The sequence below is a fragment of the Cannabis sativa genome, chromosome 5, assembly GCF_029168945.1.
Source record: "Cannabis sativa cultivar Pink pepper isolate KNU-18-1 chromosome 5, ASM2916894v1, whole genome shotgun sequence".
NCBI classification, from domain to species: Eukaryota; Viridiplantae; Streptophyta; class Magnoliopsida; order Rosales; family Cannabaceae; genus Cannabis; species Cannabis sativa.
In genome coordinates, this window is record NC_083605.1 from 20,554,131 (window position 1) to 20,626,219 (window position 72,089).

The window sequence follows — 72,089 nt, forward strand, 5'->3', positions numbered from 1 at the left end:
GTGTTGGGTTTTGTGCCCTAAATAAAACTCATTTCAATATAATCAGATTTACTTATTAATAAAGATCAGAAATAACATTTTATGTTGCATGGTTCACATGATTTATTTCATGATTATATGTATATATTGTATGAATTCTTTTTTAAGTCCAGAACATATGAGTTTGTTAAAGATTATAGTGTTGTCATCACAGTGGAATATAATCTTAATTATATGTTCAAAAGTTTATTCCCTGATTTGTCAGAATATTGGATTTAGACTGACATGGTATAATCAGCGATAGGTATTCTTACACCTTGGAAAAGTGTTATGTCCTTTCCAGGACATTGGCAACGTTTACCAGTATTGGATGTATGGAGTATACATCGGAAGGGACCGATATTGAACTTTGATTAGATATATTAAAACTTACCGTAATATCTATTCAATTCAATATCACCTGTTGATCCTAGATCAAATGATCTTAATCCTGATATGGTTAGGTTCAATCTCAAGAGTGTTATCCGTGTTCTTTGATTTGTTAGTTAAGCCTACTTTTGGGTCAGGGTGATATGTACATTTTGGGAACACGGTAGCACAATTGAGTGGGAGCGCTAACATAAATATGAAATCTATAGCTTCTATCTGGTGAATAGAAAGTAAAGGATGATTTCCTTCGAGCTTAACCAAACGAAAATAAATGGTGGAGATCTCATTTCACTTAGCTGAAATATCATTTATACAGGGTTAAGTGTTTTAAGGATAAAATACATTGTAGGGTGTTACGGTAATTTAATCCCTTTACAATGTAAATCATCTATATAGAGGATCATTGATCACATTAGGGTTATAGCAATGGATAACTAATGACGTGTCTATATCATGGAACATATAGAGCGTTCTATATGACTGAGAGTGCAATTCCAAGTTCTAAGTGTGGATTAAATGAGGAATTAATAAGTTAGGAAATTTACTTGGTAAATTCGGTTCAACTTATTGGAAGCTCGGTTATATAGACCCATGATCCCCATACTAGTTGAGACCATACTGCTTGTGAGACTCAGTTAATTGATTTTAATTAATCAATTATAATTCTAAAGTTAGACTATGTCTACTTTATGAATTTTCACTAAGCAATGGCGAAATTGTAAAGAAAAGAGATTCTAGGTTTATTTATTAATTAAGATACTTTATATGTCTAAATTAATAAATATATTAAATGACAATATTATTTAATAATTATTTTTAAGTTATTAAATAATTAGAATTGGCATTTAAAAGGTTAAATTTGAAAATTGGCATTTTTGAGAAAATGGGAATGAGAAATAACAAAATGGGAAAGTTGCAAAGTGAGGCCCAATTTCCTTATATGGGCTGCCCACTATGCATAGGCTTTTACCATTTTATTTTTCCATTATTTTAATGCCACACAATTCTAACCTAAACCTACAGGGCATTCTATAAATAGAAAGTAATGGCTTCAGGAAACAACACATAATTGCATCTCATTCTTTTCAGAGTGAATTCCTGAGCCACCACTTTCCTCTCTCTTTTCTTCTCTTCTTAATTTCGAATTACTTGAGTGAATGAGTAGTGCCCACACACATCAAGTGGTATCTCAATCATACTATGTAAGACTATGGAAATTCTACATCAAAGAAGGAGAAAAGAAGATCCATATTCAGATCTTGATTATGCTCTGCTACAGAAAGGAATCAAGGGCTAGAGATCTGAATAGAAGGAGTCATATTATTCTGCTGCACCCACGGTAAGGTTTCTTAAACTTTATATGTGTTTATTTTCATTGTTTTAGAATTCATATTAGGTTGTTAATCCAACATACTTGGTAGTAAATCTAGATCCTGGTAAAATAATTTCCAACAGAGAGATGGTCCGAGATCAGGTGGTCTAAGCTGTCCAAAGGCCCCTGAGGCGGGTTTTTAAAAATGTCCCCCAGATAATCCGTGAATTCTTTACTAATTGCATCTCTATTGGCTAACCAAATCCCATCCTTATTCAAAATGCTATCCACTAAATTCCTTCTATTTCGGATGGTGGCAGAGAGGAAGAAAAACTTGGAACATTTATCACCATCTCGGATCCAAGAAATTCTGGATCTTTGTTGCCAATAAAGAGATTTCTGTCTTAAGGCTTCATTAAGGTTGTTCCTTATCTCCAACTCCCGAGCCAAGATCTAGTGCCAGCAGGCAAACTTTAGATACCATGCAGCTGCTCTTGTAATTTTGAAATGCAGGTATCCAGTTTTCTAAACTGTTTCCGGTCCACTTGGACAGAGCCAGGCGAGAAGCTCCCACTTTCTTAAAAAATCTAGCAGGGGCCCAATCATGTGAGACTAAAGCCCACGCATGTTCCACAATTAAAGAGCTACGGGGGCCCCTGGTCCACCAGGCTTCAAACCGAAAAGGTCTCATGTTCCTAGCCTCCAAGAAAGCTGAGTTAATGAATAGAGGCCGGTGGTAGAATTACAGGTGGCACGAGATTGAACTACCACCCTAGGAAATAATCTTAACCAATCATCATTAATAAGAGCTTTATCCAGGGCCGATTTGATGTGCTTCTTGCCCTCTCTATGATTGTCCCTGGTCATGCAATCACCTTTAATGGGCAAGTCCACCAGAGCATGACCATTGATAAGATTCGAGATGAATGGGATAAACTGGTCCTTCCCCCTGGACCCAGCTCTCTCCGAATTGCTCAGCACAAAGTCCACATCTCCAATTATCAGCCAAGGCCCGCCAAACTTACGACCTAACTCCATCAGATTAGACCGAAAAAGCTTTTTTTTTTCATGGAAATAGGGAGGCCCATACACACAAGATAGAAGCCAAGGGCTTCTAAGAGGGTCAGAGTAAAAAAGCCCAGAAATTTGATTTTTCGAAACAATAATATTTTCAAACACAAAGCCCTCTCTCCAAGCCAAAATTAATCCCCCCGCAATCCCCATAGCTGAAAAAAGTAATATTATGATAAAAGGGAGAGACTTAAGGGAACGTACCAGACTTGTAGCATCCACTTTTAATTCGGTAATGAAAATGAAATTAGGATCGCACGACCGAATCAGAGCTTTAACTTCCAGAACAGTAGAGGTCTGCCGCAACCCTTTACAGTTCCAAGAAACCCCTTGTTGGAAATTATTTTACCAGGATCTAGATATACTAACAAGTATGTTGGATTAACAACCTAATATGAATTCTAAAACAATGAAAATAAACACATATAAAGTTAGAAAACCTTACAGTGGGTGCAGCGGAATAATATGACTCCTTCCGTTCAGATCTCTAGCCCTTGATTCCTTTTTGTAGCAGAGCATCACCAAGATCTGAACCTGGATCTTCTTTTCTCCTTCTTTGATGCAGATTTTCCATAGTCTTACATACTATGATTGAGATACCACTTGATGTGTGTGGGCACTACTCATCACTCAAGAGAATTCGAAAAACACAGAAGAAAGAAATAGAGAGAGTGGTGGTTTCATAGTGTTTGAGAGAATAAACTGTAAAGTGTGTGTCTCAAACCTGAAGCCTTTACCTTCTATTTATAGAATACCACATAGGGTTAAAGTTGAATTATTTGGCATTTAAAAAATAAATAATAAAATGAGAAATAGAAGCATTAAGTGGCCGGCCATTCATTGAGGAAAACAAATCCTTCCACTTTTCAAACTTTCTTATTTCATCATTTCTAGTTTCCCATTTTCTCAAAATTGCCAATTCTCTCTTTCAACTTCATAAATGTCAAATCTAATTATTTAATAACTATAATTAATTATTAAATAATATATTGTCATTTATTTTATTTATTAATAAAAACTAATCAAAGTTTCCCAATAAATATACCCTTTAAACTCTCTATTTATGTTTTACCCTTGCTTAGTGAAAATTCATAAAGTAGACATAGTCTAACTTTTAGAATTTTAATTGATTAATTAAAATCAATTAACCGAGTCTTACAAGCAGTATGGTCTCAACTAGTATGGGGATCATGGGTCTATATAATCGAGCTTCTAATAAGTCGAACCGAATTTACCAAGTAAACTCCCTAACTTATTAATTCCTCATTGAATCCACACTTAGAACTTGGAATTGCACTCTCAATCATATAGAACGCTCTATATGTTCCACGATATAGACACGTCATTAGTTATCCATTGTTATAACCCTAATGTGATCAATGATCCTCTATATAGATGATCTACATTGAAAAGGCACTACTGTTACCGCTACACCTTCAGTGTATTTTAACCTTAAAACACTTAACCCTGTATAAATGATATTTGACCTAAGTGAAATGAGATCTCCACCATTTATCTTCGTTTGGTTAAGCTCGAAGGAAATCATCCTTTACTTCTATTTGCCAAATAGAAGCTATAGATTCCATATTTATGTTAGCGCTCCCACTCAATTGCATTACCGTGTTCCCAAAATGTACGTATCACACTGACTGTCAAAAGTAGGCTTAACTAACAAATCAAAGAACACGGATAACACTCTTGAGATTGAACCTAACCATATCAGGATTAAGATCATTTGATCTAGGATCAACAGGTGATATTGAATTGAATAGATATTACGGTAAGTTTTAATATATCTAATCAAAGTTCAATATCGGTCCCTTTCGATGTATACTCCATACATCCGATACTGGTAAACTTTGCCAATGTCCTGAAAAGGACATAACACTTTTCCAAGGTGTAAGAATACCTATTGCTGATTATACCATGTCAGTCTAAATCCAGTGTTCTGACAAATCAGGGAATAAACTTTTGAACATATAATTAAGATTATATTCCACTGTGTTGACAACACTATAATCTTATCAAATTCATATGTTCTGGACTTAAAAAGAATTCATACATTATATACATATAATCATGAAATAAATCATGTGAACCATGCAACATAAAAATGTTATTTCTGATCTTTATTAATAAGTAAATCTGATTATATGAAATGAGTTTTATTTAGGGCATAAAACCCAACACCCCTCTCATGGCTCCTTTGGAGGAGGCACATCGTCCTCCTCCACAGGGGTCATCTTCACCGCATTAGCACCCACTACCGAGCCCACATCTTCAAGTGAAATCACATTCGAAGGTGGGATAGAAACATCTGCCAATCTTGCCTTGGCCTTCCAGGCCGTCAGTCTAAAGGACTGTCCCACAGAGACCGGGAAGTCACTCTGAGGTGGCATAATAGTAGGGGACAAGGCACCCCCTCTTTTAGCCACTTCCTCACTATCAAGAGGCTCCTCTGAATGATTGTCCGAAGATTGAACACCATTAGTGTCCCGAGCACCACCATTCGGGCCAGTACCTTTGGGGAAGTCTCTAACGACTCTCTTAAAGCGACGAATCGACAAACCAAGTTCTTCTCCTAAAGAGAGCGTTTCAAAATCAAGCCTTCGTTTCTTGATCGGAGTGGTTCTATCATTACACTCCGAAGTCGGTTGGACGCCAATATCCACACCAAAAGATTTCCTTTTATTTTTTTCGGGGGATCCAAGGTTCTCAATCTCATGGATATAATCTTCATGAGCCTTAAAAAAATTAGGCAAGGCTCTTTCTTCCTCAAAACGAACTACATGGTCACTGTCCAAACCAGGAGAGGGCAAATGGGTCGAACCATGTGGAAGAACAGGCTTCTCAAGAGGTTTAGAGTCCAAACTGTATTTGGAAAGGAGCTCAACGTCTCGGCTAGTAAGAGGCCCTCTTAATCCTCCAACTCCCATGGCCCCACTCCCAACAGAGCCCAACACCTCACAACCCGAAGCCCCACGAAGCCCAGTACTCACAACATATCCTGTGTATTGGGGAGCTGGCAACCTCACAGGCGTGACACAGCCCAACGGCCCAACAGGCCCAGATACCACTAATTTTGAAGGCCCAACAGCAGACAGTCCCACCAACCCAGTGGACAAAATGAAGTTTGACTTCTCAACCTCATCCTCAATAACCGCACCCACAAAACTCTCCAATCTCTTTTTAAAATTCAAATTTCTCTCTATAATGGGTAAGTCTTCAGAAACAGGATCACCTCCCAGAGGCTGCTTCAACTTTCCGTTACCCGAATCGTGCAAATCCCTCGCACAGCTAGTCTTCGCCATCTCAGACGACTTTCGAACCCAGGTATTGTCTGTTCTGGGTCCTAGGAAAACGCCCTTTCTCGAGCGGGGCGCCAAACACGAAACCTGCTCTCGAGAACCCAAGCCTATTCCACAGTCCAACCCTCCCACCGGTGCCGGAGAGGGAGAATCGTTAACCACCCTTGGCCGCCCATTCTCAACGACTGCTTTAACCTTCTTCTCAAAAGATTTTGCCCGAGAATTGGAGATATGCAAGTTGCCCACGAAGCAGCTAGCATACGGAGATCTAGAGTTTAACCAGGGGCCAAACAGAGGGTATTTACCACCCTTAACATCCAAAATCGATACCGGTGAACCAAGGGAACAATCGCCCCTCTGATGTCCCAAACAACCACAAAAATAGCAAAAGCTACCCAGGTTCTCATACTTAATCTGCACCCAGCTATTAACACCATTTAGCAGCTTAAAGAAGCACCCACAAAACAGGGGCTTGTTCACATCAACTTCCACCTGCACCCGAATCCATTTGTTCCACGTAACATGTTTAGACTCGTCTAAATCAATAGACAACACCTTCCCCGCCTGAGCTCCAATTAAGTTGGCATTAAGTCTGGTGAAGAACTCATGTGGAAGAAAGTGTATTTGGAGCCACAAACGAAGGTTATCAAAAGAAAGCTCCTTCGGACCGAACCCAGAGGACCAAGCAAGGAGGACCAAAGAATTACCCTTAATGCACCAGGGTCCATTATCAAGAACCCACCTCCTATCTGCCACTTTTTCGAAGCCAAAACGAAATACATTAGAGGAAGTATGGCCCAAGAGAGGAGTGTCAACCTTCACACAAGTTTTCCAAAGGTTAGCACAGAGGGTTTCCACTTCCTTCTCCTCTAAAGTTTTGGAAGTCAGCACTTTCCCAATGAGGCAGAATTTGGACAGAGCTTGGGTAGCTGAAGTGCTGGGAGCCAGGGAGAGAGAGGCTTCAGAAACAGAAAAGCATTTACCCCAAGTGGAACCAACTTTCTCACCAACCGTCTCCATAAATGAAACAGAATCCACCAACCACCAACACTGAAGAGATAAAGTCAAAGGGACAAAATAATCACCCACCAACTCGCCAAAAAGCACAAAAGTGAATACTTCTGCCAAGGAGACAAAAGGAATGTCAAAGAGACAACAGGACAACGAATCACACCAACCCTCACCAAACACACAATAAAATATACGACAAACCAGAAAGAGAATCCCACCAACGAAAAGACCAAACGGCAAAACCGCTCAATCAAAAGCTAAGAGACAAGCAGAAATAACCAAAAGGGTCAGGGGGAATAGAAAAGAAATGTGGTTTTCAACGAGAAAAAGGTAGAAGACCATTCTCTCTATGCTTCTTCTTCTTTAGTTAAATATTATCCTAATTCCAATTGTAAAAGGTACAAATCTACATTTAATATTACTTTAATTATTACTTTATTATAACAATAGTATCCAATTTATAACAACATTATTTTTAAGCTCCACATATTTACCATACACGTTAGTGTGATTTAACTTTTTTTTTTTTTGTTGTTCTTTAGAACTATGTAAGACTTTCAATTACTAAAATTATGATTTACTTTATACTTTAACTCTATTCAGAATAAATAATAAAAAAAACTTATTTAATATTTTCTATTTCTTCATACAACTCTACTTAATATTATATTATACTAGCTTGTCATGTTTGTTAAGTATTTTATACTTTTTGTTAAAATATGTATATATTTTTGTTAATTATAATTCAAAATTATTATAAATCATAATTTATACTGTATTATTTCCATTAAATAAATAGTACAACAACCCTGTATAAAAAAACATTGTATTAATATTTACTTCATTTTATATTCTCCCTTACTCTTCAGTATAATATATTTTAAATAAGCCTAGTAAGGATATAAGATGGGTGCTTGCCACTTTATTTCTGTTTTTCTAAAATGCCTTTGGTTCTTGCTTAGCTGTGTACTAATACTATCTACTTTTAACACTTTTCGCAATCTTTTTATTATATAAAATATTTTTTTTTGAGGAAATAATTTATTCACATATATTATTATTATTATTATGACTTTATGAGTATCCTACTTTTCTATAGTTTTTTATATAACTTACTTTTCTATATTTAATTATTAATTTATTAGCATCTTCTCTATTCAATAATTCCTACTCGTTTCTGTTTCTGTTATCAACCTCAGACACACTTTCTCTTTCTCATTATTCAGAGTAAACAGCCAAAGTCCAAAAACCATTGTCACTTTTTCAATTTTCTAATTTCTCGCCTGCCAAACACCTTCTAGGGCTTTCTTCTTCATAAATCTAGCCCCGCCATGGATGCTATTCGAAAGCAGGCCACCAAACTTCGGGAGCAAGTCGCAAGACAACAGCAGGTACGATTTATTACCCCCTCTTCAATTTTACCATGGAATGGAAGTGCTTTGGTTTCAGACTTTTAAGTTTGAGCTCTTGCTCTTGTTAGTTTCTGTAGCTGCTGTTTTGTTACATGGTATTGAGCTCAAGAAGGTGGGAATTGAATGAATGGGCAATGAAAGTTTGTTTAGAGAGGCTACTTAGAAAGAAGGAGAAGAAAACATTATTTGGCCTTTTCTGATTTCTGTACTTAATGCTCTCAAACACTCTCTCTTTTGCTCGATTATTTATACAGATAAATAAAGGGTGTGGTCTTAGATTGTTATGGTCCCTTTTTTATTTTTATTTTCAATAGTTTCTTTTTGGAAGACCATTTTTTGAGGGTTTTACTTTGATTAGACGCCCACGGGACATCTCAAACAAAGGTGTTTGTTTGGGTTGTTTTTCTTAAAAGAATAATATCCATGAATCAGTGGAAAGGGGGGAAAAAAAGTCAAACGGCTCTTCTTTCGACTTTTTATTTAGTGTGTGTTGTTGAGTGAAGAAAAGAACGTAGTTTTAGATGATTTTGTTTCATACCAATGAAACCTGTCCATAGGCATACGACCAACTTTTGTTCTTGTAAAATCTTGAACTCTAATGTTCCATCCATGATTCATCACCTTAAACTCGTCATCTTCTAATTAACATTTGTCACATTTACGAGGCCCTTTTGTTCATCATTCCTCTTTAGCTCTCTTTGATTTAATTATCAGTAAATATTAAGTGACAAGATCCCATTTGTGTTGCTCGCGTTCTCTGTTGTATGATATGTGACCAGAGAGGTATATAATGGCACATGCTATCACATGTGCTGGGTCAGGGCTCCAATACTTATAGTAATGGCTGCCTTGGTACATGGTAGAGTAAGTGGCCTTGTTTTGTGCAGTGGCGGCATATTAGGATTAGTAATCCTTCGATTCATGATGAACAAGATCAAGAACAGTCAAAGGTAAAAGTGAATGAAAAACTGGGAAGAGTGACAGAAAGTAAGAGAAAGAGAATTGGAAAGAGTCATTCTGTTATATTTATTTGATTACAGATAATGAGTGACTTATATACTTGTCACTTGAGAGAAGCAACAGGCTTAACAGAATATAACTGAAAAACCAGTTGGTACAGCTCAGTAATAACAGAAATAACAAACATCAGTAACAGACTAACAATGACTCCTTAACACCTCCCCGCAAACTCATAATTGGAAGGAGTGGAAATTGTGAGTTTGGTGCGAAATCGAGGAAAATTTTGGCTTCAGATGGATTTTGTAAGACCATCAGCTAATTGATCCATGGCAGGCACATGTTTAACTTGAACTTGGTGACGAAGGACTTTTTCTCGCACAAAGTATAGATCTAATTCAATGTGCTTTGTTCTGGCGTGCAGCACGGGGTTGGCGACGGGAGGACAAGATGCGAGGTTGTCACACCAGACAACAGGAGGCTTTGGTTGAGAGAGATGAAGCTCAGAAAACAGTGACTGCAACCATGTGAGTTCAGAGACAACATTAGCCAAGCTGCGATATTCTGCTTCCGTGCTCGATCTGGAGATGGTTTGTTGCTTTTTGCACTGCCATGTAATTAGATTTCCACCAAGAAAAATAAGGAAGCCAGATGTGGAGCGCCTGTCATCGGGATCTGAAGCCCAGTCAGCGTCACAAAAGGCAATGAGATCTGTTGATTGTGTTCTATGAAGATGCAGACCATGGTCAACTGTGCCACTCAAATATCGAAGAATTCGTTTTACAGCTTGCCAATGTGATTGAAGAGGATTCTTCATAAATTGACAGACTTTGTTGATGCTGAAGGCTAGCTCAGGCCGAGTGATGAGAAGGTATTGCAATGCCCCAACGATAGACCTGTAGAGTTGTGGATCATCAAACGGTTCATGGCCATAAGCTGAGAGTTTTAAACCAGTCACCATAGGTGTAGGGAGAGGTTTTGCCTCAGTCATTTTGGCTCTTGTCAGTAGGTCTTTGATGTACTTTGCTTGGGATAAGTGGAGCCCTGCTGGTGTACTTTGAACCTCAATGCCAAGAAAGTAGCTTAGATTTCCAAGATCCTTTAGAGAAAACTTGGAATTTAGTAATTTGATGATGTTGGCAATGACTTGAGAGTTGCTGCCTGTGATGACAATGTCATCAACATAAACCAATATTATGGTTGTTGAGGAGGTTGTGTGCTGAATGAACAAGGATCGATCTGATTTGGATGATGAAAAACCAAGATCAGTGAGAGTGTTATTCAATTTCTCAAACCAAGCCCGAGGAGCTTGTTTGAGGCCATACAAAGCTTTGTTGAGTTTGCACACAAGATGTGGAGCATCAGGCAAGACAAAACCAGGGGGTTGTGTCATATACACCTCCTCTTGTAAGTCACCATTGAGAAACGCATTATTTACATCAAGTTGTTTGATATCCCAACCATTTGAGAGAGCCATAGAAAGAACAACACGAATTGTAACTGGTTTGACAACCGGGCTGAAAGTTTCAGTGAAGTCAAACCCAGGTTGTTGATGAAATCCTTTTGTAACAAGCCTTGCTTTAAGTGTGGACACACTACCATCTGGATTCTCTTTGATCCTATAGACCCATTTGCACCCAATAGCTTCTCTTCCAAGTGGTAAAACCACATAAGTCCATGTTTTGTTTTTCTTTAGTGCACACATTTCAGTTGACATTGCTCCATTCCATTGAGCACTTTGCATAGCTTGCTTCACACTTGTTGGTTCTTTTAGAGCTAGGTAAGCTTTTGGCTTTCTTATTCCAGATTTGGAACGGGTCTGCATGTTATGAGAGTTAACAGCAGCTGGGGCATCAGTTGTGGTGGCAGCAGTATTTTCATTGGTAACAGCTGCACCAGTTGTGATTTCAGTGGGCACAGAATCAGTATTGCCATTGTTAACAGCTGTAGAAGAGGGTGCATTTGTTGTTTCAGTAGTGTTGAGAATGGAATTTGAGTCTATAGGAGCAGGGATAACATTTGAGACTTCAGATATGGGCAACTGGGAAGTCTGAGCTGCTGTAGCAATATTATTTGCTGGTGCTGTCGTAGGAATGGCAGAGATGTCACATTGGGTGGCTGGTATCATTGATGGTGCCTGCACAGGGTTAGAAAAACTAGAGATAGTATGTGTATGAGATGAAATAGATGCATTATGTTGACTTAAACCAGATGAGGAGTGTGTGACAGTAGGAATAACAGCAGATGGATAAAAGGAGGCTAGAGTTTCTGGTGTTATAGGAGATTGCTGATGTGAAGCATAGGGAAATTCAGATTCATTAAAAATGACATCTCTTGATATGTACACACGACCAGAAGTGTCAAGACACTTATAACCTTTGCGGTTAATGCTATATCCAATAAAAGTGCAAGGTGTAGACCTAAATTGCATTTTATGCTTGTTGTATGGTCTTATATTGGGATAGCAAGAACAACCAAAGGTTTTTAGGCTAGGGTAATCTGGTTGTATTTGAAATAATGTCTCAATGGGTGATTTGTGATGGAGAACAGGTGTGGGAAGTCTATTATGAATATAGACAGCTGTTCTAAAGGCCTCATCCCAAAATTTTAATGGCATTGAAGCTTGGGCAAGAAGTGTGAGACCATTCTCCACAATATGTCTATATTTACGTTCAGCTAAACCATTTTGCTCATGGGTGGTAGGACAAGGATGTCTATGAATGATACCAGCCTCTTTTAATGTGTTAGTAAAGGATCGATACTCACCCCCCCAATCAGTTTGTAAAACTTTGATTTTGGTGCCAAGTTGTAACTCAGCTTCAGCTTTAAAGTGCTGAAATGTTTTTAAAGCTTCATCTTTGGTTTTAAGCATATATATCCAAGTGAATCGAGAATATGCATCAACAAAATGGATATAATACTTATAACCATTGAAGGAAGGGGTATGAGAAGGACCCCAAAGATCAGAAACAACAAGTTGAAGAGGTATAGTATATGTAGTATTAGAGCTCTTTGGAAAAGGAAACTTGTGGATTTTTCCCAAACAACATGCTTGACAAACCGAAACTGAATTTTTATTAGGACAAAGTATATTACATGAGGTAAGAACAGACTTGACCACTTTCTCAGAGGGGTGGCCAAGTCGATTATGCCAAACATCAAAAGAGGAAATACAAGTAGTATTATTGGAATTAAGAGAGCTACTACAATGAAAAGGCTGACTGACAGTGGCAGTAAGAGTGTGTGGAGAATGAACAGGTTGCTGTGAAGTGTTGCCATTGAGATTTGTATGCAAATGAGAGGGCAGCAAGTGCAATTGGGATGATTTAAAGGAATACAGGCCATTCTGGTATGTCCCAGTCATCAATACTTTGTGAGAAACCTGATCCTTAACAAGACAAACATCAGGGTGAAACTCAAAGAATACACTATTATCTCTAGCAAACTTAGAAACACTAATCAAGTTTTTGGTAATTTCAGGCACATGAAGCATATTATTGAGAATAAGAGGAGAAGTGTTATGAGTAGAGGGCAAGATAGTAGAATGACCAATGTGTTTAATTGACAAACCTGTGCCATCACCTACAACCAGCTGCTCAGATCCTTCATATGGCGAGTTTGAAACCAGATTGTGGATATCTGGTGTACAATGATTTGTTGCCCCGGAGTCCGGATACCAATTGGTATCATTTTGTCCGGAAGTGTGAGCCAGATTTGCCTGAGGAGAGGGAGCAGAGGGATTCGATTGCACTCCAGTAAAGCTTTTATCAAATCTATAAAAGCAATCCACCACAGTATGCCCAATTTTGAGACAAAGTTGACATTGGGGTCTGTTGGATGAGTTGCTCGATCTGCCTCCTCTATTGAAGCCTCCTCGATGAACTTGAGTGAAATGAGGGACATTGTATTGAGGAGCTCCATAACCATTAGCCCTGGGATGATACAGAAAAGCACCTCGATTGGAAGGAGAACCCCTTGCTGCAGAATACTGGGGAGAGAAGGTTCCAAATTGCAGAGGAGGTCTCGAAGGATAATTGGCTCTGCTGAATCGATTTTGATACGCAAGATTGACTTCAGGTTGTTGCTCAGGTTCAGAAGTGGCAAGATTGGCTACAATTTCAGGTTCATGTTCTGTCTTTTCGATTCTTGATTCAGAGGCAAGCAATAAGGCCTCAATTTCTCCGACTGAATATCCTTCGATTCTAGTATTTGTCGAAATGACAAAGGTGTCATAGTTGCTGGGAAGTCCTTTGAAAATAGCTGCTATGTGGTCACGATCACTGAGGACTTCACCAACAGAGGCGAGGAGATCAACGTGCTGTTTAACTTTCAGCAGATAGTCATTGAGGGATAGTGTCCCTTTCTTCAAGTTTTGAAGCTTGGTTTTGAATTCCAAGATTTTTGAGGAAACTTTCAGTGTGAAATGTTTCTCCAAATTGGCCCAGATTTGACGAGCAGTGTGGCACCCAACCATTCGAGTGAGAAGACTCTCAGTCATAGGCGATAGCAGCCATGAAACTAACAATTGATCTTGCACATCCCAATCAAGAAACTCAGGGTTGTAGGTTGAAGAAGCACGATCGGCATCACTGAGAAATTGCGGTGGAGGAGCTTCATCTTGAATGAATTTGAGCAAGCGATTTCCACGAATCGCAGCAAGAACCTGCTGTTTCCAAAGAAGAAAATTGTGATCATTCAATTTTACAGAAAGATTATGAGTAAAATGAACAGGAGAGAACTCATCGGCATCTCTGTTTCGACTTCTCTGCAGATTGGGATGTGTATTCGTCGAATTTCCAAGATTCGAAGGATTGGCTGGGTTTTGAGCTGCCACAGTCGCCATGTTCGCCGTCAATGGCGGAAAAAGCTCTGATACCATATTAGGATTAGTAATCCTTCGATTCATGATGAACAAGATCAAGAACAGTCAAAGGTAAAAGTGAATGAAGAACTGGGAAGAGTGACAGAAAGTAAGAGAAAGAGAATTGGAAAGAGTCATTCTGTTATATTTATTTGATTACAGATAATGAGTGACTTATATACTTGTCACTTGAGAGAAGCAACAGGCTTAACAGAATATAACTGAAAAACCAGTTGGTACAACTCAGTAATAACAGAAATAACAAACATCAGTAACAGACTAACAATGACTCCTTAACAGTAGGATAACTCCTGAAAACTAATCAACTAATCAACAATAGGATAACTGCCAATGTGCCATCTATTAGTAGACAAATCCCATTAACTTGCATCATAGACTCATTAGTTTATCTCTGCAGTAAAGTAACCAATTTGGAAAATGTCTCATGTGACACTCCCTATAAATATTTGCCTCAGCTTTCATTATTTTACTGATAGTTGAACATGATATTTCTCTGAAGATTGTTTTACTTCATAATATCATAATTGTAGACTAAGCTATTTCATTTTGACCAAATAACATTCAAAATCCTCTGTGTCAGTGCCCAGTTTACCGTTTTACTTAATTAAACTAGCTTGAATTTATTTCGTAGATAGATCTCTTATTGTTATTTTCTATCTATACACCTGTATCTGAATTGTGATAAATAATAAAATGATAATTCAATTATTTTCTGATTTAGCTAGAGATTGGAGTGTTATGCTTGATCGAACTTGCATTTCCTCAATTATCAACACAAGTTCAGTTTACTTTAATAAAATATAAAATAATAAATCATAACTGAGTTTAGCTTATTGTTGTTTCATTTATACCTCTAGCACTTTATTTTTAGGATTTACCTTCCAGATATGTACATATGTTGTAAACTACATATCAATAATTTGCTATCGTTTGCGTTTCTAATTTCCAGTTACTCTAAAACTGGCTGTACTTGTTATTTTTAATTGTTAATTCAGTACTGAATTCCTTGTGCTCATGCAACTTTAGTTCCACTTATTTAAATTTCAGCCCATAACTTTCCAATCTGTAATGTTCAATTATACTTGATTAATGTAATCATCAAAATTTAGGGCAATCAAAACACAATGCTAAATCTGATGGAGAACAAATTTCTTTATGTTGCAGGCAGTATTGAGACGATTGGGAAGCTTAAGTAATGATGCAGCTTTGGTTGATGAAGCTGAACTCATGTATAACCAACAACTTCAAAATTTATACAACTCTACAAGGGCAGCTAAGGTACATATTCTATTCCTGCTATGTTTACCGTCATTCAACAGCATCTTTGCTATTGTAATTGTCTATGGAGTCTAATACTTAGTTCTGCTGTGCAGCATTTTCAGCGAAATATTGTTCGTGGAGTTGAAGGATTCATATCCATAAGCTCAAAGCAAATGGAGATAGGTAGCGATTTAGTTTGTGTTCAATTTGATATATTTTTCTAAGTTAGAAAATGAAATTTTACTTTTTATAATTCAGTAAAAAAGTTGGCTGAAGATTGTTGCAAGTATGGAGATGCAAATCAATTCAATCATTTGTCCCTTGCTAGAGCCTCCACATACTTTGGTACCTCTCATAATTATATAGAAAAGGAGAGAGAATCTTTGCTTAAGGTTCTTGGTGATCAGGTAATTTCTTCAATGTCTCCTCTTTTTAAGCATTATATCACTGTCAACATAATAAGATTCTCAAAAATTTGATCTTTGTGAACATATGGAATGTTACCATCATTATCGACAGAACATGGCAAATATGAGAACCATTATATGCCTTTATGCTGATTCAGCCACTTGAGGTTGACTCCAATGGTTTTGTTTGTGCTAGGGGTTCTAGGCCTTATGTATATAAAAAATACTAGTTGCTCTCTCTCTCTCTCTCTCTCTCTCTCTCTCTCTCTCTCTCTCTCTCTCTCTCTCTCTCTAACTCTTCCCCCCCCCCCCCTCTCTTCTCTTAATTTGGTGGGAATTTTGAATTTAGGACTCTCGACATTTAGATGAAGTATGGTTTATATCAGTAGGCTATGCCTGTAACCACAATATTACTATATTTGGAAGATTAAAATTAGAACTAATCTCGAGGAGGGAGTACCTTTGCTTTGGACTAAAGAGGTTAAAATGTTTCTTGGGTCTTAATCTTGCAACTGTTAATGTGAGCTCAGGATTTTGTTTGAGTTTCCCATTACATGTAGAGAAATGATAATTACACTTGCTCTATAATGTGAACTAGTAAGTTTAGGGGTGTGTTTTTGGAATGCCACACTTGAGGTAGGTTCAGATAAAGTGTTTAATCTCATGGTTGGTGTTGTTTCTAAAATTTTAAGGAATTGTGTAAGATTCCATATTGACCAACTATGAGGATTGGTTGGTGGTATATAACTAGTTGGGCACCTTCCTCTCTTAGGCTAGCTTCTGTGAGTGAATTCTACTTAAGTGGTTGCATCAAGTGGTACCGAAGTCATGCATCCTTAAGTGGGCTGACGTCGAGGAAGGGGCAACTTGTGGATTATAAGCCCAAAGTGGGCCACCGCAGAGTAGGTCACAGTAGAGTGGGGCGCTGTGGACGTCGACTCTAAAGGAGGGTGTATTGTTAGGATCCCACATTCATCATGTATGAGATTGGTTTGTGGTTTATAACTACTTCGGCACCCTTATCCCTTAGTCTAGCTTTTGGGAGTGATTTCTTCCCAAGTTGTTAGATATTAGCTGTAAAAGAATTAGATATTTAGTAAATATTTAGTAGTTTCCTATTTTGTTGGTAGTTTCCTTTTTTTTTTTTTTAAAGAACCCTAATTTCGAATTTCGAATTTTGAATCACAATGCTCTGATACCATGTAGAAAATAGTAATTCGAATTATGTGTATATTTCATAGAATAGTACATATTTATAACTACCAACAAAATAGAAAACTACTAAATATCTACTAAATATCTAATTCTTTTACAGCTAATATACAACTAATATCTAACACAAGTGATTGTGTCAGATTAGATTACAATAACATGATAATTCCATTTAAAGTTAGTTCACTTAGAAATAAAGGGGTTTCGGTCAAGAACCTTGCTCTTGTTTCTAATTCTGTCTTGTTTTTTCATTATGGAAAAACCGTCAAATCAGGTATTCTTTATTTATTAATTGGATCTATTAGAACTATTTATTTGAGTTCAAGGGGTAACTTATTCATTTATTTTATTATTATAAGAAAATATTTTGGTAATTTGATACTTAAGTACAAGATTGGCTACATTATTTTCATTGCTTACTCAAATATCAAGTTGAACATGGAATTAAATAAAATAACATGTCTGCAGTCTATTTGAAGCTATATTTCTTTCCACTACAATGCTATCCACTCAAAAGGTGAGGCTGCAAAGTCTGATCTTGGTTTTGAACGGTAATCTTTAGAGATTTTGTAAGAGACCAGTAGAGTGAGTAGGAAAAACACTGAGGCATTCTCATGCTCAATTATTCTAATTTATTATATTTGAAAAATGAGGGTTGATCTTTGAGAGCCAAGGCCTGAAAGGCATAAATTCAAGAGATGTGCTTCTTTCCCCAAAATCAGGAATATAGACCCTCAAAATGTAGAAACTGATAATAAATCTAGATAGATTTTTTAAGGGTCAGTTTGGTACAGCTGTGCTGTGAAAAAAAACAGTTGTAACTGTGCTGTAAGAAAAGCAGCTGTAGCAGAACTGTGGAAAAAAATTGTAGTAGAACTGTGGAAAAAAGCTGAGCTAAGTGTGTGGTAAATTATAAATTTTTAAGTGTTGTGAGTTGTTAAGATTGTATTATAATAATATTATAGTCTAGCTCATAATAATCACGAATGTATAAAAAATTATGTTATATGAAATTTTTAATTATTTTTCTCATAATATAAATTTATATGTTTTTGGTAAAAATAATTTATAACATTTTTTAATTATATTTTATCACTTGTAAAAAAAAAAAATTGTAGTTTATAAGAAATTCTAGGTTGATGTGATTTGTTAATAATAAAAATATAAGTATAAATATTAAATATTTTTTAAAACAAAATAAAAAATAAAAAATAAGAAATTTAAATATTACTTATTTACAATATTTTTTCGTTCAAAAAAATATTTTTGTTTTTTGTAATATATAATAAATAATTACACATTTTTAGTACAAAATAATTTATTATAAAGTCTTTTAATCAAAATAGTTTTTTTTTTAAATGTTGGGTTTTACCAGCTTTAGCTTTTAGCTGTAGTTTCTTTATAAATTTTTCAATAAACTATTTTTTAATTGTTTACCAAACATTTTGAGGATTTGTCTTTTCTAGATTTATGTATTTGTCTTTTCTAGATTTATGTAGAGAATGGAAAACAATTTTAAAATGGCAGCATGTGGCTCTGTTTAGTCTCTTTTAATCCCGTCCTGGGGCAGTTTTGGATAGTGTTTTTGTCTCAAGACTTTTCGTTTTGTTGTTTATTGTAACTATGGTTTTCCTTCGCCACAAGTGAGGTTTTTTAATATAATGGGGAGGATCCAGGACTTGTGGATCTCTTCTCTTTTTCAAAATTGTTTACCAAACACTTTTTTATCACAAATTTTTTAAAAAGCAGCTTTTAGCTTTTCTAACATCCATTTCATTATTTCTTGTTTTTTGTATAGTTCAGACCCCTGCATAAATTAATCCTTTTTCTTGTGAGTATTTTTCTTAGTATTTTTCAGTCACAAGTAAATGCCTTAGTGAATTTTATATTTGTCATATTGGGTTTGAAGAATTGAAGTTGATGTGTGTTGTTTACCACAACAAATTTAATAATTTTTTCTTTAATTTTGCCCTTTACTTCAGCATAACGACAAATACAGGTTCAGTATAACGTCAAATACAGGTTGATCTCACGAAGACTATTATTAATTTATTAATCAAGAATTAGAACTGAAAATTAGAAAATGGAGTTTTTAATATAAAGATTAAATAACATAAACTATGTTAGAGTATTAGCTGTATATTAGGTGTAAAAGAATTAGGGTAACTTGTATTTAGTAGTTTCCTATTTTGTTAGTAGTTTCCTATTTCCTAGTCTCCTAGCTTTGTATATAAATATGTACTATTCTATGAAATACACATAAAAATTCGATTCACTATTTTCTACATGGTATCAGAGCATTGTGATTCAAAATTCGAAATTCGAAATTAGGGTTCTGAAAAAAAAAAAAAAAAAAAATTTAGGGAGTTTAGGGTTGTTTTTTCGAAAATCCTATTTGGAGTGAACATTGTTTCTCACCGCCCACATAGGAGGACTGCCCAGCCGCCGATCTACGAACCCCCGAAGTCCGGTCGCCGGATTCCTCGCGCGTGGGGCTCACGCGCCGCCTGAAGCTTCTGCGCGTGGGGCTCACGCGCCGGCGCGTGGAGGCGCGTGTGACGGCGCCTTCGACGGCGTTCTGTTGCCGATTCTTCACTGGGTTCTTCTAAGCCCACTCGCATCTGTTCTAGGTTGTAATTCGGTATTTGTTTGTCTTCTTCGTGTTTGGGTGTTCATTCTTTGGTGTTCTTTTGTTCTTTTTCTCTGTCTTTGTGTTTGCTTTTGAGATTATGGCAGAGATAAGATCAGATTCAAAATCAGTTGTTGTTTCTGATGTTGTTCCCGTAATGTCTAAAATCACGGATCATAAGTTGATTGGTTCGAATTATTTGGAATGGAGTAAGACGATTCGGCTGTATTTGAGGAGTATTGACAAAGATGATCACTTGACTGACGATCCTCCTGAAGAAACAAACGATTCAAGGAAAATATGGCTCCGTGAGGATGCTCGCTTGTTCCTTCAAATTCGAAATTCTATCGATAATGAGGTAATTAGTTTGATTAATCATTGTGAATTGGTTAAAGAACTAATGGGTTACTTGGAGTTTTTGTATTCTGGCAAAGACAACATATCTCGCATATATGATGTTTGCAAAGCTTTTTATCGCGCGGAGAAACAAGATAAGTCTCTTATGAATTATTTTATGGCTTTCAAGAAAACATATGAAGAACTTAATGTGCTATTACCGTTTAGTCCTGATGTAAAAGTTCAACAGCGCCAACGAGAACAGATGGCTATTATGAGTTTTCTTGCAGGACTCTCATCTGAATTTGACTCTGCAAAGTCACAAGTTCTCTCTGGTTCTGATGTCTCCTCTTTACAAGATGTGTTTACTCGTGTTCTTCGCACAGAGACTACCTCTTCAACTCCTCTGAATAGCGCCTTGGTGAGTCGTAATAATTCTGCACCGGAAAGAAACTCTACTCCAAGTGGATTTAAAGGAGGTAATTCACAAGGACCTGATAACCGCACACCAAATTCTGGGAGCATCATGTGCAATTATTGTAAGAAACCAGGCCACACCAAGTTTGAGTGTAGGAAGTTACAATTTAAGAATCGACAACAACACTCTGCCAATATTGCAAGCACTAGTGATGCATCTGACAAATCGGTCCTTATTTCTGCTGATGAATTTGCCAAGTTCTCAAGGTATCAGGAAACACTTAAGTCTTCATCTTCTTCTGTCACTGCGATTGCTGATTCAGGTAACTCTAATGCATGCCTTCTTTCCAAATCCTCGAAATGGGTCATTGATTCTGGTGCCACAGATCATATGACAGGTAATTCCCGTCTCTTTTCCACTTTTCAGTCTCACAGTCCCACTTCTGTTGTCACCTTAGCTGATGGGTCAACAGCTTCTGTTCTTGGATCTGGCACTATTGTTCCTACACCTATGCTATCTTTATCATCAGTCTTACATTTACCTGATTTGTCCTTTAATTTGCTTTCTGTTAGTCAACTCACTCGTAATCTAAATTGTTGCATCTCATTCTTTCCTGATCATTGTTTGTTTCAGGATCTTATGACGAAGAAGATTATTGGTAAAGGACATGAATCTGGTGGCTTGTATGTTCTTGACCCACTTCCGCCAACCTCTATTGCTTGTTCGAGTGTTGCTTCCGCTTTGAGGCTCATTGTCGTTTAGGTCATCCATCCGCTTCCTTTGCTCGAAAGCGTGTCCCCGATATAGTAGTTTATCTTCGTTAGAATGTGAGTCATGTCAGTTGCCAAACATCATCGTGTTAGTTTGAGTCCACGTGTCGATAAACGTGCTAGTGTTCCTTTTGAGTTAGTTCATTCTGATGTTTGGGGTCCTTCTCCTATTTTGTCTCAACTTTGGATTCAGGTATTTTGTTACTTTTGTGGATGATCATTCTCGTTTAACTTGGTTATATATAATGAAAAATCTTTCTGAGTTGTTTTCTATATTCTGTGCTTTTTTGTCTTGAGATTCAAACTCAATTTAATGTATCTATTCGTACTTTGAGAAGTGATAATGCCAAAGAGTACATGTCTGCTCAATTTCAATCTTATATGACCTCTAATGGCATGCTTCATGAAACTTCTTGTGTTGATACGGCACCTCAGAATGGTGTTGCAGAACGTAAAAACAGACATCTTCTTGAAACTGCACGTGCTCTCTTGTTTCAAATGAAAGTCCCTAAACTTTTTTGGGCCGATGCAGTTTCCACGGCATGCTTTCTTATTAATCGCATGCCCTCTTACATTCTTAATGGTGAAATTCCATTTAAAATTCTTTTTCCTAATAAGTCATTATTTCCAGTTGCTCCGCGAGTATTTGGTAGTGTTTGTTTTGCTCGCGATGTCCGTCCATCTGTCACCAAATTAGACCCTAAGGCACTAAAGTGTGTCTTTCTTGGTTATTCTCGTCTTCAGAAAGGGTATAGGTGTTACTGTCCTGATCTCAACAAATATCTTGTGTCTATTGATGTTACTTTTGTAGAAAATACACCTTATTTTTCATCTTCCACTACTTCTACTAGTCGGGGGAGGATGATGATTTGTTGGTTTATTCTCATCACATCCTATGCGCCTCTCCATGTTCTGGCGGGTCTCTTGTTCCTTCACCGCCTCGGTCGTCACCCCCACAATGTCTACACCTCCACCACCTCCACCACCTCTACCACCTCCACCACTCCCTCGGCCTCCTATAGTGTACACCAGGCGCCCCCTCCTCCACCTCCTGTTTCATGTCCTGCACTTGCATCTTCGTCATCAGATCCGGAAATCTCAGATGATCTTCCCATTGCACTACGTAAAGGTAAACGTCAATGTACTTTTCCAATTACTTCTTTTGTGTCTTATAATCATCTCTCCTCTTCTTCTTGTTCTTTTATTGCTTCTCTTGATTCTATCACTATTCCTAAAACTGTTCGAGAAGCGATGTCTCATCCTGGTTGGCTTGCTGCAATGATAGAAGAGATGAATGCTTTGGTTGCGAATGGTACTTGGGTCTTGGTTGATTTACCTTCGGAAAACGGGCCATCGGGTGTAAATGGGTGTTCACGGTTAAATTCAATCCGGACGGCACGGTTGCTCGCTTAAAGGCCGTCTTGTTGCCAAGGGTTATGCTCGAACCTATGGAGTGGACTATTGTGATACTTTTTCTCCTGTTGCTAAACTCACATCCGTTGTTCATTTCCATGGCGGCTACTCATCATTGGCCTTTGCATCGGCTTGATATTAAAAATGCTTTTCTTCATGGAGATCTTGAGGAAGAAGTATATATGGAGCAACCTCACAGGTTTGTTGCTCAGGGGGAGTTAGGGCGAGTTTGTCATCTTCGCCAATCTTTATATGGATTGAAACAAAGCCCTCGTGCTTGGTTTGGTAAATTTAGTCTGTTGAGAAGTTTGGTTTGTTGAAAAGTAAGTCGGATCATTACGTGTTTTATAAAAGATCAACTCGTTGGTATCATTTTGTTAGTGGTGTATGTTGATGACATCGTTATTACGGAAATGATGCGAAGGCATCTCATCCCTTAAGTCTTTCATTCACACACAGTTTAACACGAAAGATTTAGGGGAACTCAAGTATTTCTTGGGGATTGAAGTTGCGAGAGTAAACAAGGTATTTTTAAATCTCGAAGAAAGTATGTACTTGATTTGCTAGCGGGAACGGGGAAATTGGGATCAAAACCTTGCAATGCTCCAATGAATCCAGCTGTGCATCTTACACGTGATGGGAAACCAGTTGAAGATCCTGAGAAATATCGCAGGTTAGTTGGAAAGTTGAATTATTTAACTGTGACTCGTCCAGATATTGCATTTCCAGTTAGTGTTATCAGTCAGTTCATGTCTTCCCCAACAATTCATCATTGGGCAGCATTAGAACAAATTTTATGTTACTTAAAAGGAGCACCAGGACGAGGTATAGTTTACAAGGATCATGGACATACCCAGATTGATTGTTTTTCTGATGCAGATTGGGCAGGCTCCAAGGTAGATAGACGATCCACTTCAGGATATTGTGTATTTGTTGGGGGCAATCTGGTCTCTTGGAAGAATAAGAAACAAAATGTTGTATCTAGATCCAGTGCTGAATCAGAATATAGAGCTATGGCCCAGTCCGTGTGTGAGGTAATATGGATTTATCAGCTTTTGACTGAATTCGGGTTTAAGACTTCTATTCCAGCAAAATTATGGTGTGATAATCAAGCTGCTCTTCATATTGCCTCGAATCCCGTATTCCACGAGCGAACTAAGCACATTGAGATCGATTGTCATTTTGTTCGTGAGAAAATTCAACAAGGTCTGATCTCCACAGGATATGTGAAAACCGGAGAACAACTAGGAGATATTTTTACAAAAGCTTTGAATGGGGTGCGGATAGACTATCTTTGTAACAAGCTGGGCATGATTAACATCTATGCTCCGGCTTGAGAGTGTTAGAGTATTAGCTGTATATTAGGTGTAAAAGAATTAGGGTAACTTGTATTTAGTAGTTTCCTATTTTGTTGGTAGTTTCCTATTTCCTAGTCTCCTAGCTTTGTATATAAATATGTACTATTCTATGAAATACACATAAAAATTCGATTCACTATTTTCTACAAACTAGAAAGCTAATAAAGATAGATAATGATAGTGAGTAATGTGGGGGACAGTAAAAGAAGCACATGTTTATGGAGAACGGCAGTCTTGGCAGTTCTATGGGTGGTTTGGTTAGAACGAAATAATAGAATCTTTGAAGGTTTGGAGAGCTTAGAAGCGGCCCTATGGGATAAAATTTAATTCTGGACTGCTTCTTGGGTGTACAAGACTAAGTTCTTTGAAAATGTTTCTTTTTTAGACTTGATTAGAGAATGGAGAGCATTGTTGTAAGATTTTTAATACTGCCTTGTGGTCTCTTCCGCTGCGTGGGATCTGGTTTTTAATGCGCGTCCTAGGGGGGTGGGTGGGGGGGATGGGGATTGTTGATATCAAATTTTTGAGACTTTGTTTTGGTTCTAGGGTGACCTGAGTTTTGTATAAGTCTTGGAGTTTGGTGTAATTTGTAACCACGATTTTCCTCTGCCACAAGTGAGGGTTTTTATTATCTCGGGGTTGGGGGCCAAAAAAAAAAGAAAAAAAGATAGATAATACACTATAAAGAAATAGGTAAGAATCAATGTCCACCCTCAACAATCATTCAAGATCAATAATAATAAGAATTATTTCAATTTCTTAATTAAACTATTAACCTCGCAGAAAATGCTGAAGCAGTCAATTTTTCCAATCTCCCTATTACAATTAATCAAGGTGAAATGCTGAATAATTAAATATTTTTACTAAGCAATAGATCCACGAAGCATGCAATTTATTTAACATAAGAAAAATATTAATTTCTATGGAGATAAATTAATCAAGGTAACAAATCAATGAAGCATATAATTCATTTAACCTAAGGTCTGTTTTTTATCACAATTAATAATATTTTTGACATTACTATTAATTGAAAATTATTACTCTACTTAGAGTCCTAAACTATTAGGTGAGAAGTAATTCTAAGATACAAAACCTTAATTATTGTGTACCTAACAAGAATTCACAATTTTTATAGCATTCAAATAGGAAAATATAAACAGTTTAAAATGAGAGAAATCAAGAACAACATTTATTATCACTAATTAAGAATTCATGTTTTAGAGTTTGGAAATAACCCTTAACTAAAAAGAAACTTCTCCATACTAATCATCATAATAAAAATCATAATTTAAAAGTAAAGAGATAGAAAAAGAAAAGAACTAGAATGATAAACAATTGGTGATGCAATCTTCTTCTCCACTTTCTATAAGTTTCTCTTTCAAAAACGCAATCTGAAAGTGATAAAAACGAACCCTAAAAGTCTTATTTATTTAATCCTAAAAGCCCATTTAAATTTAGCTTGAAAATTGATTTTTTGCGAATTGTACGGACGTATTTTCGCCTCTGGCCGCCCTAGCGGCGCTTAAATGCCTCCGGGGAGGTGGTTCCTGGGAAATTGCGTCGCGTGCTTAGATCAGTATTTTGGTCGTAAATCTTTCAATACAACTCGAAATTGAATGATTCAAGATGTTCCGAAAAGTTGAGAACGAGATATACAAATTTCATGTTGAGCTCTAAGTCCAGTTTTGCTTCTAAAATCGTCAAAATCTTTAATTACGTTCAGTTTAGTCAAACCGAGCTCTTCGACTTCCACTATTTTTCACTAAAATGTACTAAAATCCCTCCAAATGACTCAAAATGCATGATTAGTCTTCCAATACCCAACAAATAAAAATCACACTAATCAATAATTTAAAGAATCAATTTAGGAATATTGATACATAGATTGGTCATATTTATAAGACAAAATATCGATTATCAGAGGATAGAAGTTAACTTCTTTAAACAATTTTGTGAAGAGAATTGAACATGACATTCCTAGATATATATATAAATATATATATATATGTTTTCTTTTTTGAAAATGTGACATTCCTAGATATGTTGCTTACTCTAAATGCATTTTTTGTTAGGCCTTAGAAAGTATCTCCTTGCCCCTTTGAATATAATCATCATAAGCCAAATAAAAGTTATCCCACTGCTGAAAAAGAAAATTAACAGCCTTGTTGACCCTCCAATTGAGAACATCAAGTCCTTTAAACATCATTAGAGAAAGAACAGTACCCATCACACCAGCGTGGACAATCCCCATTATCATCATATAACCAGAGTGAGAGAGAAAATTATCAATAGTTGGCCCTATCCCATAAATGTGTTGAGTCACCATTTGAGAACTAAAGAATATGTAACAGTGACCAAGTCCACATTCATATTCTTTAGTAATTTCTTTGTGCCCCATTTGTCTAACAGTGCCCATGAATAAACAACCCCCTTTATCACCAACTAATTTCCCAAATCCAATAAGAAATATGAAATTAGCTGTAAGATTGGTTCTATTCCATTCAAAATACCTGGTGACCCAAAAGTTGTTGTGCAAGCTTTTGTTGTTCTTCACCTTGAGGACAAGGTGAATTTCGGGGGGGCGGTATTGTATATGGGTCATTGTAATAGGGGGTATTGGGAGAGTATATATAGGAGAGTCTTAGAAGGGTTTTGGAGAGAGAATGAATTAGTTAATGAGCAGTAGCTCTTGGGAGAGCACTGGGTATCTCGAATACCCAGGAACATTGTATCCTCTTCATCTAAATTAATATACAATTCACTATTTTGCTATATTTGCTACTATTATACTAAATTGATAGGAACTCCCTATCATTTTTGTGGTGGTATCTCACTGGTGAATTAGCCAATATATAATTGTTCTTTTAACTTCTGTTCCAAAAGTGTGTTTGTGTGATTACCTGAAACTTGTTTCCTCAACAGTGGATGTCATGAGATACTGTTTTTCTAGTTAATGTAAATCATTAAGTTTCTTCCAACTTCTCCACTTCTTTTTGTGTTTGTAATCGTGTCACAGGCGTTAAAAATATGTAGGTTTGCGAGCCACTACGGGCACAAATAAATGGAGCTCCTTTGGAGGACGCTCGTCACTTGACTCACCGTTATGATAAATTGCGTCAAGATGTGGAAGCCCAGGTAACTGCTCATCTTATAATTCGTTACATACACCACATACAAATTGTTTAATATTCATACCGAATAGTTTATTATTAGGTGGCTGAAGTGTTAAGGCGCCAGTCAAAGTCTAGGGGCCCTTCCGTATCTGAAGAGAGTGTAATTAAGCTTCAAAATGCAGAAGGTAGATTGGATGAGCTTAAATATTCTATTATGGCTCTTGGTCGGGAAGCAACTGCAGCTATGTCATCAGTTGAGGAGCAGCAGCAAAAGATGACATTCCATACACTTTTTACCATGGTATTCTTACTTGATTCTCTCTGGTATGTATCTATAGGCTGGCAATATCTTGGTTCACAGTGTGGGTTGACTTGTAAATTATTTACATGCTTGGATTCTACGACACTTAGATACATGTTGTTGTAAACTGTTTATCCTGTGAAGCCTTACTTTGTATGTGAGATGTAAAAAGAAAATAGAAATAAATACTTCGTATTTGCACTTGGGACTAGCTCAAGTTGTTGGAGGAGTGGTTGTAAATTTTAGTTCAAGACCTACACAGTGAATAATATTTTGAGTAAAATGTTCATGGTCTCATTGTACTTAGATGACAGGGATTCTACACCTTTCTGAATGCAATTATTTTACGTCAAATCTGAAAAATATTCATTTTCCAGGTTGATGCTGAGAGATCTTACCATCAGCATGCTCTTACAATTCTGGAAAAGCTACATGCTGAGGTTTGTTCTATCAGACTAGTTCTGTACTTTTCCCTATATGTATTGTTCCTGGAGATGTCAAAATGTTGGGATCTGCCGCAATAATGTCAAATTTTTAATTTGTCAACAATATTTCTGAAATAATAAGCACTTACCATAATGATTTCGTCATCAATTATAAAGAAAAGAACATAATTTTTAATCTATCCTATGGGAAGTGCTGACATTTTTAATTTTTCATGAATCATGATGCATTGAATTTTTAATGCTAATGCAATCAATATTATGCCACTTACAATTGTTTCTAGATATACCATGCATGAGTGACTTATTTAGAACTGTTAGGATTCTTACAGCTGTATGAGATTTTTAGCTTTAAAAATGAATCTTACATTAGAAAATGATGCAGATGTGAATAACAACACTGATGAAGTATCCTTGCACTAAATAATTAGGAGAGACATGAAAATGTATGCAAAAAAACCTTAAAGAATAAGGAAAAAAAAAATGCAAACTATGTAATTCCACAATTCTGGAAAATATGATCCTGCACCGAGGAAAGTAAATCAGATAAACAATAAACTGTAGAATTAATAAATGGAAATTAAACAGACATCCTAAAATTTGAAAATTAAATTCTGTCATCTCTGTAGGCCAACACACTGCATTTTATTTATTTATTTTTTTTTGAATAGAACACACTGCATTTTATTTAATAGCTTAACATTACAAATTTTGAAAGCATCTTATAGCATGCCGTGCTTTGTCTTCTGAGGCTATGCAGAGGCAAAAATGAAGCTGTCCAACCAAGCTATCCACATTTTCATTTTATCTGCCAGAATAAATATTTAATATGCTATCGCATTGTGCTTTTATTTGTATTTAATTTTACTATACTTTCTTCATTTATTCAATTTTAGATTGTGAGCATTTTTAATTAATGTAAAATATATCCAGGACAAAGTATGCGTAACCCAAATTGCCTATATGGGATTACAATGTGTTGGTTATAATTTAGATTGATTTAATGTGTGCCTTGACCTCTAAAAAAACCATGTTGACTTTCTTGATGATAACTTAATGACCCATTTATATTTAAATGCTTGTTATTAGATGACATTGGAGAATCACCCACAAGAATTTTTATCATCACCGTCAGTGAATGTGCAGAAAGATGTCTACGAATCGCTTGGACATCAGGACGATAAATCAAATGGATTTGATGATCATGGCCACCTAAATCAAGAGGATATTTTATTTATTGCTAAAGTAAGGCTTTTGAAATCTTAGAAATCTTTTGATACACCTCAGTAAAGTAAATACAGAAAATAAATGAAAAAGTGATTATTATTGATAATTCTAGGAAATTCAAGAGTCCTAGTTTCTTTCCTGAGCCAAGCTCAATACAAATTAGAATAAGCCTATCCCAAACCCTCCCCTCTCTTATCTATTTCCTAAACATACCAAATAAAGCAGGTAACAAAAGATAATTCAAACTATCACATTTAATTCCCCAACAAATAATAGGGCCATACATATTCCCCTCTAATTCTTGTGCCTAGCTTATGCATACCGGATTGGGGGTCTATCATTTTTGTTTATACAGGCCTAGAAAATTACATGTAACTAGTCCTGATTATACAATTACTTGACTTTTATTACAAGAAAGTTTTTTGTTGTAACTGGAAGCTACTTGTTTTTTTACATTTCTCACGTGATAATAGAATCATCCTTCATCTTGCAGGTTATACACCAATTTGATGCTCAAGCAGATGGGGAGTTGAGTCTATCCATTGATGATTATGTTGTGGTTCGCCAGGTACTGTTTTTGCTGATTCGAACCATGGAATTTACTATCCTGGATCCTGGTTCACTATCTCATGCTATTTGTTCATTAACTGCAAAATGATAAAATTATTTCTTAGGTAGAAGTATTTGGAGACAATAGTTACAACAACTTAATGATAGCAATGATCAAATAATATTTAGTTAGTTATTCAGAGTTTTACGGTATGTATTTCTCTTCCTTGAATATTCATACTGTGGTGCCTACAGCCTTCCAAAATTGTTACTTTAGGACTAGCAAAAATCGGAGTATCATTTAGCTACATTCTCTGACTTTGGTGCATATTCTCAAATGTGAACAATTATATGAGCATATGCCAACTCCATTCATTCTTTGCAGAGATGTTACTGTGGGATTTTTTTTTTTTATTTCAGGAAAAGTCTGCAGTTGAAATGAACTAGGGAGGCTAGGAATAAAGGGGAAAATAAAAGATAAGGAATAGAAAGAAAGTGGGTAATAAGTTTGTAAGTAAATTATACTGAAGATATTTGTTATTAGTGTAGTTTAGTAAGTTGATTTGCAATTAGTAAAAAAAAAAAAAAAATCAGGTTAGTTCATAGAATTGTTGTCCCTTGACTGTTCCCTCAGTTTGTTCCTATCATTAGTTTTATTTGAAAAAAGGGGTGTTTCTTCTTAGTGTGTCCTATTCACTTATGAGAAAAAGGAATCAGAGAAGGCTGATCCAGATTGAGCAATACGTGGCTAAGTGGTGTTATGGCAAGTTATGTCTGGGATTGTTTGGGACTTTTTTTGGAGATATAATGGCCGAGTGGTGCCATTAATATATTCTGGTGTGATAGTGATGTAGGGTTTTCTGATAAGAATAAGGAGTATTGGGCGGTAAAAGGGTTATTGTGTGGTGATCTTTCTTTGTATTTAAGAGTGTTCCTGGATACCAACTTCAATGCAAACTCAGCTCTCATTTGTTCAATCTTGTTTTTGTCGAATGTTTTTCTCTATGAATATCAGTCATGGCTCAAATAAGTGGAGAATTACTGTCTAGCCATAGTAGGCATTCCTTCTTGGAAGTTGGAAGTATACCACCTAAAAATAATATAGGTAGCTGCATTTTCATGTTCAAAGATTATAACTCATAGAATGAGAAATCAGACTTCAAAATTCAAATAATAGATGATGATGATGGATTATGTTAAAAAAGACGCGTGGGGATATTTTTATATCAGGTGTCAATGTATAATGTATTCTTGTTTGTAATTGTAAATTTGGAATGGTGTACTTTTGAAACAATGTGCTTGTGATATTGGCAGGTGGCCCCTAATGGCTGGTCTGAAGGAGAGTGTAAGGGGAAGGCTGGATGGTTTCCCTCAGCTTACATACAACAGCAAGAGAAAGCTCCAGCAAGCAAAATTGTGTAAGGAGAGGTTTGAAGTGGTCGTTGTGGTTTTCCCAAGTTAATTTTTGTATATTCTCTTCTCTCTTGTAAGTTAGTTTGAGTTATTTTTGGCTATCTGTAAAATACTTTATATACAATGTACAAGATTCTATATTTGATTTAAATTGTATATGAACGTTGTGGATTTGATTTTATATGGATATAAGATACATAGTTTACTGCATCCATCTTACCAACTTGTTTATATCTAAATCCTATGTTTGGTATTTTTCTTTCTTTTTTTTTTTTTTTTTTTTTTTTTTTTTTGTGAATAAAAACTTTATAACCAAGCGAGAAAAAAGAAACACAAGAGTCTAAAGAGTAGTCACAAAGGGGACTACCTCCCTTAAAACAATCCTCGTATAAATGTGCTTAATTCTAGCGAGATAGGCTAATCTGTCTGCAACTGTATTTTCTGCACGAGGCACAAAAGCAAACTTACAACGAGAAAACATAGATGAAAAAGATAAACATTCTTTGAAAATCAGGATAAGAACCCCAAGCAAAGGGTAATTCTCTCGTGAATAAAGCCTTGACTGCTACAGTCGAATCAGACTCAATATTATAAGAATGGAGCTACAATTTTCTTCAACTGCAACTTGCAACTTCCAGGATACTACACACCTCAACAAATTGCATCACCGTGATGGCCACTTCACCATCAACATCACATTGAACCAATCCTGTGCTAGCCACACCATCCAAAACTGAGGCATCTACTCTTAACCTCAAGTCCCATACATCCGAAGAGGAGAAATCTGCATCAAGATAATTCGTTATAGTATGATGCAAGGGGGGTGGGGGAGCATTGAGAAACATAAAAGAATAATAATATCCCCACAATTATGTAGTCACCGGATAGATAGATTTAGTGAGTCAATAAAATATTAAAATAATATCTAGCATCCATCATTCCTCATTTCTAACTTGTACATAGCTAATTTAAGTCATCCAAACCATTCACTCAAGCTTAAATACAGAATTAGTTTTTCAGTGGAAAGTTTGATAAATAAAATAAGACTAAACTAATAACGACTTTCTTCCTCAACGGTCCCATCCTCTTCCACTAGCATCAACCGAGTTCCTAGAATGGGTTGAAAATAGGAGGTGAGCTTATAAAGTTCAGTAGGAAAACAACTAATATCAAATGACCCTTGGTTTATTAAAAACTCTTGCACGGTTAACTTAAAAAAAATAAAATATATCATCACCATTGTCAAAATATATAAACAAAATAGAGAAAATAGAGAGACCACAAATAATCACAAAGTCAAGCTTCAAATGCATATCATACCGTCCACTAAACACCTAGCTCTCAATACCAATTATATAAAACGACATCCAAAATTAGGTAGTTGCACCTAATAACTACTATAATACCGAGACTCAGATTCAATTCACTCCCTGTATAGATTCTAGGTCTTTCACCTACAGGTGACTGAACACCTAATCTACCTATAATAACATAGAGACTAGGTCGTGAAAATAACAATATGCACAAATCATGATCAACATGACTCTCATCAGAATAACAAAAAATAGGCAAAATAATAATAATAGAAGAACATGTTTCCTTTTATTTTGGAAAATCCAGCAGCATAACGGTTGTATTTTGAATAGACTCAAAAATTATAACCTACTTAAATATTTGTACAAAAATGTACTTGGCACTCAGTGCCCCAGAACAGCCCAAACAAATTATGCAGATTAAGTTTTTAATTTTTCAAATATTTTATAAATTATAAAAGTTGAAATATGACTAATGTTATCCAACACATATAAAATCAAACTCAATAATCAAGTTGAGTCCCTACTTATCCCAAGTCGTTAAACTTTATCCAAAAAGACAATCCTAATCTCTCAAGTTCCGAGCTCTAATTATTTAATTTAATTTTAGATATTACTTTCACCTATACCATCAAAGGGCTAAATAATTTTCATCACTGTGTTCTACATTCAAAATCGAGTCCAACGACTTATAATATGATTGATATTAAAAGTGTGTGTTCTGAAACCTCACTTAAGCGGTGCACATTAACTATCGATTGTTGGGTTTTATGCCCTAAATAAAACCCATTTCAATATAATCAGATTTACTAGTTAATAAAGATCAGAAATAACATTTTATGTTGCATGGTTCACATGATTTATTTCATGATTATTTAATGTATAAATTCTAATAAGTCCAGAACATATGTATTTGTTAATGATTATAGTGTTGTCAGCACAGTGGAATATAATCTTGATTATATGTTCGAAAGTTTAATTCCCTGATTTGTCAGTTCACTTGATTTAGACTGGCATGAAAATCAGCGATAAGTATGCTTACACCTTGGACAAGTGTTATGTCTTTTCCAGGGCATTGACAAAGTTTACCAGTATCGGATGTATGGAGTATACATTGGAAGGGACCGGTATTGAACTTTGATTAGATATGTTAAATTTACCGTAATATCTATTCAATTCAATATCACCTAGTTGATCCTAGATCAAATGATCTTAATCCTGATATGATTAGGTTCGATCTCAAGAGTATTATACATGTTCTTTGATTTGTTAGTTAAGCCTACTTTTGGGTCAGGGTGATACGTACATTTTGGGAACATGATAGTATAATTGAGTGGGAGCGCTAACATAAATATGGAATCTATAACTTCTATAGGAATTTCGAAGTGAAACGATGATATCCTTCGAGCTTGGCTAAACAGAGATAAATAGTTGAGTACTCATTTCACTTCGTTGAAATATCATTTATACGGAGCTAAGTGTTTTAAGGATAAAATACATTGAAGGGTGTAACGGTAATTTAGTCCCTATACAATGTAGATCATCTATTAGAGGATCATTGATCAAATTGGGATTATAACAATGGATAATTTATAGTGTATCTATATTGTAAAACATATAGAGCGTTCTATATGACTGAGAGTGCAATTCTAAGTTCTATGCGTGGATTCAACAAGGAATTAATAAGTTAGTGGATTTACTTGGTAAATTCTTGATCTGCTTATTGGAAGCTCGGTTATATAGGCTCATGGTCCCCATACTAGTTGAGACCATACTGCTTGTAAGACTCAGTTAATTAATTTTAATTAATCAATTATAATTCTAAAGTTAGACTATGTCTAGTTTATGAATTTTCACTAAGCAAGGGTAAAATTGTGAAGAAAAGAGATTATAGGTTTTATTTGTTAATTAAGAGACTTTATATGTCTAATTAATAAATATATTAAATGAAAATATTATTTAATAATTAATTTTTAGTTATTAAATAATTGGAATTGGCATTTAAGTGGTTAAATTGGAAAATTGGCGTTTTTGAGAAAATGGGATGGAAAAATGACAAAATAGCAAAATTGCAAAGTGGACCCAATAACTATCCTATGGCCGGCCACACTTGTAGAATTTTACTATTTATTTTTCTATTATTTTAATGCCAAATAATTCTAACCTAAACCTAGGTGGTTACCTATAAATAGATAGTGATGGCTCACACTTAAGGATGATGAAATTTCTTGTCTTCAGAAAGTTGAGCCTCCTATTCTCTTCTCTATAGCCGAAACTATTCCCTCTTCTTTTCTTCTTCAATAATTTCGAACCTTCAGTGAATGAGTGAGTGCCCACACACATCAAGTGGTATCTCAATCATAGTGTGGAAGATTGTGAAGAATCCAATCTACAAGAAGGAGAATCAGACTCAAGAAGGAGAGAAAGAGATCCAGGTTCAGATCCTTGTGATGCTCTGCTATAGAAAGGAATCAAAGGCTAGAGATCTGAACAGAAGGAGTCATTATATTCCGCTGCACCTAATGTAAGGTTTCCTAAACTTTATATGTGTTTATTTCATTGTTTTAGAATTCATATTAGGATGTTAATGAAACATACTTGTTAGTAAATCTAGATCCTGGTAAAATATTTCCAACAACTGGCCTCAGGGCCATGGTAATGATTTACTTTCATGAAATATGAATTAAAACGATGTTATGTGTTGATTTGGATGGTTTCATGTTGGTTTATGTGCTTATGTGATGAATGTATGTGTTGTACACAATTTTTCAATGAAAAATATTTTTTCCGTTTCTGAAAATATTTTATTTGGATTCCTTGTGAAAATTAAGTAATTTTTCGTTTTTAGGGAACTCGATTCCGATAAAAATTGAGAAAGTTATGAATTTTGGAAATTTGGGTGCCATGGCTGTCGAGTGGGTGCATCGAGTGCACCAGGCACTCGGACAACCAGGCACACGAGCGCGCATAGGCTTCATGTTAGAAATATTTTACCAGGATCTAGATTTACTACCATGTATGTTTCATTAACATCCTAATATGAATTCTAAAACAATGAAATAAACACATATAAAGTTAGAAAACCTTACATTGGGTGCAGCGGAATATAATGGCTCCTTCCGTTCAGATCTCTAGCCCTTGATTCCTTTATGTAGCAGAGCATCACCAAAATCTGAACTTGGATCTCTTTCTCTCCTTCCTTGATGCTGATTCTCCTTCTTGTTGATTGGATTCTTCACAATCTTCCACACTATGATTGAGATACCACTTGATGTGTGTGGGCGCTCACTCATTCACTCATGGCTGAATAATTGAAGAAGAAAAGAGAGGAAGAAGGTGGCTGCTAAGGTATAGAATAGGAGGCTCACTTATGCAATTTTGCTGTTTTATCATTTCTGCATCTTATTTTCTCAAAAACGCAAATTTTCAAATTCAATCATTTAAATGTCAATTCTAATTATTTAATAACTAAAATTAATTATTAAATAATATTGTCATTTAATGTATTTATTAATTAGACATATAAAGTCTCTTAATTAACAAATAAAACCTAGAATCTCTTTTCTTCACAATTTTGCCCTTGCTTAGTGAAAATTCATAAACTAGACATAGTCTAACTTTAGAATTATAATTGATTAATCAAAATCAATTAACTGAGTCTTACACGCAGTATGGTCTCAACTAGTGTGGGGACCATGGGCCTATATAGTTGAACCGAATTTACCAAGTAAATTCCCTAACTTATTAATTCCTTATTGAATCCACACTTAGAACTTGTAATTGCACTCTCAGTCATATAGAACGCTCTATATGTTCCACGATATAGATACACTATTAATTATCCATTGTTATAATCCTAATTTGATCAATGACCCTCTAATAGATGATCTACATTGAATAGGGACTAAATTACCGTTACACCTGTAATGTATAGATTCCATATTTATGTTAACGCTCCCACTCAATTATACTATCATGTTCCCAAAATGTACGTATCACCCTGACCCAAAAGTAGGCTTAACTAACAAATCAAAGAACATGTATAATACTCTTGAGATCGAACCTAACCATATCAGGATTAAGATCATTTGATCTAGGATCAATAGGTGATATTGAATTGAATAGATATTACAGTAAATTTTAACATATCTAATCAAAGTTCAATATCGGTCCCTTACGATGTATACTCCATACATCCGATACTGGTAAACTTTGCCAATGCCCTGGAAAGGACATACCACTTATCCAAGGTGTAAGAATACCTATCGCTGATTATCATGCCAGTCTAAATCCACTGAACTGACAAATCAGGGAATAAACTTTCGAACATATAATCAAGATTATATTCCACTCTGGTGACAACACTATAATCATTAACAAATTCATATGTTGTGGACTTAAATAGAATTTATAATATATATAATCATGAAATAAATCATGTGAACCATGCAACATAAAATGTTATTTCTGATCTTTATTAGTAAATCTGATTATATTGAAATGAGTTTTATTTAGGGCACAAAACCCAACACTTCAGACAACCCATTGTCTGAACACGGTCACAAGCCCCAAGATGCTGCATGTTTCCCTCCAGGAGGCTGCATCCGCTGAGAAACCTCGGCTGGACTCGCTCATCCACGCGCGTCCAGCCCAATCTGCAGCCTTCGAAGGCTACGCTTGCAGCCTACTCGCAACAAACCCCAAAAAATTGCAATTTTTGTGGGATTTTTCCCAAAAATATAATTTTTCCAATTTTCAAACCCTAAAATTAAAATAAAATATTATTTTTAAATATATTTGAACTCAAATATCATTTTTTAAATTAATAATATTTATTTTTTAATAGATTATTATTAATTTTGATATTTTGAGGTTTAAATTTAAAAATTGATTATTTTATTTTTTAAATTATAGTTAGATTTAAAAATTTGTTAATTTCTTTAATATTTATATATTATTTAATTATAAGATTAGATATTTTGATATTTAAAATATTTTAAATTAAAAGATAACTTTATCTTTTTTATTTGAAATGTTATATTAAAATTATCTTATATGACAAATTAAATAATTAATAAATTTGAAATTAACCTAGATATTTTTATAGATATTTTAACCATAATATTTTTAAATTCAAAATTTGTTATTTTGTTAAATATTTAATTATTTATAAATTATAAGTTTAAAAATGATATTTTACTATTTTATATCATTTTACTTATTAGAAATTCATAAATTTTGTTTTAAATATTTAAATAACTTAGATTTTTTTTGGTAGAAATTTGAATATTGCTTAATTTGAGATATTTTGACATATAATTAGGATAATTATTATTTATTTATTATTTTATTCTTAAATAATAATTATCTAACCACATCTATTTTAAAATTAGTTTATTTTATTATTTTAACAAACCTATTATTTATTTGATCTAAATTGCTATGATTAACTTATTGACAGATCCAATGATCTGATTTTAATCATAGTCCAATTGTCAATAGATCTTATAAATAATTTGTAACAGGTAAATTTTGTACTTCTTTCATCTGTGTAAACCTAGTAACATGATAGGGCCCATCCAAATTATTTGACCTGTGTGAGCCTATATGTTTGCTATTGGGCTTAGATGCATATAGGAAGTCCATTTAAATTTTACTGAGTAAATGAACTAGGTTGCTAAAATAAATTTTGACATAAGTAAATTTATTTAGGCCCAATTAGAATTGGGCTTATTCAATGAATAACAATTGTTTATTTAAAGGTTAAATTCCTCTCCTTTGGGCCTTGTGTGAGAGTTAGGGGGCCAATAGCAGTGGGTACGACATACTGAACCCAACCCTCCCTCACATGAACTACCCCAATTGTGAAGGCCCATTTGCCTTATTTAAATAATTGTATTAGGTTAATTATATTAGTCTAACCTAATTAAAATTGAATTAGCAACATAATTAACTTTTAAAATATATGAATTTTTTTTTTTCATTTAATATTTTAAAATTAATTTTATAAAACACTTAGTTAATGATATATATTCTAGATAGTTAATTCTAGTACTAATTATATTTTCTAATATTTAATTAAGAAAATATTTTAAGTTGTAAATTAATTATTTATTTTAATTAATTTTGGACCAACTTAATTATAGAATATTTTTCCTAGTATTAAATTAGAATTAATAATTAAGTTTCTTTTATACTTGATTATTTAATTCTTGTATTTAATACATTTAATTAAATTAAAAATTAAATATTTAAGTTGATTTCATTCTTGATACTTAAATATTATTATTTTCATGATATTTAATTAAATAGAAAATTATTTTTGAAATCTTACTTCAGAATAACTTAAATTTGAATAATTTTCAAAATATATTTTATTTTATTTTATTAATCTTTTTTTATTATTATTTTCGAAATTGCATTTTTTTTATTTAAATGTAGAAAAATTACGAATTTTATTTGAAAATAGATTAAAGTTGAAAATTATTTATTTTAATTTTCGACCAACTTAAATCAATGATTTTTTAACTTAATGATTAATTAAAATAAATGAATTAAAATATATTATTATTAGAAAATGAATTAATTAGTCAATGAAAGTCTAGATAGATATTATCTGTTTTGCTTGAAGTATTTTTCTAGTGTATTTAATTAAATAGAAAATTAATATTTAAGTTGATTTTCATCATGATACTTAAATATTTGAAATTTTTCTTAATATTTAATTAAATAAGAAAATTATATTTTTGTTGAAAATTAATTTTTATTAATTAATTTTCGGCCAACATAAAATTAGAATAATTTTTCCAGGATTTATTTTTATTTTATTTTAAAGAGAAATTTCGAAAATTGTATTCTTATATAATTTTTCGAAATGCAATATATATTTATAGAAAATTAAATTTGAGTTGTAAATTAATTTAAATTAATTTTAATACAACTTAAATTGAATAATTTTTTAAATATTTATTGGAAATTATTACTAAGATGGAAATAATTCATTTTATTTTCATATCCATCTAAGGATAATTTATAAATATTAAATTAAAATTTATAGTTAGAATTTTTCATTCTAAATTGGAAATTTTAATTAAATAAATATATATTTAAAATAAATTGATTAAAATAAATATTAGAAGAAAATACATTTTAAATAATAAGGTTTATTATTATTAGGATATTCGATCTCCATTGTTGGTTTTACATAGCTATTATTTTAGTGAGTAATTCTCCCTAATGGAGGAACGTTCATTAGCAAGTTAGCACCGTAGAATCTCGAAAGATAAGTACTCTTTGTAAGCGTTTTATTTTAGTATGGATCACCCTAATGGTGGCGACTTTAATAAGGCTCACAAAAGTATGAAACAATGGTGGAAGCTCATAAGATAGAATAGCCTTGACTCTCGCCTAAACGGGACGACGCTGGATTCACATCTTGATAGAATAAAAGGTTGTTAGAATGTTTATCATTTTAGATGAGCTGACAACTCTATTCAATGGATGGTATCTTTAACTCTCGCCTAAACGGGACACTGATATCAGCTTGTTGAAGACCTTGGAAATTATTTAGGATTGTATCTTTTAATATTTTTGCTTGTCATTCCTACTTGCTATATATTTAATAATTTATGAATTGTGTGTGAATTTATATTGAACCATGTTATTTTCTGTTATTAGTTGTAGTTTAAATTTCGAATCTTCATTGTTGGTCTAACTTGGCTTGTTGTTCTAATGGGACAAATTCCTAATGGATTGTCATCCATTAGATAAACATAATAATGTTAGATCTCGATAGATAAATATTGTAAATGCAACATCTAGTTGTTCATCAATTGATGACACCTTAGACTAGTATTTACAATATGAAACAAGAAAATTATATAAATAAGAATAACTTTGACTCTCGCTAATCGGAGCATAGTTGGATTCTTATTTAAATTCGAAATTATCCTTATTCCTCTAAGCTTATTCATTTCGAATTAGCTTAAATAATATATCATTGGATGAATGGTTTATAAATCATATAGTGTCATTCTATTTTCTCTTAAGAAATTGAATGATGCATATGATTATATTCCTGACATTCTATCCTAAAATAATGTAAATCTTCAATCTTAGAAATCTCCTACTTGTATATGTTTTCTTTAAGCAAACTTAGAGTTAAGTTAGTAGTGGTGGTCCAAGAAAGAAGAATTACTCATTATATTTGATATAAATTTAAGTCTTTGACTTTAAATTTTAGATTCCAAATAAAGATTTTATATTTCTATTTTCATAATACAATGCAGTTACACTTTCACAAGTGTTTAATAACTATTTTCTATCAATGGATTCAAACTGTATGTTAGTATGGAATATGAGTTTAGTATTCTGTGACTAGGATCCACTTGCACTATTCTATGACCTCTTTGATGTAACTAAACCTAAGTCATCAAAAGACACAACCACATATTTTATAAATCTATGGCATTTGTATCTTGTTCATAGTGGTTTTGACAAGATCAATCTCTGCAAAGAGTCAATATGCGTATATCCACTGAAAGTAAGTTCATCTCATTCGCAGATGGATGTACATTCAGGGGTGGATATGAGTTTTCGTTATATTCTTAAAACGATCACTCTAGATTTTACCTTAAGCAAAGAAATTTGAAATGTTTTAAAAATTTCATGAATTTCTAGCAATGGTGAAAACCATTAAGGTAAGTGGTTAAAGATCTTGCGAACTGATAGGGGTGGAGAAATATTTGGTACATATGCAGTTCAAAGATCATTAAGTTGATTTTTGAATTATATCCAAACTTACCTCCCCAGAAATTTGATTTGCATATTGATGATTAGTTACTAGTAGTTGCCTAATTTCTTCTAGGGATATACCCTAGTGATAGGAAAAATTTCAGAATGATGGAATGGTTGTGTACTTAGTATAAACCATTACTAGATTCATGGATGACCTCATCGTAATCTTAAGAAAAGCTAAAACTGTTAACCATGGTTTGCAAGTTTGTTAGCTATTCCAAGTGATTAGGGGTGTACCATCCCATAGTCATTAGATAAGAAAGTGTTTGTTTAAACAAATACAACTTTTCTAAGAAAATGACTAAGTTTGAAAATAAAGTAGCAAATAAAGGAGATATTTTTCTTGATTCCAAAAGTTTCCTATCATCTTATTCTTTATAAGATGGTCCCATTGCCTCTGTTGTCTTGACACAACCAAAGAGGTCAATACCATTTAGTATTCTTAGACATAATTCACGGTACCTTGTCGTAGTGGGAGGGTTTCTAGGAACTCACCCTGTTATGACTTGGAAGATACCAGTGATTAAAATTCATTATGAGTTTAAACAAGTAATGGATTGTCAGAATAAGAAACTAAGAAATAAAGCCAAGAGAACTATGGTTTAATCCATTCATATGGAACAGCCAAAAGTTTTCTATTACAAGGACAAGAAAGGAAATTTTCGTTTGTAAGTCTATTCAATGGACTTAACAAAACTTCATGTTCCTAGTATAATAGGTTTGAGTTTATCTAAACCTATGGCTTGTGGTATACCTGGTAATTTACTTACTCTACTGCAAGAAACTTACTTTAGTAAGATGCTGAAGCATTTCCTTTTCTAATGGCAATCTATAGAAGCTTCTCGACTTCTAGACATAGATTTTATTTATCTAAGGAAAAGTCTCAACTATTCCAGAAAAGATAAAGCCATGAAATAATTCCTTGAATCAACAGTGAGAGGTCTCAGATTTGCTTTAGTATGCCTTAGACCAGACACCTCCTGTTGAGTGGGAGTAATGAGTAGGTATCAGATTAATCCAGGAAAGGAACATTGGAAGACAATCAAGTAAATCTTAAGATCAATAAGAGGAACTATATGTTAGTCAATAAAGGGTGTATTTAATACTCTTAAACTATACCAAATAAGATTTCTAGACTTGCCTTAGTGCTAGAAGGTCTGCTGATGAGATGGAGATTACTCTGGGGTGGAGTAGTGATTTTGGAGAAGTGTGAAAACCTATCTGAAGTCTCTAAGTCTACCAGAGAGAGACTGAATGTTAAAGTTGCAAGAAAGGTACTTATTCAGTCTAAGGAAAGTTCTATACATTTTTGGCACTGTTCCAACATTTCTTAATTACTAGTGTTACTTCCTGATTAACACAAAAGTAGTTGCCAATAGTAAAGAATCCAGCATCCCAAGAGAGTAGACATATAGAGAGGAATTTCACATTATCAAAGTTTTTGTGATTTAGGAAATGTAATGGTGGAGTAAAAGTTGTGTTGAATACAACCCGTCAGATCCTATTACGGAGAGTATACTACATACTACACTTGATTTGTATATCAAGGTGTTGAGATTATTTGAAATGCACTTTTTGTTTTATATTAGTGTAAGTGGGAGTTTGTTGGGTTTTGTGCCCTAAATAAAACCCATTTCAATGTAATCAGATTTACTAGTTAATAAAGATCAGAAATAACATTTTATGTTGCATGGTTCACATGATTTATTTCATGATTATTTAATGTATAAATTCTATTAAGTCCAGAACATATGTATTTGTTAATGATTATAGTGTTGTCAGCACAGTGGAATATAATCTTGATTATATGTTCGAAAGTTTAATTCCCTGTTTTGTCAGATCACTGGATTTAGACTGGCATGATAATCAGCGATAGGTATGCTTACACCTTGGATAAGTGTTATGTCTTTTCCAGGGCATTGGTAAAGTTTACCAATATCAGATGTATGGAGTATACATTGGAAGTGACCGATATTGAACTTTGATTAGATATGTTAAATTTACCGTAATATCTATTCAATTCAATATCACTTAGTTGATCCTAGATCAAATGATCTTATCCTGATATGATTAGGTTTGTTGGAAATTATTTTACCAGGATCTTAGATCTACTCACAATTATGTTGATTAACACCCTAAATATGAACTTTCCAAAACGATGAAATAAACACATATGAAGTTTAGTAAATCTTACATTGGGTACAGCGGAATAATATGACTCCTTCCGTTCAGATATCTAGCCCTTGATTCCTTTCTGTAGCAGAGCATTATCAATATCTGAACCTGGATCTCTTTCTCTGATTCTTTAGTGCTGAAACTCCTTCTTGCTGAAAGTCTTTCTTCACGATCTTTCTCACTATGATTGAGGTATCACTTGCTGTGTGTGGGCACTACTCTAACACTAAGTGATTTCGAAATTCAAGGAAGAAGAGAGAGAGGGAGTGGTCGGCCAAAGATAGGGAGAGAGAGAGGCTTAGTTTTTTCTGAATCAGAAGTGTAATTTTCCTGAAGCCTTCACTATCTATTTATAGCATTCCACTAGGGTTAGGTTTGAATTATTTGGCATTAAAATAATGAAAATATCAGTTTAAATTCCCTACAAAAGTGGCCGGCCCTATACAAGTGGATTTGGGCCTCACTTTTTGCAATTTTGCAGTTTTATCTTTTCTACATCTAATTTTCTCAAAAACGCCAATTTTTAAATTCAACCATTTAAATGCCGATTCTAACTATTTAATAACTATAAATAATTATTAAATAATATTGGCATTTATCATATTTATTAATTTAACCATACAAAGTATCATAATTAACAAATATGCCCCTATAAACTCTCTCTTTACAATTTCGCCCTTACTTAGTGAAAAATTCACAAATAGACATAGTCTAATTTGAGAATTATAATTGATTAATCAAAACTAATTGTATGAGTCTTACAAGCAATATTATCTCAACTAGTGCGGGGACCATGGGTCTATATAACCGAGCTTCCAATAAGTAGATCAAGAATTTATTACTAAAATTCACTAACTTATTAATTCTTCGTTGAATCCACGCATAGAACTTAGAATTGCACTCTCAGTATATAGAATGCTCTATATGTTCCACCATATAGACACATCATTAGTTATCCATTGTTATAATCCTAATTTGATCAATGATCCTTTATATGAATGATCTACACTGTAAAGGGATTAGATTACCGTTACACCCTACAATGTATTTTATCCTTAAAACACTTAACCCCGTATAAATGATATTTCAGCTTATGTGAAATGAGATCTCCACCATTTATTTTCGTTTGGTCAAGCTCGTAGGAGATCATCCTTTACTTACTATTCGCCAGATAGAAGCTATAGATTCCATGTTTATGTTAGCGCTCCCACTCAATTGCACTACCGTGTTCCCAAAATGTACGTATCACCCTGACCCAAAAGTAGGCTTAACTAACAAATCAAAGAACACGAATAGCCTCTTGAGATTGAGCCTAATCATAACAGGATTAAGATCATTTGATCTAGGATCAACTAGGCGATATTGACTTGAATAGATATTACGGTAAGTTTAATAAATCTAAGTCAAAGTTCAATATCGGTCCCTTCCGATGCATACTCCATGCATCAAACCTGAGCTTTACTCTAACCAATGCTCTGGAAAGAACATAGCATTTCTCCAAATGCAAGTAGACTCTGTTGTAGATTATCATATCAGTAAAACCCTGTGTCTGATAAATCTAGGAAACTTTATTCACATAGTCATGTTTACTTTCCAATGTGTTGATGACACAATAAACAGGATCAAGTATGTGAAAAGGGTTTCAGATGAATTCATACATTATGTACATATAATCATGAAATAAATCATGTGAACCATGCAACATTAAATGTTATTTCTGATCTATATTAATAAACAAATCAGATTATATTGAAATGAGTTTTATTTAGGGCATAAAACCCAACAAACTCCCACTTGCACTAATATAAAACAAAATGTGCATTTCAAATAATCTCAACACCTTGATATACAAATCAAGTGCAGTAGTAGTAAACTCCTCATAATAGGATCTGAAAGGTTGAATTAAACACAACCTTTTCTCCACCATTACTCTTCCTTAATCACAAAATTATTGATAATGTGAAATTCCTCTCTATATGTCTACTCTCTTGGGATACTGGATTCTATACCTTAGGCAACTACTTTTGGTTAATCAGGAAATTAACACTAGTAGTTAAGGCAATTTAGAATGGTGCCAAAAAATGTATAAAACTTTCCTTATACTGAATAAGTACCTTTCCTGCAACTTTAACATTCAGTCCCTTTCTGGTAGACCTAGAGACTTCTGATAGGTTTTTACACTTCTCCAAAATCACTATTCCATCCCCACAGTAACCACCATCTTATCAGAAAGATTTTCTAGCACAAAGGCAAATTTCGAAATCGAATATGGTGTAGTCTAAGAGTTTTAAACACACCCTTATAGACTAACATATAGTTCCTCTTCTTAATCTTAAGATTTACTTGATTGTCTTTCAATGTTCTTCTTCTGGATTAATCTGATACCTACTCATTACTCCCACTCAACAGCAGGTGTCTGGTCTAAGGCATACAAAAGCATATCTAAGACCTCTCACTGTTGATTTAAGAAATTCTTTCATGGCTTTATCTTTTCTGGAATAGTTGAGACTTTTCCTTAGATAAATAAAATCTATACCTAAGAAGTTGTGAAGCTTCTATAGATTTCCATTAGAAAGAAAATGCTTCAGCATCTTACTAAAGTAAGTTGCTTGCATTAGAGTAAGTAATTACCAGGTATACCACAAGCCATAGGTTTAGATAAACTCAAACCTATAATACTAGGAACAGGAAGTTTGTTAAGTCCATAGAATAGACTTATTAACGAAAATTTCCTTTGATGTCCTTGTAATAGAAAACTTTAGGTTACTCCATGTGAATGGATCAATCTATAGTTCTCTTGGCTTTCTTCATAGTTTCTTATCTTGACAATCCATTACTTGTTTAAACTCACAATGGATTTTAATCACTAGTGTCTCCCAAGTCATAAGAAGGTGAGTTCCTAGAAACTCTCCCACTACGACAACGTACCGTGAATTATGTCTAAGAAAACTAAATGGTATTAACCTCTTTGGTTGTGACAAGACAACAAAGGCAGGGGGATCATCATATGTCATATAAGATGATAGAACACTTTTGGAATCAAGAAAAATATCTCCTTTATTTGTTACTTTGTTTTCAGACTTAGTCATTTTCTTAGAAAAGTAGTATTTGTTTAAACAAACACTATCTTATCTATTGACTATGGGATGGTCCACCCCTAATCACTTAGAATAGCTAACAAACCATGGTTAACAGTTTTAGCTTTTCTTAAGATTTTGATTAGGTCATCCATGAATCTAGTAATGATTTACATTAAGTATACAACCATTACATCATTCTGAAATTGTATTACCATAGAAGGATTGAGGCAACGACTAGTAACTAATCATCAATATGCAAATCGAAATTTCTGGGGAGGTAAGTTTGGATGTAATTCAAAAATCAATTTAATGATCTTTGAACTGCATATCTATTAACTATTTCTCCACCCCTATCAGTTCGCAAGATCTTTAACCATTTACCTTAATGGTTTTCCACCATTGCTAGAAATTAATGAAATTTTTCAACCATTTCAAATTTCTTTGCATAAGGTATAATCTAGAGTTACGTTTTAAGAATACAACGAAAAACTCATATCCACCCCTGAATGTACATCCATCTGCGAATGAGATGAACTACTTTCAGTGGATATAGGCATATTAACTCTTTGCAGAGATTGATCTTGTCAAATCCACTATGAACAAGATACAAATGCCATAGATTAATAAAAATGTGGTTGTGTCGTTTTGATGACTTAGGTTTAGCTACATCAAAGAGTTCTTAGAATAGTGCAAGTGGATCCTGGTCACAGAATACCAAACTCATATTCCATACAGTTTGAATCCATTAATAGAAGATGGATATTGAACCCTTGGAAAGTGTAACTGTATTGTATTCTGGAAATAGAAATATAAGAAAATTTTTGTTTGAAATCTAAAATTAAAGTCAAAGACTTTTATTTATACCAAATTTAATGAGTAATTCTATCTTGGACCACCACTACTAATTTAACTCTAAGTCTGATTTGCCCATACAAGTAGGAGATTTCTAAGATTGAGGTTTTATATCAACTGGGAATAGAATTTCGGGATTATAATCATATGCGTCATTTAATTTCTTGAGAGAAAATATAGAATGACATGAAATGATTTATAGACCATTCATCCAATGATATGTTATTGAGCTAATTCGAAATGAATAAGCTAAGAGGAATTAGGATAATTTCATTTTTTAAATAAGAATCCAACGATGCTTCGATTAGCGAAAGTCAAAGTAATCTTATTTATATAATCTTCTTGTTTCATATTGTAAAAATACTAGTCTAAGGTGTCATCAATTGATGAACAGCTAGATGTCGCATATACAATATTTATCTTTCGAGATCTAACACTATTATGTATGTCTAATGGTGAAAATCCACTAGGGATTTATCTCATTTGATAAACAAACCAAGTTAGACCAACAATGAAGATTCGAAATTAAACTACAACTTAATAACAGAAAATAACATGGTTCAATATAAATTCATACACAATTCAGAAATTATTAAACATATAGCAAGTAGGAATGACAAGTGAAAATACTAAAACATACAATCCGAAATAATTTCCAAGGTTTTCAACAAACTGATATCAGTGTCCCGTTTAGGCGAGAGTCAAAGTTACCATCCATTGAATAGAGTTGTCAGCTCATCTAAAATGTTAAACATTCTAGCAACCTTTTATTCGATCAAGATTGGAATTCAGCGTTGTCCCGTTTAGGCAAGAGTCAAGGCAATTCTATCTTATGAGCTTCTACCATTGTTTCATAATTTGCAAGTCAAATATGGTCGCCACCATTAGGGTGATCCATACCATACAAAACACTTACAAACTACTTATCATGCGAGGTTAAACGGTGCGAAATTGCTAATGAACGTTCCTCCATTAGGGAGGATTACTCACTAAAACAAACGCGGTGTAAAACCCACAATGGAGATCCAATGTCTTTTAATTAAAAGCTCATTATTTAAAAAAGAGTTGTATTTTCTTTGATTCTCTTTATTTATTCTATTTATTTTAAAATATATATTTATTTAATTAAAATTTCCAATTTAGAATGAAAAATTCTAAATATAAATTTTAATTTAATATTTATAAATTTTACTTAGATGGTTATGAAAATAACATGAATTATTTCCATCTTAGTAATAATTTCCAATAAATATTTAGAAAAATATTCAATTTAAGTTGTTACAAAATTAATTTAAATTAATTTACAACTCAAATTTTATTTTCTATAAATATATATTGCATTTCGAAAAATTAAAGTATTTAAGAATACAATTTTCGAAAAATGCATGTTAAAATAAAAATCTTGGAAAAATTATTCTAATTTAATGTTGGCCCAAAATTATTCTAATTAATTAATAAAATTATTAATAAAATTATTCTAATTAAATAATAAAATTAATTTACAACAAAAAAATATAATTTTCCTATTTAATTAAATATATAAGAAAAATTTCAAATATTTAAGTATAATGATGAAAATCAACTTAAATATTAATTTTCTATTTAATTTAATACACTAGAAAAATACTTCAAGCAAAAATATCATCTATCTAGATTTTTCTTTGACTAATTAATTCAATTTCTAATAATATACTTTAATTCAATTTATTCTAAATTAATCAATAAATGAAAAAATCATTGATTTAAGTTGGTCCAAAATTAAAATAAATAATTTACAACTTTAATCTATTTTTCAAATAAAATTCGAAATTCCAGCATTTAAGAAATGCAATTTCGAAATTTGATTAATAAAATAAAGGGAAAAAAAATATATTTTGAAAATTATTTAAATTTAGTTGAAAAATTAAATTTCAACTAAAAATAATTTTCTATTTAATTAAGTGTCATGAAAAAGAAATATTTAAGTATCATGATGAAAATGAACTGACATATTTAATTTTCAAATTAATTAAATGTATTAAATTCAAGAAATAAATAATTAAGTGTAGAGAAGGCTTAATTATTAATCTCTAGTTTAATACTAGGAAAGAATATACTTAAAATAAATTGTACCAAAATTAATAATTTAAATAATTAATTTCACAATTTATAATATTTTCCTATTTAATATTAGAAATAATAAGTAGTCTAGAAATAACTATCTAGAAAATATCTTATATGACTAAGTATCTTTTCCACAAAATTTGAAAAAATATCTAATTTAAGTTGTATTAGAAAAAATCTAGAACTTAAATATTTTCAAATTTAAATTTAATTAAATATCAAAAATTAAGTTGTAACCACTTAATTTGAAAATATTCCATTTTAAGTTAATATTCAAAAAGATATTAACTTAAAAAATATCTAAAATATTCCATTTTAAGTTAATATTCGAAAAGATATTAACTTAAAAAAATATCTAAAGAATCTTAATAACCAATGCCTAAAATTTCTCAACTTAATTTTGAAATTTTAAATCCAAAAGATATTCAGATTTAAGTTGGTTAGTTGTAGATAACTAAATATCAACTTAAATAGGAATATTTAATGAAAAATTTAAATTAAGCTCCAGAAAGAATCTAGATGGTTATAATTTTATATTTAATTAAATATAAGAAAATACATATAGTTTAGCTTAGAATAAAAAATTCTCTAAACTATAATTTTCTTAAATTAATTTCAAAGTAAATTAAATTAATTATGTTGCTAATCAATTTTATTAGGTTAAACTAGTTTAATTAACCTAGTACAGTTATTCAAATCACGCAAATGGGCCTTCACAATTGGGGTAGTTCATGTGAGGGGGTGCTGGGTTCAGTATGTCGTACCCACTACTATGGCTCCCAACTCTCACACAAGGCCCAAAAGAGTGGAATTTAACCTTAATAAGAACAACTGTTATAAATTGAATATGCCCAAAACTAAATGGGCCTAAATAAAATCTATCAATGACTATGACATTTTATTTAGCAACAACAACCTATATGCATCTATAATGAAATTAAACACATAGGCTCACACAGGCACACTTTGGATGGGTCCTATCATGTTGCTAGGTCATACACAGATGAAAGAAGTTTGTAAATATACCTGTTACAAATTATTATCTTGACCAAGGGAGCCATCAGATCAATAGATCTGGCAAAAAGGTAACCATGGCTATTTGCAATCAAGTAATAATAGGTTTTGAAAACTTACACACAAGCTAAAACACATACTCTTGCAACAAGGTTAGCTGGATAGTTGGATGTAGGATTTATTTAATTTTAAATTAAATTATTAATTTTGAAATAATTAATAAAATAAATAAAATATTTATTTTTGAAAATTTAAAATAAAATTTGAAATATTCGAAATTTTAAAAAAATTTAAATTTAAAATTAAACCTACAATTTTGAAAAATTAGGTTTCAACCAACCTAAATATCATTTCAAAAAATTTGCTAACTACTTTTAAAATTTAAATGTTATTTATAAATAAAAATTAAATAAAAAATTAGAAAAGATAAATAAATATATTTTTCAGATTTTAAATGTAATTTAAATAAATAAAATAACAAAATTTAAAAGTTAGCAAAATATCTTATATCTATTTAAAATTACATGATTATAGTTATCTTATTTTAAATTTAAATAAGGTCAAATTATTTGAAAAAATTTAAATTTAAAATATATAAAATCTGACCTTAAATTTAAAAATAAGATAAGATATAATAAAATTTAAAAATAAGATAGATAATTAAGCAAAAAGATAGATACTAACTATTTTCAAATTCAAATTACACTAATATCTTGAATTAAATTTAAAAAATATTAAATTAATTCATAATGATAATTAGAATTGAATTAGGAATAGTAATAGTATAAATATAGAACTACACAAAAAATCGGAAGTTAAGTCCATGAAAAAGCATTAAAAATCGAAGAAAAACGAAAAAATTGTGAGCTCTACGGACAGTTTTCGCGATCGCAGGAAAATTTCAGCACAGCTCCGATTTTTTCGAATCTTCAAAAAATCATAACTAATTCAAATTAAATCGAAATTGAGTTCTGTAAAAAGGTAACTTGCTTAATTTTTTCCATACTATCCAATAAAAATAATTCCAGAAACAGAATCGCAATTATTTTTTACGAAAATTTACAAACATCAATCAATCATCAAATAACACTCAATACAACATGATACCATCCAAAAACAAACAAACAATCGTTTTAAAGTCCAAATTTCTTGCAAGTAAATAAATTACCATGGCTCTGAGGCCAGTTGTTGGAATTTATTTTACCAGGATTTTAGATCTACTCACAAGTATGTTGATTAACACCCTAAATATGAACTTTCTAAAACGATGAAATAAACACATATAAAGTTTAGGAAACCTTACATTGGGTGCAGCGGAATATAATGACTCCTTCCGTTCAGATATCTAGCCCTTGATTCCTTTCTGTAGCAGAGCATTATCAATATCTGAACCTGGATCTCTTTCTCTGAATCTTTGATGCTGAAACTCCTTCTTGCTGAAAGTCTTTCTTCACGATCTTCCTCACTATGATTGAGGTATCACTTGCTGTGTGTGGGCACTACTCTTACACTAAGAATTTTGAAATTCAAGAGGGAAGAGAAAGAAGAAGTGGCAGCTAAAGATAGGGAGAGAGAAAGGCTCAGGTTTTTCTCTGAAGGAAAAATAGAAAATTTAAGTGTAATTTTCCTGAAGCCTTCACTATCTATTTATAGCATTCCACTAGGGTTAGGTTTGAATTATTTGGCATTAAAATAATGAAAATATCAGTTTAAATTTCCTACAAAAGTGGCTGGCCCTATACTAGTGGATTTGGGCCTCACTTTTTGCAATTTTGCAGTTTTACCTTTTCTGCATCTGATTTTCTCAAAAACGCCAATTTTCTAATTCAACCATTTAAATGCCAATTCTAACTATTTAATAACTATAAATAATTATTAAATAATATTGTCATTTATCATATTTATTAATTGAACCATACAAAGTATCATAATTAACAAATATGCCCCTATAAACTCTTTCTTTACAATTTCGCCCTTACTTAGTGAAAAAATTCACAAATAGACATAGTCTAAATTGAGAATTATAATTGATTAATCAAAACCAATTACATGAGTCTTACAAGCAATATTATCTCAACTAGTGCGGGGACCATGGGTCTATATAACCGAGCTTCCAATAAGTAGATCAAGAATTTAGCACTAAAATTCACTAACTTATTAATTCTTCGTTGAATCCACGCATAGAACTTAGAATTGCACTCTCAGTATATAGAATGCTCTATATGTTCCACCATATAGACACATCATTAGTTATCCATTGTTATAATCCTAATGTGATCAATGATCCTCTATATGAATGATCTACACTGTAAAGGGATTAAATTACCGTTACACCCTACAATGTATTTATTCCTTAAAATACTTGACCCCGTATAAATGATATTTCAGCTTATGTAAAATGAGTACTCCACCATTTATGTTCATTTGGTCAAGCTCGAAGGAGATCATCCTTTGCTTACTATTCGCCAGATAGAAGCTAGAGATTCCATGTTTATGATAGCGCTCCCACTCAATTGCACTACCGTGTTCCCAAAATGTACGTATCACCCTGACCTAAAAGTAGGCTTAACTAACAAATCAAAGAACACGAATAGCCTTTCAAGATTGAGCCTAATCATATCAGGATTAAGATCATTTGATCTAGGATCAACTAGGCGATATTGACTTGAATAGATATTACGGTGAGTTTAATAAATCTAAGTCAAAGTTCAATATCGGTCCCTTCCGATGCATACTCCATGCATCCAACCTGAGCTTTACTTTAACCAATGCTCTGGAAAGAACATAGCATTTCTCCAAATGCAAGTAAACTCTGTTGTAGATTATCATATCAGTAAAACCCTATGTCTGATAAATCTAGGAAACTTTATTCACATAGTCATGTTTACTTTCCAATGTGTTGACGACACAATAAACAGGATCAAGTATGTGAAAAGGGTTTCAGATGAATTTATACATTATGTACATATAATCATGAAATAAATCATGTGAACCATGCAACATTAAATGTTATTTCTGATCTATATTAATAAGTAAATCTGATTATATTGAAATGAGTTTTATTTAGGGCATAAAACCCAATAGCAACAACAACCTATATGCATTTATAATGAAATTAAATACATAGGCTCACACAGGCACACAATTTGGATGGATCCTATCATGTTGTTAGGTGATACACAGATGAAAGAAGATTGTAAATATACCTGTTACAAATTATTTACTTGACCAAGGGAGCCATGAGTTAAAATCAGATCATTGGATTTGTCAACAAGCTAACCATGACTATTTGCAATCAAGCAATAATAGGTTTTAAAAACTTACAAACAAGCTAAAACACATACTCCTGCAACAAGGTTAGCTGGATAGTGTATGTAGGATTTATTTAATTTTAAATAAATAATTTCAAAAAAAAAATAATTAATTAGATAAAAAAAATTATTTTTCGAAATTTTTAAAAAAAAATTTAAAAAATTTTGAAATTTTAAAAAAATATTTAAAATTAAACCTACAATTTTGAAAAAAATTAGGTTTCAACCAACCTAAATATCATTTCAAAATATGCTAACTACTTTTAAAAATTTAATGTTATTTTATAAATAAAAATTAAATAAAAAATTAAAAAGGATAAATAAATATCTTTTTCAGATTTTAAATGTAATTTAAATAAATAAAATAACAAAATTTAAAAGTTAGCAAAATATCTTACATCTATTTAAAATTACATGATTATAGTTATCTTATTTTAAATTTAAATAAGGTCAAATTATTTAAAAAAATTAATTTAAAAAATTTAATATTTGACCTTAAATTTAAAAATAAGATAAGATATAATCAAATTTAAAAATAAGATAGATAATTAAGCAAAAAAGATAGATATTTACTATTTTTAAATTCAAATTACACTAATATCATGAATTAAATTTAAAAAATATTAATTAATCTAATTACGATAATTAGAATTGAATTAGGAATAGTAAATGTATAAATACAGATGTACACAAAAAATCGGAAGTTAAATCCATGAAAAAGCATGAAAAATCGAAGAAAAACGAAAAATTTGCTAGCTGTACGGACAGTATGCTTGGCATACTGTCCATGGGCGCGCAAGGGGCTGCATGGGCGAGGGATGTGGGCGCAGGAGGCTGCATGCAGCCTGTTCCGCGCGCGTATCCCTGTTTCTCAACCCCGATTTTTTTTTCGAAACTTCAAAAAATCATAACTAATTCAAATTAAATTGAAATTGAGTTCTGTAAAAAAGTAACTTGCTTAATTTTTCCCATACTATCCAATAAAAATAATTCCAGAAATAGATATTCAATTATTTTTCTAGAAAATTCATAAACATCAATCAATCATCAAATAACACTCAATACAACATGATACCATCCAAAACATCAAACAATCGTTTTTGTAGAAAATAGTGATTCGAATTATGTGTTTATTTCATAGAATAGTACATATTTATATACAAAGTTAGGAGACTAAATATCTAATTCTTTTATAGCTAATATACAACTAATATCTAACACTCCCCCTCAAGCTGGAGCATAGATGTTAATCATGCCCAGCTTGTTACAAAGATAATCAACCCGCACCCTATTCAAAGCCTTTGTAAAAATATCTCCTAGTTGTTCTCCGGTCTTCACATATCCTGTGGAGATCAGACCTTGTTGAATTTTCTCACGAACAAAATGACAATCAATCTCAATGTGCTTAGTTCGCTCGTTGAATACGGGATTTGAGGCAATATGAAGAGTAGCTTGATTATCACACCATAATTTTGCTGGAATAAAAGTCTTAAACCTGAATTCAGTCAAAAGCTGATAAATCCATATTATCTCACACACAGACTGGGTCATAGCTCTATATTCTGATTCAGTACTGGATCTAGATACAACATTTTGTTTCTTACTCTTCCAAGAGACCAGATTGCCCCCAACAAATACACAATATCCTGAAGTAGATCGTCTATCTACTTTGGAGCCTGCCCAATCTGCATCAGAAAAACACTCAATCTGGGTATGTCCATGATCTTTGTAAATTATACCTCGTCCTGGTGCTCCTTTCAAGTAACATAAAATTTGCTCTAATGCTGCCCAATGATGAATTGTTGGAGAAGACATAAACTAACTGTTGAACGATAAAAAAAAGAAGAGGAATAAATAAATTTATTATTATTTCATTATTGGTTTTAAAATAATAATAATAATAAAAAAAATAAATATCAGTCAAATAGAGAGAAAATAGGATCTCAACTCCCCACTCCCCTATTTTTACTCATCCTTTACGTTACAGGATAAAAAAAAATAAATAATAATTTTATTGGAAAAAATAGGGTCTACAAATAGGAGAAGTTGAGAACAGAAAAATGATCGATACTTTTGAAAAAAAAAATCTGAGAAGGAGAGAAAAGAAACACAGAAAAAAAAACTACGATACTTTTCTACCAACAATCAAAAAGCTTCAAGGGTAAGTGATCAGGGAACACTCTCATTCCTATGTCTTTTTTTCTTTTGATGTTTATCTTGCTCCTCTCTTGTTCTTTTTTTTTTTTTATTTCTTTCTTCATTTATGGAATGCCCTCATTCCATAAATGAAATTGGATGCCCTCATTCCACAAAAAATTAGATGCCCTCATCCATGGAATGCCCTCATTCCACAAAAAATTGGATGCCCTCATCCATGGAATGCCCTCATTCTACCAAAAAATTGGATGCCCTCATCCATGGAATGCCCTCATTCCACAAAAATTGGATGCTCTCATCCATGGAATACTCTTATTCCACTAAATTTAAATTTATGGAATACCCTCATTCCATTAAATTTATGGATGCCCTCATCTATGGAATCCCCTCATTCCACAAAAAAAAATGGATGATCTCATTCATAAATTCATTATCAAAATTATTTGCAATAAAATATATTTTGATTGAAAAAGATAAATACCTTACTGGTACTCTAGACCAGTCAAAAAATTTGTGTGGTTAAAGAATCTCGCACAGTCGTGAATTTAAGGGTGATTAAAGAACCTAAAAAAATGAGATTGAATTAATTTGCAAAATAATATATATACGTACCCACAAAAATCTGGTCAAGTTATGAAATTAGTACATATGGCATGCATATAAGTGTGAGATTGGTATAGGAATACATATAAACATGTAATATATATATATACATGTATATGAGTTATTTGTGAATGTACCAAAAAATATCGAAGTGATCTAAATTTCATTGGAATTTTGTTGGGTATTGAATCTATGCGGATATATGTATCTATATTTTGTTAGTACTATATTGATGAAATGAAAAGAGGGCTTTATGAATTATATGCGTGTACGACTGCTAGAGAAAGAGAAAAAGTGAATGTAATATGGTTTAAATAAATATGCATGTTCTGGTGTGCCTAACCGAAGGGTATTTCTAAGTCCAAATATATATCTATTCTATATAAAGTGTATCTATATAACTGAATTCTTGGTTTATGAGAAATTCTGTTGGGTTTTATGCCCTAAATAAAACCCATTTCAATATAATCAGATTTACTTATTAATATAGATCAGAAATAACATTTAATGTTGCATGGTTCACATGATTTATTTCATGATTATATGTACATAATGTATAAATTCATCTGAAACCCTTTTCACATACTTAATCCTGTTTATTGTGCCGTCAACACATTGGAAAGTAAACATGACTATGTGAATAAAGTTTCCTAGATTTATCAGACACAGGGTTTTACTGATATGATAATCTACAACAAGAGTTTACTTGTATTTGGAGAAATACTATGTTCTTTCCAGAACATTGGTTAAAGTAAAGCTCAGGTTGGATGCATGGAGTATGCATCGGAAGGGACCGATATTGAACTTTTACTTAGATTTAATTAAACTTACCGTAAAATCTATTCAAGTCAATATCGCCTAGTTGATCCTAGATCAAATGTTCTTAATCCTGTTATGACTAGGCTCAATCTTGAAAGGCTATTCGTGTTCTTTGATTTGTTAGTTAAGCCTACTTTTAGGTCAGGGTGATACGTACATTTTGGGAACACGGTAGTGCAATTGAGTGGGAGCGCTAGCATAAACATGGAATCTATAGCTTCTATCTGGAGAATAGTAAGCAAAGGATGATCTCCTTCGAGCTTGACCAAACGAAAATAAATGGTGGAGATCTCATTTTACATAAGTTGAAATATCATTTATACGGGGTCAAGTGTTTTAAGGATAAAATACATAGTAGGGTGTTACGGTAATTTAATCCCTTTACTGTGTAGATCATTCATATAGAGGATAATTGATCAATTTAGGATTATAACAATGGATAACTAATGATGTGTCTATATGGTGGAACATATAGAGCATTCTATATACTGAGAGTGCAATTCTAAGTTCTATGCGTGGATTCAACGAAGAATTAATAAGTTAGTGAATTTTAGTGCTAAATTCTTGATCTACTTATTGGAAGCTCGGTTATATAGACCCATGGTCCCCCCACTAGTTGAGATAATATTGCTTGTAAGACTCATGTAATTGGTTTTGATTAATCAATTATAATTCTCAAATTAGACTATGTCTATTTGTGAATTTTTCACTAAGTAAGGGCGAAATTGTAAAGAAAGAGTTTATAGGGGCGTATTTGTTAATTATGATACTTTGTATGGTTCAATTAATAAATATGATAAATGACAATATTATTTAATAATTATTTATAGTTATTAAATAGTTAGAATTGGCATTTAAATGGTTGAATTAGGAAATTGGCATTTTTGAGAAAATCAGATACAAAAGGTGTTAAAATTGCAAAATTGCAAAAAGCAAGGCCCAATCCACTAAGTGTATGGCCGGCCACCTATTGTAGGTATTTTAAGTTGATTTTTTCATTATTTTAATGCCATATAATTCAAACCTAACCCTAGTGGAATGCTATAAATAGATAGTGAAGGCTTCAGAAAAATAAGACTTTTTCCTGACACTTTCTGAATCAGAAAAACTGACCCTTCTCTCTCCCTATCTGGCTGACCACTCCCTCTCTTCTTCTTCAATATTTCGAAATCCTTAGTGATTAGAGTAGTGCACACACACATCAAGTGATACCTCAATCATAGTGAGGAAGATCGTGAAGAAAGATCGTCAGCAAAGGAGATTCAGCATCAAGGATTCAGAGAAAGAGATCCAGGTTCAGATATTGATAATGCTCTGCTACAGAAAGGAATCAAGGGCTAGATATCTGAACGGAAGGAGTCATATTATTCCGCTGCACCCAATGTAAGGTTTCCTAAACTTTATATGTGTTTAATTTATCGTTTTAGAAAGTTCTTATTTAGGATGTTAATAAACATACTTGTGAGTAGATCTAAGATCCTGGTAAAATAATTTCCATCAACTGGTCTCAGAGCCATGGTAATTGATTTACTTGCAAGAAATTTGGACTTTAAAACGATTGTTTGTATGTTCTTTGGATGTTATCATGTTGTATTGAGTGTTATTTGATGACTGATTGATGTTTGTAAATTTTCGTGAAAAATAATTGCGATTTTGTTTCTGGAATTATTTTTATTGGATAGTATGGGAAAAATTAAGCAAGTTAGCCTTGTACAGAACTTAATTTCGATTTTATTTGAATTAGTTATGAATTTTCGAAGATTTGAAAAAAATTGGGGTTGTGCTGAAATTTTCCTGCGATCGCGAAACTGTCCGTACAGTTCACATTTTTTTTTTGTTTTTCTTCGATTTTTCATGCTTTTTCATAGAACTAACTTCCGATTTTTGGTATAGTTTTGTATTTATACTATTACTATTCCTAATTCAATTCTAATTATCTTTTTGAATTAATTTAATATTTTTTAAATTTAATTCAAGATATTAGTGTAATTTGAATTTGAATAGAATTAGTATCTATCTTCTTGCTTAAAAATCTATCTTATTTTTAAATTTGATTATATCTTATCTTAATTTTAAATTTAAGGTCAGATTTTATATATATTTTTCAAATTAAATCTTTTTTAAATATTTTGACCTTATTTAAATTTAAAATAAGATAATTATAATCATGTAATTTTAAATAGATGTAAGATATTTTGCTAACTTTTAAATTTTGTTATTTTATTTATTTAAATTAAATTTAAAATTTGAAAAAGATATTTAAGTTATCTTTTCTAATTTTATTTAATTTTTATTTATAAAATAACATTTAAATTTTAAAAGTAGTTAGCAAATTTTGAAATGATATTTAGGTTGGTTGAAACCTAAATTTTCAAAATTGTAGGTTTAATTTTAAATTAATTTTTTTTTTAAAATTTTGAATGATTCAATTTTTTTTAAAAAAAAATTTCGATTTTTTTTTAATTAATTAATTATTTCGAAATTAATTATTTAATTTAAAATTAAATAAATCCTACATCCAACTATCCAGCTAACCTTGTTGCAGGAGTATGTGTTTTAGCTTGTTTGTAAGTTTTCAAAACCTATTATTACTTGATTGCAAATAGCCATGGTTACTTTTTGCCAGATCTAATGATCTGATGGCTCCCTTGGTCAAGTTAATAATTTGTAACAGGTATATTTACAATCTTCTTTATCTGTGTATGACCTAGCAACATGATAGGACCCATCCAAAGTGTGCCTGTGTGAGCCTATGTGTTTAATTTGATTATAGATACATATAGGTTGTTGTTGCTAAAATAAATTATCATAGTTCTTGATAGAATTTATTTAGGCCCATTTAGTTATTGGGCTTATTCAATTAATAACAGTTGTTCTTATTAAGGTTAAATTCCTCTCTTTTGGGCCTTATGTGAGAGTTGGGAGCCATAGAAGTGGGTACGACATACTGAACCCAGCACCCCCTCACATGAACCACCCCAATTGTGAAGGCCCATTTGCCTGATTTGAACAACTGTACTAGGTTAATTACACTAGTTTAACCTAATAAAATTGATTAGCAACATAATTAATTTTATTTATTTTGAAATTAATTTAAGAAAATTATAGTTTAAAGAATTCTTTATTCTAAGCTAAACTATATGTATTTTCTTGTATTTAATTAAATATAGAATTATAACCATCTAGATTCTTTCTGGAACTTAATTTAAATTTTTCATTAAATATTCTTATTTAAGTTGATATTTAGTTATCTACAACTAACCAACTTAAATCTGAATATCTTTTGAATTTCAAATTTCAAAATTAAGTTGAGGAATTTTAGGCATTGGTTATTAAGATTCTTTAGATATTTTTTAAGTTAAATCTTTTCGAATATTAACTTAAAATGGAATATTTTTAAATTAAGTGGTTACAACTTAATTTTTGATATTTAATTAAATTTAAATTTGAAAAATATTTAAGTTCTAGATTTTTTCTAATACAACTTAAATTAGATATTTTTTCAAATTTTGTGAAAAGATACTTAGTTAAATAAGATATTTTCTAGATAGTTATTTCTAGACTACTTATTATTTCTAATATTAAATAGGAAAATATTATACATTGTGAAATTAATTATTTATATATAATTAATTTTGGTACAATTTATTTTATATATTTTTCCTAGTATTAAACTAGAAATTAATAATTAAGCCTTCTCTACACTTAATTATTTATTTCTTGAATTTAATACATTTAATTAATTTGAAAATTAAATATCTAAGTTGATTTTTATCATCATACTTAAATATTTCTTTTTCATGACATTTAATTAAATAGAAAATTATTTTTAGTTGAAATTTATTTTTTCAACTAAATTTAAATAATTTTCAAAATATATTTTTTCTTTATTTTATTAATCAATTTTCGAAATTGCATTTCTTAAATGCTAGAATTTCGAATTTTATCTTGAAATAGATTAAGTTGTAAATTAATTATTTATTTTAATTAATTCTTGGATCAACTTAAATCAATGATTTTTTCATTTATTGATTAATTTAAAATAAATTGAATTAAAGTATATTATTAGAAATTGAATTAATTAGTCAAAGGAAAATCTAGATAGATGATATTTTTGCTTGAAGTATTTTTCTAGTGTATTTAATTAAATAGAAAATTAATATTTAAGTTGATTTTTATCATCATACTTAAATATTTGAAATTTTTCTTATATATTTAATTAAATAGGAAAATTATATTTTTTGTTGTAAATTAATTTTATTAATTAATTTTGGGCCAACATTAAATTAGAATAATTTTTCCAGGATTTATTTTTTATTTTAACATGCATTTTTCGAAAATTGTATTCTTATATACTTTAATTTTTCGAAATGCAATATATATTTATAGAAAATTAAATTTGAGTTGTAAATTAATTTAAATTAATTTTGTAACAACTTAAATTGAATATTTTTCTAAATATTTATTGGAAATTATTACTAAGATGGAAATAATTCATGTTATTTTCATATCCATCTAAGTAAAATTTAAAAATATTAAATTAAAATTTATATTTAGAATTTTTCATTCTAAATTGGAAATTTTAAATAAATATATATTTAAAATAAATAGATTAAATAAAGAGAACTAAAGAAAATACAACTCACTTTAAATAATGAGCTTGATTATTATTAAGATATTCGATCTCCTTTGTTGGTCTTACAAAAGTTAAATGTTTTCAATATAACCTCGAGACGCTAGACTTCGCCCCCCTATGGATGGTTATTCGTTGAACGCATTTAACACCGTAAGATTTCATTTGATAAGTGTTTTGTGAGTTTTCGTCTCTATTTAGACTCTCCCCTACGGTGACTACTTAGAGATAAACTCATAAAACATGAAACAATGGTGGAAGCTCATAAAATGAGAATAACCTTGACTCTCACCTACCGAGACAACGTTGGATTCTTATTTTGATCGAATAAAAGGTTGCTAGAATGGTTTCTATTTTAGATGAGCTGACAACTCTATTCAATAAATGATGCTTTGACTCTCGCCTACCGGGACACTGTATCAGTTTGTTGAAAACCTTGGAAATTATTTAGGATTGTATGTTTTAGTATTTTCACTAGTCATTCCTACTTGCTATATGTTTATAATTTCTGAATTGTGTATGAATTTATATTGAACCATGTTATTTTCTGTTATTAAGTTGTAGTTTAATTTCGAATCTTCATTGTTGGTCTAACATGTTTGTTTTTCTAATGAGATAAATCCCTAATGGATTTTCACCATTAGACATACATAATAGTGTAAGATCTCGAAAGATAAATATTGTATATGCAACATCTAGCTGTTCATCAATTGATGACACCTTAGACTAGTATTTTTACAATATGAAACAAGAAGATTACATAAATAAGATTACTTTGTCTTTCGCTAATCGAAGCATCGTTGGATTCTTATTTATAAACGAAATTATCCTAATTCCTCTTAGCTTATTCATTTCGAATTAGCTCAATAATATATCATTGGATGAATGGTCTATAAATCATTTCATGTCATTATATTTTCTCTTAAGAAATTAAATGACGCATATGATTATAATCCCGAAATTCTATTCCCAATTGATATAAATCCTCAATCTTAGAAATCTCCTACTTATATGGGCAAATCTGACTTAGAGTTTGTATTAGTAGTGGTGGTCCAAGAAAGAATTACTCATTATATTTGGTTGAATTTAAGTCTTTGACTTTAATTTTAAATTCCAAATAGAAATTTTCTTATATTTCTAATTCCAGAATACAATACAGTTACACTTTCTCAAGTGTTTAATATCCATCTTCTATTAATGGATTAAAATTGTATGGAATATGAGTTAGTTATTCTGTGACCAGTATCCACTTGCAGTATTCTAAGAACTCTTTGATGTAACTAAAGCCTTGTCATCAATAGACACTACCATTTTTTTTAATCTATGGCATTTGTATCTTGTTCATATTGGATTTGACAAGATCAATCTCTGCAAAGAGTTAATATGCCTATATCCACTGAAAGTAGTTCATCTCATTCGCAGATGGATGTACATTCAAGGGTGGATATGAGTTTTTCGTTGTATTCTTAAAACGATAACTCTAGATTATACCTTTTAGCAAAGAAATTTGAAATGTTTGAAAAATTTCATTAATTTCTAGCAATGGTTAAAACCATTAAGGTAAGTGGTTAAAGATCTTGAGAACTGATAGGGGTGGAGAAATAGTTAGTAGATATGCAGTTCAAAGATCATTAAATTGATTTTTGAATTATATCCAAACTTACCTCCCCAGAAATTTCGAGTTGCATATTGATGATTAGTTACTAGTCGTTGCCTAAATCCTTCTATGGTAATACAATTTCAGAATGATGTACTGATTGGGTACTTAATGTAAATCATTGCTAGATTCATGGATGACCTAATCAAAATCTTAAGAAAAGCTAGAACTGTTAACCATGTTTTGTTAGCTATTCTAAGTGATTAGGGGTGGACCATCCCATTGTCAATAGATAAGAAAGTGTTTGTTCAAACAAATACTACTTTTCTAAGAAAATGACTAAGTCTGAAAAACAAGTAGTAAATAAAGGAGATATTTTTGTTGATTCCAAAAGTGTTCTATCATCTTATATGACATATGATGATCCCACTGCCTCTGTTGTCTTGTCACAACCGAAGAGATCAATACCATTTAGTTTTCTTAGACATAATTCACGGTGCCTTGTCGTAGTGGGAGAGTTCCTAGGAACTCACCTTCTTATGACTTGGGAGACACTAGTGATTAAAATCCATTGTGAGTTTAAACAAGTAATGGATTGTCAAGATAAGAAACTAAGAAGAAAGCCAATAGAACTATGGTTTAATCCATTCACATGGAATAACCTAAAGTTTTCTATTACAAGGACATAAAAGGAAATTTTAGTTAATAAGTCTATTCTATGGACTTAACAAACTTCCTGTTCCTAGTATTATAGGTTTGAGTTTATCTAAACCTATGGCTTGTGGTATACCTGGTAATTACTTACTCTAATGCAAGCAACATACTTTAGTAAGATGCTGAAGCATTTTCTTTCTAATGGCAATCTATAGAAGCTTCACAACTTCTTAGGTATAGATTTTATTTATCTAAGGAAAAGTCTTAACTATTCCAGAAAAGATAAAGCCATGAAAGAATTTCTTATATCAACGATTGAGAGGTCTTAGATATGCTTTTGTATGCCTTAGACCGGACACCGCTTGTTGAGTGGGAGTAATGAGTAGGTATCAGATTAATCCAGGAGAAGAACATTGGAAGACAATCAAGTAAATCTTAAGATTAAGAAGAGGAACTATATGTTAGTCTATAAGAGTGTGTTTAAAACTCTTAGACTACACCATATAAGATTTCGAAATTTGCCTTTGTGCTAGTAAATCTTTCTGCTAAGATGGTGGTTACTCTGGGGGTGGAATAGTGATTTTGGAGAAGTGTAAAAACCTATCTGAAGTCTCTAGGTCTACCAGAGAGGGATTGAATGTTAAGGTTGCAGGAAAGGTACTTATTCAGTCTAAGGAAAGTTCTATACATTTTTGGCATCATTCCAAATTGCCTTAAACTACTAGTGTTAATTTCCTGATTAACCAAAAGTAGTTGCCAAAGATATAGAATCCAGTATCCCAAGAGAGTAGACATATAGAGAGGAATTTCACATTATCAATGATTTTGTGATTAAAGGAAGAGTAATAGTGGAGAAAAGATTGTGGTTAATTCAACCTTTCAGATCCTATTACGAGGAGTTTACTACTACTACACTTGATTTGTATATCAAGGTGTTGAGATTATTTGAAACGCACTTTTTGTTTTATATTAGTGCAAGTGGGAGTTTGTTGGGTTTTATGCCCTAAATAAAACCCATTTCTATATAATCAGATTTACTTATGAATATAGATCAGAAATAACATTTAATGTTGCATGGTTCACATGATGTATTTCATGATTATATGTACATAATGTATAAATTCATCTGAAACCCTTTTCACATACTTAATCCTGTTTATTGTGCCGTCAACACATTGGAAAGTAAACATGACTATGTGAATAAAGTTTCCTAGATTTATCAGACACAGGGTTTTACTGATATGATAATCTACAACAAGAGTTTACTTGTATTTGGAGAAATACTATGTTCTTTCAAGAACATTGGTTAAAGTAAAGCTCAGGTTGGATGCATGGAGTATGCATCGGAAGGGACCGATATTGAACTTTGACTTAGATTTAATTAAACTTACCGTAAAATCTATTCAAGTCAATATCGCCTAGTTGATCCTAGATCAAATGTTCTTAATCCTGTTATGATTAGGCTCAATCTTGAAAGGCTATTCGTGTTCTTTGATTTGTTAGTTAAGCCTACTTTTAGGTCAGGGTGATACGTACATTTTGGGAACACGGTAGTGCAATTGAGTGGGAGCGCTAGCATAAACATGGAATCTATAGCTTCTATCTGGCGAATAGTAAGCAAAGGATGATCTCCTTCGAGCTTGACCAAACGAAAATAAATGGTGGAGATCTCATTTCACATAAGTTGAAATATCATTTATACGGGGTCAAGTGTTTTAAGGATAAAATACATAGTAGGGTGTTACGGTAATTTAATCCCTTTACTGTGTAGATCATTCATATAGAGGATAATTGATCAATTTAGGATTATAACAATGGATAACTAATGATGTGTCTATATGGTGGAACATATAGAGCATTCTATATACTGAGAGTGCAATTCTAAGTTCTATGCGTGGATTCAACGAAGAATTAATAAGTTAGTGAATTTTGTGCTAAATTCTTGATCTACTTATTGGAAGCTCGGTTATATAGACCCATGGTCCCCCCACTAGTTGAGATAATATTGCTTGTAAGACTCATGTAATTGGTTTTGATTAATCAATTATAATTCTCAAATTAGACTATGTCTATTTGTGAATTTTTCACTAAGTAAGGGCGAAATTGTAAAGAAAGAGTTTATAGGGGCATATTTGTTAATTATGATACTTTGTATGGTTCAATTAATAAATATGATAAATGAAAATATTATTTAATAATTATTTATAGTTATTAAATAGTTAGAATTGACATTTAAATGGTTGAATTAGGAAATTGGCATTTTTGAGAAAATCAGATACAAAAGGTGTTAAAATTGCAAAATTGCAAAAAGCAAGGCCCAATCCACTAAGTGTATGGCCGGCCACCTATTGTAGGTATTTTAAGTTGATTTTTTCATTATTTTAATGCCATATAATTCAAACCTAACCCTAGTGGAATGCTATAAATAGATAGTGAAGGCTTCAGAAAAATAAGACTTTTTCCTGACACTTTCTGAATCAGAAAAACTGACCCTTCTCTCTCCCTATCTGGCTGACCACTCCCTCTCTTCTTCTTCAATATTTCGAAATCCTTAGCGATTAGAGTAGTGCCCACACACATCAAGTGATACCTCAATCATAGTGAGGAAGATCGTGAAGAAAGATCGTCAGCAAAGGAGATTCAGCATCAAGGATTCAGAGAAAGAGATCCAGGTTCAGATATTGATAATGCTCTGCTACAGAAAGGAATCAAGGGCTAGATATCTGAACGGAAGGAGTCATATTATTCCGCTGCATCCAATGTAAGGTTTCCTAAACTTTATATGTGTTTAATTTATCGTTTTAGAAAGTTCTTATTTAGGATGTTAATAAACATACTTGTGAGTAGATCTAAGATCCTGGTAAAATAATTTCCATCAAATTCATGGGTGACTTTTTATTTATATTAAAAATAAAATGATTATCATTAAAAATAAAATAGTTTATGAGAAATTCATGGGTCACTTTTCATTTATATATAATAAAATAAATAAAATAAATCCCATTAAATCCAAAAAAAAATACGATTGGGTTTTTGCTGTTGTACATCTACGATTTTTCTCTTCTTCTTCTCTTCTAGAATTACCATTTTCCTATAAAAATACTCATTAAAAGAAAAAGTTATATTTTAGCACATAAAGTATAATTAAGAAGCCATAAAATTGATAATTTCGTCTTCTGTTAAATAAAAATAAAAGCAACTTAAAGCATTATAATAATTATGCTGCTTTGTACATGCTGCGACAAAAAGGAATGCCAATCTTATTAATTTCTCCATGTTCTAGCTATTAATGCAAACCAGAAAAAGAAAAATATTTACTTAAACCCACCAAAACTTATCGTAATTAAACGTGAGGCATTAGATGCAAAAAAAAAAAAAAAAAACAAATCAGAGAGTACATTACAGCACTATTTTTGATCACGTGCTCATAAATTAGAAGCACAATTAAATATATTAGCGAAATAGTGACTAACATCCAAATTTCAGAGTTGACGAAAAATCTGCAACTGAATGAGGTAAAGACTACTACAATACTTACTTTATAAAACTTTTGTTTCAATATCTTACTATTATTAACACCATTTGATTTGGATGTAGAAAAAATATTTTTAGATTGAGGCGACAATAAAAATAATTGATATTGTCCAGAGTTTTTATTACATGTCATGTGATGCATGTCATAAAAAAAATAGATTTATACAATCTCAATGAAAAAATTATATGTGACAAGCCAACATGCGGCCAGGAAGGATTTCCTACACCACGGTACATTACAAAAAATATATGATGTTCTTGAAATTGAGTTAAAATAATAATAAAAAAAAAAGATACTAACAATCTTATTATGCATTTTACAGTGCTATAACATATGTTGAACTTGATGACAATACAAAGAGCCTATCTGCTGTCATGTTCGCAGATATTGTGGAAAAAATATTTTCGTGTACTGTTGCCCAACTAATGAAATATACTGCAAAGGTGTAATTTTAAAAAGATAAAATAGTTTTACATGCCTTTCATAAGTTGATTTTTTTAATTAAATAAGCTATGCACACCATGTCTAATCATTTTAAATGAAAATACATCACGGTTTGCAGGAACACCGCCGCTTTGTCGACACTACCATATTCAATTTATCAACGAAAAAAATAGACAATTCAGATATATGCGGACCCGGCTAGAATGAAAAGTGCAAAATACAAAAATTACACTATTGTCTCTATCGAAGCAAACGAAGATTGAAATCTACCAATGACTATCATTAGTTTTCTTATCTACAATTTTTAGACATATGCTATCTTCAATTATCAATAATTTAGAGATTGATTTTTAATTTTCTTTTTATCTTACACCCATGTAAGTAATGTTTCTTTAAGTATTGGAATATCAATTTTTAATTTATTTTTGGATTAACTTAAGAACATATTTAAATCATCAAGCTTTCTTAAACATTAATATATTGCATTCGGTATTCACTTTTAATTGACAACATTATAAGCTATAATATTTAGATACACATAATAATAATCTCACCTAATAACTAATAATATTTTTTCTTTAATTTTTAATTGTATCACTTTCAACTAACATAGAAAAAAACTAGCATAAAATTTAGTATACGTGCCTTGCACGTAGCTTTTTGCTAGTATATATATATATATGTACATGCTTGACAGAAAACAAAAAAAAAAAAAGAAAAATAAATGGGTAAATACTTACCTAATCGTGGTACTGCAGATTGAGAGGGGACACACTGTAAACTAATATTTTATATATATATATAATATGTATATACCTGTCCACCAGTACAGAAAATTAAACCGCGTGTACTATATATATTATGTTTCAATTGTATAATTCAATGTTAAGTAAGAATTGAATTATAAAATAAGATATTATCTTAAATTGACCAATTTAAATTTAAATTTGAGATAGTATCTGATAAAAGATAAATTATTATTCCTTAAATTTTGGAATAAATAATTAAATATCAGTTAAATTATCTTTTTATTTCTAAAAATAATAAAAGATTGCAAAACTGAATTTTATCACAAAATAAAGTGGTAAAATTCTAAAATTTACAAAAGATGATAAAAAGATCAATTGATTAACATACCTCCAAAAAGAAATACACTGAGTCGATGAGTCCACTCTTTGTCGAAGCAATGATGCGAAGCCTCTCTACTAAAGAACAAACCAAAAAAAAAGTAATGTGTATATGTACATCAAAATAACATATATAAAAGAAGAAAAATTATATATACGGTCAGGATAAATGAAATAAAAAAAGCTGTGCGGGCTTATTCGAAACTAATCACTGGCCTATATATGAAATATATATGTGCAATGCCGATCACGATGAAAGTTATATATATTATATATAATATATATATTATATATGATACTTCAAGTGGATCGTTATCTATACGTATACATGTTATGCATACTTGTTTATGGCAGTGTGTAAAAAACTAATAGAGAGCAGAAAGTTTATTACCTTACGTCAGATGCCGAAAATCTTTGAAAGTGTAATATAGAAAACTAAAAAAAGAGATAAGCAATATATATAAATATAAATATTTATATCTATATATTACTTAGTGATATTTGAATGAGATAGCCCAATGACACGTAATTTGTCACAGGCAAAGAGGAGTTGATATTTATAGGAAAATTTACATAAATACTGCTTTTTGATCAAAAGTTTTCAAATATACTGGGACACGGCTAATATAACTTTTTTACTGTCCAAGCCCATTTTCTTTTCTTTTATACTGCCCAAGCCCAATAACTTTACTTTTATACTGTAAACAGTAAAAAAACACAAAAAACGGGACCTCCTTCCTTGTTGGGGACGGGCCGAAATCGGAGATAACCAGGAAAAACCATTAAATCCGACGAAGAGTAACCCCTGCTAAATCTAAGAACAATCGAAGAACGAACAACAAGATTTACAGAAGATTTTTTTTTCCAAAAAATAGAGGTAAACACAACAAAACCCAAATTAATTTAATTCTTAAAAAACTACAAAAAAACAAACCCAGATTTAGATCTTAAGTTTAAAAAACGAAAAAAATAATGTGATGTTGTTTAAATGTTGATTTAGCGTTTCTAACACAAAATGATTGCTAACTATACTTGAGAAACTACTACAATTGTTCATTCAAAAAATTAGGGTTGTTCTAATATTGTTTTGGCGTTATTAATACAGAATCATTGCTAATTATATGGATCAGAGAAATAATAGATAAAAACACTAATAATAAAAAGTGTACATTATTTTGTATGGTTGTTTTACTGTTGTTTTAATATGAAAAAAGACACGTAAATGTAATATTTGGAACAATGACATGTAATGGAACATCTACCAGTACTCATAAAGAGCAATGGACAATAATAAAAAAAGAACACCAGAAAACGATTCGTGTGCATTGTTTTGTAGTGTTATTTTACTGTTGTTTTAATATGAAAAAAAGGACAAGTAAACGAAATATTGTGAAAAATGTCAGGACATGGAATCTATACAAGTTCTCATAAAGAGCAATGGACAATGGAAAAAGAACATAATTATTTCAAGAAAATGTGGCAATGCTCGAAAACAACACAACAATACTTGAAAACAACACAGCAACAACAGAATCATACACATTGAAACACCAATTAGAAGAAGGAGAAGAGTCAAAAATAAGAGAATTTGAAAACGACATAGTTGACTATGCGAAGCTGGTTACTGAAAAAATGGTAGAAAAACTTGAAAACAACAATAAAAAACAAGATCCAGAAATCGACATCAACAACGCGAAGCTAATAACAGACAAACATCACCTAGAAGTAGAAAAAAGTCAAGCATACAAGGACAACGAAACTCTGAAGAATTTCCTCAGCTACTACGCACAACCAAAACGGAGGAAAACACCCACTGGAGGAAGGAATATAGCCAATATTACTTCAATCAAAGTTTCTGAACCCTTGATATGTATAAAAGTTGTATAATTGTAAACATCTATTTGAGCAATAACAATATAAGAAACTTCAACTACATTTTAAAACAAAATGAGATAGGTGTCCTTTAGATAAGCCTTTCGGTGCCACGTAGGCGGATGATCTTACACGTGTACAAGATGATAGTCAACATTCATTTAGATTCTTTATATACATAATATATATATATTATCAAGGACCACCTAGAAGTAAAGTAGTCTCTATCTTCATTGCATTTTTGACATGTGTAACCAATTAGCAGGACGTTCCATCAACATTTTATACAACATGACAAACTCTCCAGTGAGAGCCACGATTACATGAAGTTGTAGTTTGGACTTTTGCTTCACATGGATAAGGATATTGGTTATAACCAGAAGTTACTACTCTAGAATGGTAGTATTTTGATCGGGTGTTCTTAGATTCCCAATCCTAAAAAAACAAAAGAAAACACTACTAAAAAAACACTACAACAACACCAAAAAATTAAAGAATAACAAAATAAGCATAAAAAAAATAGAACAAAAATAATGAAATCACACACCTCTACAACCCTTTTCTTGATTGCATAATCTTTACTGGGGATTTACGCTTTCCCTAAAATTTAACAAAACAAAACCAAAATAACAACAATACACACCATCAAACAAAACAGAAAAACATAAAATAAATGAAACAACAAAAGGAACATGCAAAATGAAAAAAAAATACAGAGAAATTAACAATATGACAAAACTAAAAAAAACCCTAAAACAACACAAAATCAATACGAAAATACCTTATCAAATTTG

The 72,089-nt window shown here is 32.2% G+C and overlaps 2 protein-coding genes across 2 annotated transcripts; both read left to right on the forward strand.

The window, feature by feature from the left end:
- Positions 1 to 8,191: 8,191 nt before the first annotated feature.
- Positions 8,192 to 31,420, forward strand: LOC115716828 (SH3 domain-containing protein 1). Its single transcript, XM_030645736.2, has 10 exons — positions 8,192 to 8,501; positions 15,526 to 15,639; positions 15,735 to 15,804; positions 15,880 to 16,028; positions 27,198 to 27,299; positions 27,378 to 27,578; positions 27,956 to 28,018; positions 29,111 to 29,266; positions 29,742 to 29,816; positions 31,112 to 31,420. The coding sequence occupies exons 1-10, from the start codon at positions 8,442 to 8,444 to the stop codon at positions 31,217 to 31,219; spliced, it is 1,098 nt and encodes a 365-aa protein (XP_030501596.1). The 5' UTR covers positions 8,192 to 8,441; the 3' UTR covers positions 31,220 to 31,420.
- On the forward strand, positions 19,356 to 21,300 carry LOC133037843 (uncharacterized). Its single transcript, XM_061115497.1, has 2 exons — positions 19,356 to 20,945; positions 21,257 to 21,300. The coding sequence occupies exons 1-2, from the start codon at positions 19,970 to 19,972 to the stop codon at positions 21,283 to 21,285; spliced, it is 1,005 nt and encodes a 334-aa protein (XP_060971480.1). The 5' UTR covers positions 19,356 to 19,969; the 3' UTR covers positions 21,286 to 21,300.
- Positions 31,421 to 72,089: the final 40,669 nt, after the last annotated feature.

Bases quoted from the DNA above. Each gene is read 5' to 3' on its own strand.
- LOC133037843 (XM_061115497.1), top strand. From the start codon at position 19,970: ATGGCAGAGATAAGATCAGATTCAAAATCAGTTGTTGTTTCTGATGTT. The intron at 20,946-21,256 runs GTAACTCTAATG...TGTTTGTTTCAG, and splicing joins CACTGCGATTGCTGATTCAG to GATCTTATGACGAAGAAGAT.
- LOC115716828 (XM_030645736.2), top strand. From the start codon at position 8,442: ATGGATGCTATTCGAAAGCAGGCCACCAAACTTCGGGAGCAAGTCGCA. The intron at 8,502-15,525 runs GTACGATTTATT...TTTATGTTGCAG, and splicing joins AAGTCGCAAGACAACAGCAG to GCAGTATTGAGACGATTGGG. The intron at 16,029-27,197 runs GTAATTTCTTCA...AAAAATATGTAG, and splicing joins TTAAGGTTCTTGGTGATCAG to GTTTGCGAGCCACTACGGGC.